The 72,089-nt window shown below is 39.4% G+C and overlaps 1 protein-coding gene across 1 annotated transcript; it reads right to left on the bottom strand.

Moving 5' to 3' along the window:
- Positions 1-23,285: 23,285 nt before the first annotated feature.
- LOC100774212 lies at positions 23,286-59,156 on the bottom strand. Its single transcript, XM_035449758.1, has 5 exons — positions 59,129-59,156; positions 50,624-50,681; positions 49,807-49,980; positions 40,202-40,321; positions 23,286-23,958 (listed from the first exon to the last, which is right to left on the bottom strand). Exons 1-5 carry the CDS (start codon positions 59,154-59,156, stop codon positions 23,286-23,288), a joined length of 1,053 nt encoding a protein of 350 aa, XP_035305649.1.
- Positions 59,157-72,089: the final 12,933 nt, after the last annotated feature.

Here is a 72,089-nt window from a genome sequence, read left to right as displayed (position 1 = left end):
AATGACATTGGTACTGATAATGTCGTTCCTTGCTAGGAAAACTTCCTTACCAGCTACTCACTGCTCTATAGTCCCTGTGGAACATGCTTCCTAACAGGGAGAAGGAAGTAGCTCTTCTACTAGGGAAGTTACACCAGCAATATGAGTTTTACAATTGATGGTGTCTTATAAACCCTGGCCTTCCATTCTTCTTTGACAAGGCAGATCTAAGATAGGGACTAAAAAACAGTTTCAGTTGAAGCACAACTAGAATTAGGGTAGAGAATGCTGTTGTGACAGACAAATGAGGTATCCTGGGAAGACCTGGTTCTGTCCTTGTCTGAATCCCATGGAGGAGTTACATGTGTTTCACTGTGATCCAATTAAAACCCGTCCATGAAACTCAGTTTTAGTTTTTACCCTGGTATATCATGGGTGGTGAGGATATCCATTTGAAAGATACTGATATCATAAATATCTTCTAAATATCAGGAATCATTGAGGAGACAAGGAGTCACATAAGAGGTAAATCACCTTCAGCAAAAGAAGTTCTATTAGGCAGATATTTCAATACACAACACTGTCTCACCAAGCAACCCTGGTTCATAAAACCTATTCTTTCCTCACCTCTGCTTTGCTTCATTGGAGCCTCATTTATACACTTCAGGGAAATTAGTCCATCTGATATTTCCATTACCCCACTTTATAGATAGGAAAAAAAAATATAGATAATCTAATTCACATGCTCTACTTCAGGAACCCATAACAGTAAAAAAGTCAGTACAGGCTTAAGAGGCCTAATAGACAACCAGGAATTCTCAGCACTTCTAATATTCAGCAGGATTAACTCACAAGCACATCATGACAAAGAACTGACTAATCATATGTCAGTGGTATCTTAATCCTTATGTGTCATGTGAAAAGGAATGAGATTAATTAAAGCTACATAGAAAAGATAAAATACTTGCCTCAGTCTCTTCTATGAAGTCCAAATGTCAGTGTATGCCAAGTGTAAGATAAGTGACTCTAGAAATTCTCATGTCTCCATGGCCACAAGAGGTGAATGGCAGATTATGAGCAATGAACCAGTGTCAAGAAATATAGCCTTAAAGGATCACAGTAGTTAATAACCCCATCATATGTGAAACATTCTAAAGGAATAATTAACTTTCTTATTTTTTAATTTAAAATGTTTCTCATACATCATAATTTGATCAATATTTTCCCCTTCAAGACTTTTTCTATTCATTCTGCTTCCCTTGTCTCTAACCATACAACATTCTGTGCAAGTGTTCTCTCTCTCTCTGTCTCTGTCTCTGTCTCTGTCTCTGTCTCTGTCTCTGTCTCTGTCTCTGTCTCTCTGTCTCTCTCTCTCTCTCTCTCTCTCTCTCTCTCTCCTCTCTTTGTGTGTGTGTGTCTGAAAAAAAACATAAAATATTAGAAGGCGAAAATGCAAAATCAACACATTCATCAGTTTTGCATTGGACAACTATTGATGGTCATGGGGCCTGTGCTGGAATGCAATGGTTATGCCTAGTTATGTGCCATTGAAAAAAACTGATTTTTTCCCTAGCAGCTATAAATTACAAATAGATTCTTGGTTAGTGATGACTCTTTGGGTCTCCTACACTGTCACAGTACTGGGATATAGTCTGGGTGGAATCAGTAGGGGTCTTGTAAGTGCTTTCAAAGTCTCTCTGAGCTCTTAGGCAGTATCAGTATTGTTGTTTGTTGAGGACACTGTTTCCTAAGAGTCATACCCAACTTCTAAACTTACGTTCTTCCCCCTCTCTTCTGTACAGATCCCTATGTCTTGAGGGGAAGGATTTGATGAACATGTCTCATTAAAGACTGAGTACTTCAATGTCTCCAAAATCTTCATATGGTCCATTTGTTGGTCTCTGTGTAAAATACCACGTACTACAGGAAAATTCTTCTATGGTATGTGTGAAGTGAGGCACAAATCTATGGGAATAGCAGTAGTAATTTAGGAGTCTTTTTAGTTCAATATTCCTTTTATAGAATAATAGTAAGAAGTTTTCCATGACGTATCTATCCCTGGGTTCCTTTTTACTTCAGCAATATCTTCTTTGGGTTTCATCTCATGAAATGGACCATAAATCTGATCAAAATGTGGTAGGTTACTCTCACAGATTTTCTGAAGTATTATAAGAGTATAGATTCCAGGCAGGCCAGTGCTGAAGTTCTTAGGATTTTCAGTGTTTGGTATTGACAGCTACACCCCTCCACTGGTATGATGTAATGTAACTTCCAATAGTATCATTAATATTATTCAGTAGGATAGATATTGTATTTAGGCATCAGTTCTATTTGTCCTTGTTCAACTCCATAGGTAATAGTGCCCTTAGGCCATAACATCATATTGTGGATATTCACAAATAGCATGTAAATAGCCTATGATTTTGTGGGTTTGTGGATGGGGGCACCGTTTAAGGAGCTTTTTGGCCAATGACTCAAGTAATGTAACCCATTCCTGTCACTGGGGGTTTAGTTGATGTCATAGGATATCTAGTTGGGATATTGTCTCCCTTATTATATAATAACTCCATTTAAATTCCTTTCATAAGTGCTCATTTTTCAGAAGCTTCTGCATTATTGTTTTTCCATAAAGTTTTTCAAAAGGCCTTTAGTCTTGTTTTACCTTACTATATTCCTTTATTACCCTGTTCCCTTTCCCCCCTCCTATCACTGATTCCTCTTTATTACTTTACTACATGATAAAGTATTTCCCTTTTATGGATGGTCTTCTCCTTCCCTTTGTTCACTAACTATCTTACTCTGTGGTTATTGGATTGAAGCATACATGAAAAGCTTAAAATCTAGCATTTACATGCAAGAGGAAATATGCAACATTTGTATCTTGAGGCCAATAGGACATTACTCAGGATGATAATCATACACCAAGTAATCACTAAAAAATATGACAGTCACAAGGAAGAAAACTTTCTTTTAAACATGGAATTCCACAGTAGAAGACAGTTGTTGCACAATAGATGTACAGTGTCTTCCTTTCCTTGTACCATTTTGCCCCACCTAGAATTCCATTAGTATCTTAGACAGTGAAGCAGATTCCATATTGAAAGTCTGTTTTACAGAACCTTTGGGGTATATTGTTTCAGTAACAAAGAAGTCCACCTTTCTGCTTTGTACAGCATATTTAATCATGACTGCCTGTTGTTTGCACAGAAAATTGTAAATGAATACAATTTTTTTAACTATAAATTTTATTTAGTAATACTTAAATCTTGAGAACCAGAACCTAAGACTTAAACACATAGGTAAAATGAACCAGATGGATAAAGTGAGCAGAGAATTGAAAAAGGAGAAGATATTGTTTTCTTTCATAAATTTCTTTGTAACTTATTGGTTATTTATATTATAATTACCAAAGCAGAATTCTCACAAATCATATTAGTATGAAAAATTAATTTAAAATGCTTAATATCAATAGTCTTGAAAAGCATAAATACCTCTGATTTGGAGGATTAGTATAGGAGAGGACTAAGGACAGGAGGGATCTATTGATCTACATCTCTACACACTAGACTGAAGAATGCCTACTGGATCTGGAAGCATCCAAGGCACAAGCCACTGCCTTATGTCTTTCCAAAACTACTCATGATGATCTCCTTAAAGTTGGGTTTCTCCCTACTGAGTGAGGTAACCCAGACCCCAGAAAGAAAAACATGGTATGTACTCACTCATAAGTGGATTTAGACATAATGCAAAGGGTAACAAGCCTACCAGCCACAACCCCATAGAAGCTAAGTAACAAGGAGGACACTAAATATGGATGCCCTGGGAAAGGGAAAGGAACAAGATCTCCTTAGAAAATTGGGAACATGGTGGAGAATGATGGAGGGAATAAAGAGAGGAGGGGAGAATGGGGGCAGAGGAGAACAAGAGGGATCACCAAGGTCCAGTGGGGGACGAATAGAAAAGTAGATCAAGGAAAGAGGTGCCTTAATAGAAGGAGCCATTATGTGTTTAACCACAAATCTTGCATTAGAGAAATCTCCAGGAATCTACCAACATGACCTCAAGTGAGAATCTAAGAAACAATAGAGATGCTACCTTAAATACTCTTCCCCTATAATGAGATTGATGACTATCATTAATGCTATCCTAGAGCCTTCATCTTGTAGCTGATGGAAGTGGAAGTCCAGAATCACAGCTAAGCACTGAGCTAAAGTCCTGGAATCCAGCTGTAGAGAACGAGGAGTGATGAGCAAATGGGTCAAATCATGCTGGGGAACCCCACAGAAACAGCTGGCATGAACAAATAGGAGCTCAAAGACCCAATTCTGACAATTGGAGGAACCAGCATAATACTGAACCAGGCCCCCTGAACATAGGTGTCAGCTGGGGTGATTGGGTAGTCTATGGGACCTCTAGCAGTGGAACTAGTATTTATCCCTTGCACAACAATGGGCTTTGGGAGCCCACACCACATAGAGGGATACTCTCTCAGCCTAGATACATTGGGGAAGGCCTAGGTCCTGCTCCTAATAGTGTGACAGACTTTTGTGGTTCCCAATGGGAGGCCTCATCCTCCCTAAGGAGTGGATGGAGTTGGGATTGGAAGATGAAGGGATGATGTGGGGAATGGGAGGAAGGGATGGAGAAGGAATTGGAATTGGTATGTAAAATAAAACTGATTTTAATTTAAATGGATAAAACTAATTAAAAGATAAAAATGCAGACATGAAGGAGCAGGAAGATTGAGTTGGGGAAAGAATGGAGGAGGGGAAGGTAAGAGGTACCATAATAGAGGGAGCCATTACAGTTGGAAAAGTAATCTGGCACTAGGGAAATGTTCAGAGATCTACAAGGATGACCCCAACTATCAATCTAAGCAATAGTGGCAAGGCTACCTAAAATGCCTTTCTCCGATAATGAGATTGATAACTACATTATATGCCATCTTAGAGCCCACATTCAGTAGCTGATGGTGGCAGAAGCAGACACCTACAGCTAAACATTGAGTTGAACTCCTGGAATCTTTTTCAGAGATGGAGGAATGATGAGAAAGAGGCTGGAGAGACCCACAGAAACAGCTGACCTGAAAAAGCGGGAGCTCATGAACTCCAGGCTGATGGACTGGAAACCAGGATAGAAATGTTCTAGGCCCTCTAGAAGTAGGTGTTAGTTTGGATGTCTAGACAATCTGTGGGGTCTCTGGGAGTGGATCTATATTTATCCCTAGTACACAAATGGACTTTGGGAGCCCACTCCACCTAGAGGGATACTCTCTTAGTCTAGACACATGGGAGAGGATCTAGGCCATACTCCAAATGATATTTCAGACGTTTACAATCCCCATGGAAGTCCCCCACCCTCTATGTAGAGCAGAAAGGGAATGGGATCATTGGTTGGTGGGGGGCACGTAGAGGGAACTTGGATTGACATGTAAAACAAGCTTGTTTTAATTTAAAAATATAATAGTGTGTAATGCAACACACATACTAATAAAACAATAAATACAAATAAAAACGGGCTTCTTCCCAGTGGTGGAAAGGGAATATGCAGACCCATCATGCAGTGGAGGAGTAAGATGCAATTCAGAAAGCAGGTTACAAGGAAACCATGCCCAGTAGTTTCCATTGCTTTGCCTTACAGGAACACATTAAGGACAACCTTATGTCTTGATGAAATTTGATTCATTGTGCCAAATTTTAGCTATCCAACAGGGTTGGGATAGATAGAAAATATGGAGATAATCATGGAACCATACTCTTACATGCCTCTGATGCAATATGAAAATAAAAGACTATGAATCTCACCAAACATTGCAAACAAACATATGCCCCAGCATTTTGCAAGATCTTAAGACCCAGTGGAACAAAATATTGTGCTGCACAGCTTGGACTAGAGAAAATGTCTAAAGAGATTGTGTCTGTTTGAGAACATCATCTGTTACTGATGTTAGTTGTCAAACGACTTTAGACTTCTGCCTTCAGTGAACTCATGAATTATCAAGATCATTATGGACACCATTTCAAAAATGTGGGGGGAGGGGTAAACCTTGCCTGACTCACTCTTTCTGCTTTAATACTGCATTGAGTCTACCATTGAGATTCAATTCTGAGGGCAAGATTTGGAGATTTATTGTGCATAAATCAATGGTAAGCCTTGAATTGTGTAGAAAGAGCATGAAGTAGCCTTACTTCAGAAATGTGCATGCTGATACCTTTTTGCATATGATAGAAGTGGCAACTTCCACAGCTCGGCTTCTTTGATAGAGGAATTCAAACTGCATTTGCTAGTGAATGAGACACTATGGATTCTGGTGGAAATAAATGTGACTTGAGACACACCTTTCATGTGCTCTGAGACATGACACTGAACTTTACTGACATACAGAGCATGCTTTAGTTTGAGACCTCTGCTGAAAATCTCAGTGATTACTGTGCTGTTTACTTCCTCTCATCTCAGATTGAGTCAAACTGCTCTCAGATGGATTTCTTGCCCATAATTCCCTCAACAATTGATTGTGAGGGGGATCCATAAGCCAAATGAGTTCTTTGCTCCCATGTTGTTTTGTTCATTGTGTTTATTGTCTGTATTATAGTGATGACTCATAAACCAAAGAAAACCATTAACCATTTATGTTTTTTCAACTCCTGGTAACAGAATTAGCCTGCAGGGATGTATCGATATTAAATAACTGGTTTTGTATTAAGAGTCTGATTTCATCTAATCAGACATTTCTCAAGTCTAACAGTGATGAGTTGTAAGAGAAAAGATTTTAAGTTTCACCATGGCCCTCCTATTATTACTGTCTGTCAGTGTAATGACACAAAAAAGAGACTGATCTTCAGCTGGGAATTAAAGAGAAGAAAATATGGAATAACCGAGGCCACCTTTCCAGTGAAAGCAAGATTAAAGTTGCTGCAAGTGAGCATAATATAATTTTAAGAGACAAACAAGGTCCCACCGCATGTTCCTAGAACTAAAAAAAGAATAGTAGATAGAACACAGCTACTGGTGTTTAAGCCTGAGCTGAAGGCAAAGGGAAGGTTGAAAAAGATGATTTATATATTCTGGTGTGCAGTTAATAACAAACGGATTAATGGCAAAAAATCCAAGGATTTGTATGTTGGTGGTAATTTTTAAATTATGGATCATTAGGTATAATATTATGAAAAAGTTCATCTTACCAAAAGTAATCTATAAGTTCAATACAATCATCGTCAAATTTTCAACAAATTATTAACAGAAATTGAAAAATAATTTTCAGCTTCCAATGGATACACAAAAGATCTGTATAGTAATGCTATGCCCTAATAGAAGAACTGATGAAGGAAAACCGATCCCAACTTTTAAGTTGTACTATAGAGCTTTATAATACAAACAGCATGGAACTGGCATTAAAATAGGCATACAGATCAAGAGAAACAAATTGAAAACCGAGACACAAGAACAATGAACTGTAGATACCTGTATTTTCACAATAAGTGAAAAATGTACAGTGGTAAAAAGACAACATCTTCAACCAAATTTCTGGCCTTAGAGTAGAAGACTGCACAGAGATCCATGTTTATCACCTTGCACAAAACTCAATGCAAATGGAGCAAAAATCTCATCAATAGATATCATGAATCTGATATAAGAGCAAGTTGGGAATTAACTTGATCTTGTGAAAACAAGAAAGGAATTTATATGAACTGAGAAGTGTTAGCACAGGCACTAAGACCAACAATTAATAAATGGGACCACATGAAGCTGAAAATCTTCTGTATAACAAGGAACACCATTAATGGGCAAAGTGGCAGTCTACAGAATGGGAAAAGATCTTTACCAATTATAAGTCTGCTAGAGGGTTAGTACCTGAAATAGATAAAGAACAAAAAACAACAAAAATGGCATCCAGTAAAGCTTTCAGTGCCAGGATTGGTTACATATTTTTGGGTCTTAGGCTTAAGGGGTGCCGTGGAAACCCCAAAACAGCAGAAGTTAGTGCCATGTCTATTGTTGACTCCCTACAAACTGAGCTTGGGGCCCAATTACTCAAGGTAATACTTAAATATCTCTTCAAACATGAAAAACTTGAAGTAGCAAGTAGAAGCTTCTCCCCTAATAAGTAGTTTTCATGATACTGGAACCCTAAGAGAAGAGGATGGTAACCAGAGACGCAGCTAGAAACCTTGCTAATGATATCAGTGACCTGCCATAATGTTCTGTGAACAAGCAATCATTTTCTGTTTGGATTTAAGGCCCCCTACTGGGATATCTAACCCACAGTTGACACTGGTAAAGTGGCCAAGAACCTATTTCATCAGTCTATGGGAAAACCAAGTAATATTATTTTGCTAAAGCAAACTTAGCAATGAAGTGACGCTTAATGATATTCTGCTAGGTTCAAATCAATAATCCACTAAATCTACCTCACAGAAGTTTCTTCTTGGAGAAGATATTAATTAACACAGTGCCACAACAGGACAATGTGAGGAGTGAAAGACATTGGGTCTCTGAACTGTAAATTGGATGGATACATCAGATGTCTGGCCTCCAGGCTCAGAGATCAATGCAGGAGAGTGGACAAAAGATCTTATATTTTTTCTTCTTTTTATTATTATTCAAATTAAAGACAATCTTATTTTACATACCAATTCCATTTTCCTCTCCATCCCACCCTCTCACATCCCTCACAATCCCCCATCCACTGCCAAGAGATATTGAGGCCTCCCATGTGGGATCACTAAAGTCTGTCACATCATTTGGTGTAGGACCTAGGCCCTCCTCCATGTGTTTAGGCTGAGAGAGTATCCCACCAATGACAGTTTATATTGGAGAGGATGTGGAGAAAGGGGAACACTCCTCCACTGCTGGTGGGAGTGCCAACTCATACAGACACTTTGTAAATCAGTATGACCATCCCTCAGAAAAATGGGAATCAGTCTACCACAAGATCCAGCAATTCCACTCTTATGCATTTACACAATGGAGTACTACTTAGTGGGAAAAAATGGAATCTTGAAATTTGCAGTCAGATGGATAGAACTAGAAGAAATCGTCCTGAGTAAGGTAACCCAGTCACAAAGACAAAACTGGTATGCAATCACTGATATATGGAGTTTAGACATACAGCAAAGGACTAACAGCCTACAATCCACACCTCCAGAGAAGCTGGGAAACAAGTAGGACCCAAGAGAGACATGCATGATCCCCTGGAAAAGGGGAAAGGGACAAGATTTCCAGATCCAAGTGGGAGCATGGGGTAAGGGGAGAGGGAGCTAGAAGAAATAGAGGGGAAAACAGGAGGGGAGAGACAGACATGAGAGATCAGGAAGATTTAGTCAGGGAAAGAATTGTGGAGAGCAAGAAAAGAGATACCACAATAGAGGGAGTCTTTGTAGGTTTAAAGAGAATTCTGGCACTAGGAAAATTTCCAGAGATCTACAAGTTTTACCCCAACTAACAATCTAAGTAGTGGTTGAGATGCAACCTTAAATGCCCTTCTCTGATAATGAAATTTATGACTACTTATTATGCCATCATAGAGCCTTCATCCAGTAACTGATGGAAGCAGAGGCACACAACCACAGCTAAACACTGAGCCGAATTCTGGAATCCGTTTGCAGAGAGGGAGGAGTGATGAGCAAAGGGGTCAAAACCAGACTGGAAAAACCCACAGGGACAGCTATCCTGAACAAGGGGTTGCTCATGGACCCCAGACTAATAGCTGGGATACCATCATAGGACTGTTCCAGATCCCCTGAGTGAGGATGTCATTTTGGAGGTCTGGGCAATCTATGGGGCCTCTGGTAGTGGATCATATCCAAATGATATGACAGACTTTGAAGATCTCCCATGGAAGGCCTTGCCCTCCCTGGGGAGCAGAAAGTGGTTGGGATGGGTGAGGGGGAAGAGGAGGAGGGGAGGGAGAGAAAACTGGGATTAACATGTAAAAGAAGCTTCTTTCTAACGAAGAAATAACAAAAATATCCCTGTTGGATTGCCTTTGCTCTGTTTTCCCCCGATTGCCTTCTTAGTCCTAATTTGTGTCTTTGTAGTTATTATGTCATTAGTCACTCTCTGTAGTCTCTTGGTTCTTTTATCTGTGTCCTCAATCTGAAAGGAGTCTTGCTTCTAGAGACAGCATGTGTAGGATTGGTGAGAGGCATACACTGGGAATCCAGAGGAGGAAGGCTGTCATTAGAGATTGGGTACAGAATACAGGGATAACTCTGTAGGTGGGCTTCTGCCAAGTGTCATCAGGAAAGCCAGTAAGTGATTCACAGAGAGTCCCTGTAGTATGCAGATGGAAAAGGTGGGCATGGATTCATGAACTGATGGGAAGGCAGATAAGGGAGTTGCACAAACATAAACTGACATGGTAATGTGGGTAAGACACAAATGGACTTGAGTCTTGAGGAATTCATCAGATAAAGCCAAGGCAGATGTAGAGAGACCAGAATTAAGGCCATGAATACAGGGTTTGTGCTGTCAGGCAAATGCCTTAGAAACCCCAACTGAAAAAAGAGTGCACACTCCTTGCTATGCCTTGGAGTAGAGATTTCTCACAGGTGGGCTGGCTTCTGGGGATACTTTCCAGGAAAAGCCAGCGCAGGATTTGCAAGCCCAGACATAAGGGTAACACTGGAAGGACAGGTTCTAGGGAAATGATGAGTAACACCTGTGTCTGTCTTTTGTATCTGAGGGTAAACTGGGGGATGAACAAATGGCTCAGATGGACTTGATATTGGGGGAGCAAGCAGGGGAATCAGTTTAAGAGCAGTCTTCATTGCCATTGGATATGTCGCCAGTGGGTATGGTTCTGTGGAGCATCATCAGTCAAAGTATAGGCATAATCTGTGTGTCTGGAGGTAGGCCTTGGAATATGGAGATGACTCAGGTAGTCCTTATTCTAAAGGAATTATTCAGAGAACCCAGGCAGGATCTGTGTGGGCATAACAAAATATGGGTGTGGGGACAGCACTTCAAGGTGAGTTTTATTGTAGCTCAAAATTCAGACTATATGCAATATGTACATCCAAGATTAATGAGGGATGTAGAGATGGTACACAAGGCTTAGTTCTGGAGTTAGCAGTGAAATCCTGTCTAGGACCTGTATGACAAGTCTTAGGACAGAGAATACAAGGTTGTTAATGAATTCTGAATTTCTCTTGTCTTTCATCACAAATTCCAGTGAGATATCTGTGCACCCAGAGCAAGAACTTGGAGAGTGTTAATTGGGCAGGCATGCTTCATTTTTTGAGAACTCATGAGAAGCCAACTAGAGAGCTGCCTCCCTGGAAAAAGTATGGCACGTGGTGTGGATGTTCTGGAAAATCATCGGGTAAACTTTTTCCATGAACTTCACACCTAGAACTAAGCCTGTGAGTGTGGAGAAAACATGTCAGAGCTTGATGATGGGGGGCTCACCTTAAAAACCCATTGCTGGATGTATATTGAGGTTAAGATTTAATGTTTTGAGATGATGTTGTCAGTGTGGGAGAGGTAGTGCTTATCATTCACCAGGAAAGACAGTGAATTATTGGGGCTTCTAGAGATAGAACTGGGAGTGTGGAGGTGGCATAGGGATGGCTATAGCTGTTAGAACTCTCCATGGAAGCCAGGCAGAGGTGTCACATGCCTTTACTCCCAGCACTTGGGAGTCAGAGGCAGGTGGATCTCTGTGAGTTTGATAACAGCTTGGTCTAAAAGAGATAGTTTCAAGGTAGCCTTCAAAGCTACAGAGAAACCATGTTTTGAAAAACAAACAAACAAAAAACCAAAAAGAATTCTCCATGAAAAAAGAGGTGAAAATGTTTTGTGACAGGAGCAAGGCCTGGAAGTATGGAGATGCCCCTGATAGGTAAGGATCTTAGTCTTTAATGACAAAGGAGCCTAGACCAGTGAACAACAAGATATAGGTCTGGTATTGTGACAGATGGCACAGTCCAGTTGGTTCTTGTGCAAATTACCAGGAAACAGAAGTACAGGAGATATGTTAGGGAGTATAGAAATGGGTTTTGTATGTGAAGTCCTTTGGAATTCACAAGACAAGGACATCACCCACTGCTCCATGAATACATCCAGAGCTAGGTCTGAAAGTATGGCCATGGCAAGGACAGGTATGCTTTCAAGTGAAAATGGCCTAGTAAGGTTTAATGTTCAATTGGTCTAGTAGGGTTGTTATGGAATATATAGCCTTTTTGGAGGAGGCTTATCATTGTGGGTGGGTGTTCTGAAGATCTGTTTATAAATCAAGGGGAATTTATGAAAGAAAGGTGATCCAGAATCTGAGTGAACCTTGCCAAAAATGAGAGTGTGGAAATATCTATGGAGGATTTGATTCCTTGGATCTCACTGTACAGATCTGAGATTTGGCTCTCTGAGAGGCCAGAAGAGGTTGTTTTTGAAGGAGCAGACTGACATGTAGAGAAAGATGAATGATTAAATGATAGAAGACATGGATAGAAGGTGAGCTTTGGCACCATTAGGTAGCATCAGAAGCCCTGGAGTGATCTGAGGAGAGGCTACTGGAGAAGGTACAGAGTCAATTGCTATTCAGTCCCCAGTGTAGTGGAGACAACAGTACATGGTATGAGAAACAATGGCACCAGTAAAGTCTAGAGTGAACCTAGACTGAACAATGAGACAACATTCTTGTGCTGATGATGAGAAAGCCAGAGCTGCCTAAACTTTTGAATCCTAGAAGATTGTGGGTCAGACACATACATTAAACATTAAGTGGTTTACCCTGTTACAGTGTTGATTTTGCTTTGGTTTGATCAAACTCTTTCCTTATTCTTCCCTTTAAGAGTTAGTATATTTGATTTGGTTTGCTTTTAGTTTTAATTTGTTTTACAGGTGCCAAGAGATAAGAGAGTATTTACTTCTGAAGAGTCTTCCTTTTCAAAAGACAGAGATTTTCAAGCATTTTAATTTGTTAATGCCTGAAGAGCTTTTAAAATTATGTAATTATAGAGTTCCAGGGTCTCTTTCAGACCACATTTCCATCTTACAGTCTCCTGGTCTGTGGCCACTAAACCTTTCTTGCCACCCAATGCCCCATCAGAACCTGGAGGGAGAACAAAGCACCCAGCATCACTGGTCACTATTCCTGTCTTGTCACTCTTCCCTGTTTTAGAGAGAGATAGAGAAATTCAAAGAGAGAGAAAGAGACAGAGACAGAGACAGAGAGAGGAGAGGTAGAGACCCCACCTGTACGCACTGGAAGATGAGATGGAAAGATGACAGTACAAGAACACATCCAATAACAGAAAGACTTATATGACAACACCAGAGTCTAGGGATTCTAGATCTGAACATCCCAATACAGATGAATTAGAACAGAATGACCTTTAAAACAACACCATGAAAATGATAGAGGCCCTTAAAGAGGATATGAGAAAATCCCTTAAAGAAATGGAAGAAAAGAATAAAAAATGCAGGAAATCAACAAATCTCTTAAACAGAGCAAGGAAATCCAAGAAAAAAGAATCAAAGGGATGAAGGAACTATTTCAAACAGTTCAAGACCTATAAACTGAAATCAAGACAATAAAGAAAACACAAATTGAGGGAATGGTGGAAATAGAAAGGCTGGGTAAATGATCAGGAACTACAGATGCAGGCATAACCAAGAGAATACAAGAGATGGAAGAGAGAATAAACTAGATGAAATAGATTCAACAACCAAAGAAAATATTAAATCCAACAAATACTTAACAAAAATATGTATGAAATATAGGACACCCTGAAAAGACAAAACCTAGGATTAATAGGTATAGAAGAAGGGGAAGAAGCCTAGCTCAAAGGTGCAAAAAACATATTCAACAAAATAATAGAAGAAAACTTTCCCAACCTGAAGAAGGACATACCCATAAAAGTACAAGAAGCTTAATGAACACCAAATAGACTGCACCAAAAAATGTCCCCTCACCACATAATAATCAACACACCAAATATGCAGAATAAAGAAAGAATATTAAGAGCAGTGAAGGAAAAAGGCCAAGTAACATGTAAAGGCAGACCTATCAGAATTACACCTGACTTGTCTATGGTATCTAAAGGCAAGTGTGTTTTGCAAGCACTAAGAGACCATGGATGCGAGTCCAGAGTAGGATACCCAGCAAAACTCTCAATCACCGTAGATGGAGAAAACAAGATGTTCCATGAAAACAAAACATATTTACACATTACATCTCCACAAATCCAGCCCTACAGCAACTTCTGAAAGGAAAACTTCAACCCAAGGAAATTAACTACACTCACAGAAACACAGGCAATAGATAGTCACCCTTTACCAAAAGCAAGAAATAGGCGAAAAACTCACATATAATAACACCACCAAAACAAACCTGAAACAAACAAGAATCAACAACCAATGGTCATTAATATCCCTCAATATCAAGGCTCTTAACTATAAAAAGACACAGGCTAACAGAATGGATATGAAGACAGAATCCATCCTTCTGCTGCATACAAGAAACACACCTCACCTTCAGAGACAGATATTACCTCAAATTTAATGGCTGGGAAAAGATTTTTCAAGAAAATGGCCCTAAGAAGCAAGCTGGTGTAGCTATCCTAATATCTAACAAATTAGGCTTCAAAGTAAAATGAATCAAAAGAGATGAAGGTCATTTCATATTCATCACAGGAAAAATCAAACAAGTTGAAGTCTCAGTTCTAAACATCTATGTACCAAATACAAAGATATCCACATTCATGAAAGTAATATTACTATATCTCAAATTGCACATAAAACCTCACACACTTATTGTGGGAGAATTCAACACCCCACTCTTGCCACTGAAGAGGATTAACAGACAGAAACTTAATGAAGAAACAAAGGAACTAACCAAAGTTATGACTGAATTGGGTTTATTCTCAACTGCAACACTCCTGGGTAAAGGAAGAAATAAGGAGAGCAATCAAAGACTTCCTATAATTCAATGAAAATGAAAGCCCAACATATCCAAACCTATGGGATACTCTGAAAGCAGTGCTTAGTGGAAGGTTCATAGCACTAAGTGCCTACATGAAGAAACTGGAGAATAGCAACCCTAGATAATTAACATAAACCTGAAAGCTCTAAATAAAAGTAACAAATTCACCCCAGTGGAGTAGACGTGGAGTAAACACCAGGAAATAGTAAAATTGAGAGGTGAAATCAATAAAGTAGAAAGAAAGAAAGCAATACAAAGAATCAATGAAACAAAGAGTTGGTTCTTTGTGAAAATCAACAACATAGACAAACTTTTATCCAACCTAACCAAAAGGCAGAGAGAGAACATGCAGAATAACAAAATCAGAAATGAATAGGGGGGCATAACAACAGACATTGGGGAATTCCAGAGAATCATCAGTCATACTTTGAAAACATGTCCTGAACAAAGTTGGAAAATTTAAAGGAAATAGACAATTTTCTGGATAGATATCATATACAAAAATTAAAACAAGAGCAGATAAGCAGCTCTCTGCCTGCTGCCTGAGGTGAGTCTGGGTGCTACTCTGCCATCAACCTCCCCATCACTCCCTGCTCACTCCATCCTGAGACTCCCCCTGGACAAGAGTTTATCTGTACAAACCAGAAGGCCCACCATGTCTCTAGACACACCTCACTCTTGGTTCCCCCTCTGCTCTTTGTCCTCTGCCTGACACCTGAGAGAGGGAGAGGCCCCACCTGCACACACTGGAAGAAGGGATGGGAATACTACAGAGTAAGAACACACTCAACAACAGAAAGACCAATATGACACCACCAGAATCTAGGGACTCCACACCAGCAAGAACTGAAAAGCCCAATGCCGAGGATGAAGAAGGAATGGACCTTACAAATTAGCTTATGAAGATGATAGAGACCATTAAAGAGCAAACAAGAAAATCCCTTAAAGAATAGAAGAAAAAACAAGCAAAAATTACATGAACTGTGCCGGGAGCCAAATATTGTGCTATTAGATGATTTCTCAGGGTCCAAAGATCTTGAGCTCAGGTACTCTTTGTATTATGGATGTTAGATGATTTGCTATTGAATAGCATAGCCACAGTTGAGAATGCCTCCTAGTTTGCATTTCTACAGAAGTAAGCATTTGAATAGGCCTGCACCAGGGTGGAGGGCTAGGTGTACTGGACAAGTGAGGATGATATAGTTAAGAGGTAGCTAGCAGAGAGACAGTTGAGAGAAATCTGCTGATATGGTCTATGAAGATGGAAGAGAAATGGTATCAGGGTCAGGGAAGCACCGTTAGGAAACAGCCAGAAAGATGTTGAATAAAAAAGAGGTTCCAGTTTTGCAGTGTGGAACTAAGAGCTCTCTAAAGATTACAAGATGCCTGTGTCTGGTCTTTATTGCCATTGGGTTGCTAGGAGTTTCCAAGTCCACACTCCCCCACTAAGGCCAAACCATGTGGCTTCCATGGTTTGGGGCTGAGACATGCTGGGCCACAACAGAAATGGAGGAAAAGACAAACCAAAAAATTCAAGAAATAAAAAATTTCTTAAAGAATCTAAAGAAAGCCAAGAAAAAAACAACCAAGCAAGTGCAGGAAACAATTCAAACAGATCACATTTGAAAGCAGAATTAGAAACAATAAGGAAAACATGGAATAGGTGATACTGGAAATAGAAAAGCTGGGTAAATGTTCAGGAACCTCTGATGTAAGCATAACCAATAGAATACAAGAGATGGAAGAGAGAATTTCAGGTGTTGAAGACTCATTAGAGGATATACAGTCATCCACCAAAGAAAATCTTAAGTCCAAAAAATCCCTAACATATAGGACACAGTGAAAAGACTAAACCTAAGAATAGTAGGCATAGAAGAAGGTGAAGAAATTGAGCTCAAAGTACAGAAAACATAATCAACAAAATCATAGAAGAAAACTTCGCCAACCTAAAGAAGGATATGCCTATGAAATTACAAGAAGCTTACAGAACATCAAATAGATTGGATCACAAAAAGAAGACCCCTCACCACATAATAATCAAAATGCTGTTAGACCCCCAGAAAACTCAAGTATCCGGGGTCCCAGGCCATGACTGCAGTCACCCCTATCACCAGGCGGATTCGAGAGCTTGATGCAAAATGCACGAGGCTTTATTGTAATTTAACGAGTTAACCCCATGTTAGCTGGGGTCTTTCACCCACCCGCCATGGCAGATGGCTAGCAAAAGACAGATCCTAGGGCCTCCCAAGAGATCTTATAGGACAACGTAAGGGGAGTGTCTAGGGGTACGCACAGGCTCACGATTGGTGTGCCTCCAGGCTTGGAGGGCTTGCCTTGTGTTGATTGGTCAACTGGATGTTATGGCCCATAGGCCCTCCCAGGGTGGTTGCTATGCTCTCTACATCATTGCTGTGAGCTTGTCCGTAAAGCACACCCAGAGTCGTAAAGCATAGTGCCACCAGCTAACTTCTGATTGGTTCCTTGTCACGAGGCAGGCATCTGACTTTCTAGTGACTAACTAACTTCTGATTGGTGCCTTGTCACAAGGCAGGCATCTGACCTCTAAGTGACCAAGGCAAGTTTATGGCAAGCACATGTTTGGCTGTTATAGCTGCCGAAAGGGGAGCTGGTCCCTTCAGTGCCAAACTTACAGAATAAAGAAAAATATTAAAAGCAGCAAAAGAAAGAGGCAAAGTAATATATAAAGGCAGACCTATCTGAATTACACCCGACTTCTCAATGGAAACTTGGAAAGCCAGAAGATACTGGACAGATGGTCTACAAATGCTAGGGGAACATGGATGCCAGCCCAGACTACTGTATCCAGCAAATCTTTCAATCAGTATAGATGGAGAAAACAAGATATTCCATGACAAAACCAGATTTAAAAAATACATATCCACAAATCCAGCCCTACAGAAATTACTGGAAGGAAAACTCCAATACAATGAAGATATCTAGGCTCATTAAACCAAAGGCAATAGATAATGCCACTTTAACAAGCACCAAAAAAGTGGGGAAATCCACACACAATAATACTAGCAAAAACAAATGCCAAACAAACAGGAATCAACAATCAATGGCCATTAATATCCCTCAATGTAAATGGTCTTAACTTGCCTGTAAAAAGATACAGACTAACAGAATGGATACAAAGACAGAATCCATCCTTCTGCTGCATATAAGACAAACATCTCAAATCCAAAGACAGATGCTCCCTCAGAGTAAAGGGTTGGGAAAAGATTTTTCAATCAAATGGACACAAGAAACAAGCTGTTATAGGAATCCTAATATCTAACAATTTAGACTTCAAACTAATTTCAATCACAAGAGATGAAGAAGGGCATTTCATGTTTATCACAGGAAAAGTCCAGCAAGTTGAAGTCTCAATCCTGAACATCTATGATCCAAATACAAAGCCACCAACATTCAATAAAGAAACATTACTAAAGCTCAATTCACACACAAACCACACACACTTATAATAGGAGACTTCAACACCCTGCTCTCACTGCTAGATAGGACCACCAGACAGAAACTTAGCAAAGAAACAAAAGAAGTAACAGAAGTTTTATAACCCAATTCGGTTTAACAGATATGTATAGAACATTCCATCCAAACAAAAAAGGATATACCTTCTTTACCACACCACATGGAAAATTCCTTAAAATTGACCAGATACTCTGCAAAGTAGCAAACCTACACAGATAACAAAAAAATCGGGATAAGCTCCTGTTTCTTATCAGACCTCCATATTTAAAGCTGAAATTCAACAACTACACAAATTGCAGAAACCCTACAATCTCATGGAAATTGGACAACACACAATTGCACCATTCCAGGGTCAAGGAAGAATTAAAATATATTAAAGACATCCTAGAATTTAATGAGAATGACTACACAACATACCCAAACCTATGAGACACTTAGAAAGCAATGCTAAGAGGAAAGTTCATAGCACTAAGTGCCCACATGAATGAACTGGAAAATAGTCACACTAGAGAATTAACAGCACAAGTGAAAGCTCTAGTACAAAAGGAAGCAAACTCTGCCCCGAGGAGTAGACGAGAGGAAATAATTAGAGGGCTGATAGCAATAAAGTAGAAACTAGGAAAACACTAAAAAGACTCAATGAAACAAAGAATAGGTTCTTCGAGAAAATCAACAAGATAGACAAAACTTTATCCAAAGAACCAAAAGGCAGAGAGAGAGCGCATGCTAATTAACAAAATTAGAAATGAAAAGGGGGATATAACAACTGACACTGAGGAAATCCAGAGAATCATGAGGTCATACTTTGAAAAACAGTACTCCAAAAAATTTGAAAATCTAAATGAAATGGACAATTTTTTGGATAGATATAACTTACCAAAACTAAATCAAGAACAGGTAAGCAATTTAAACATACCTATAACACCTAATGAAATAAAAGCAGTCCTCAAACATGCCCAAATATCTACCATGAAAAAAAAGCCCAGGGCCAGATGCTTTCAGTGCAGAATTCTAGCAGAAATTCAAAGATTTTATATCAGTACTCTTCAAATTGTTCCATACTATAGCAGCAGAAGGGACATTGCTAAGCTCTTTCTATGAGGCTACAATTACTTTGGTACACAAGACACACAAAAACACAATGAAAAAAGAGAATTATAAACCAATATCCCTCATGAACATCGATGTAAAAATATTCAACAAAATACTGGCAAATAGAATCCAAAAGAACATCAGAGAAATCATCCACCATGAGCAAGTTGGCTTTACCCCAGGATTGCAGGGATGGCTCAACACATGAAAATGCATCAATGTAATCCACGATATAAATCAACTGAAAAAGAAAAACCACATGATCATCTCACTAGATGCTGAAAAAGCCTTTGACAAAATCCAACATCCCTTCATGATAAAGATCATGGGGAAAACAGATCCAAACATGATAAACGCAATATACACTAAACTAATAGCCAACATCAAACTAAATGGAGAGAAACTCAAAGCATTTCCTCCAAAATCAGGAACAAGACTCTCTCCATCTCTCTTCAATATTGTACTTGAAGTTCTAGCTAGAGTAATAAGGCAAGAAAAGGGGATCAAAGGGATACAAATAGGAAAGGAAGAAGTCAAACGTTCACTATTTGCAGATGGCATGATAGTCTACATTAGTGACCCAAAAAACTCTACCAGGGAACTCTTACAGCTGATAAACACCTTCAGCAAGGTAGCAGGATACAAAATTAACTCAAAAAAAATCTGGAGCCCTATTATATACAGATGATAATTCCAATGAGAAAGAAATCAGGGAAAGATGACCTTTCACATTATCCACAAGCAACATAAAATATCCAGGGCTTAACACTAAACAAAAAAGTGATATACCTGTACAATAAGAAGTTTGAGATTTTAAAAAAGAAATTAAAGAAATGGAAATGTCTCCCATGCTCTTTTTTAGGTAGAATCAACATAGTAAAAATGGCAATCCTGCCAAAAGCAATATACAGATTCAAAGCAATCCCCATCAAAATCCCAACACATTTTTCACAGACATTGAAATAACAATACTCAACTTTATATGGAAAAATAAAAAACCCAGGATAGCCAAAACAACTCTTTACAATAAAAGATCTTCTGGACGCATCACCTTCCTTGACTTCAAGCTCAACTATAGAGCCATAGTTCTGAAAACTGCTTGGTATTGGCACAAAAATAGACAGATAGATCAATTAAATCGGATTGAAAACACTGATATTAACCCACACACCTATGAATATCTTATTTTTGACAAAGATGCTAAATCTATACAATGGAAAAAAGATAGCATCGTCAACAAATGGTGCTGGCACAATTGGATTCAGACATGCAGAAGATTGCAGATAGATCCATAACTGCCACCATGCACAAAACTTAAGTGCAAATGAATCAAAGATCTCACCATAAATCCAGCCACACTGAGTCTTCTAGAAGAGAAAGTGGGAGTTACCCTTGAACAAATTGGCACAGGAGACTCCTACCTGAACATTATGCCAGTAGCACAGACATTGGGGTCTGCAATAATAAATGGGATCTCCTGAAACTGAGAAGCTTCTGCAAGGCAAAGGACAAAGTCAGTAAGACAAAACAACCAATCACAGAATGGGAAAAGATCTTCACAGACCCCACATCTGACAGAGGGCTGATTTCTAAAATATACAAGGATCTCAAGAAGCTAGCCACCAAAACACCAAACAATGAAATTAAAAAGTGGGGTGCAGAACTAAATAGAGAATTCTCAACAGAGGAATCTGAAATGGCTGAAAGACACTTAAGAAAGTGCTCAAAATCCTTGGCCATCAGAGAAACGCAACTCAAAAACAATTATGAGATACTACCTCACACCTGTCAGAGTGGCTAAAATAAAAAATACCAATGACAATCTATGCTGGAGAGGATGTGAAGTTAAAGGAACACTCCTCCATTGCTGGTGGGAGTGCGAACTTGTAAGACCATTCCGGAAATCAGTATGGTGGTTGTTCAGAAAAATGGGAATCAGTCTACCTCAAGATCCAGCCATTCCTCTCTTGGGAATATACCCCAATAGTGCATGTTCATACAACAAGGACATATGTACACCCATGTTCATAGCAGCATTGTTTGTAATAGCCAGAAAATGGAAGCAACCTAGATGCCCCTCAACTGAAGAATGACTAGAGAAAATGTGGTATATTTATACACTGGAGTACTACTCAGCAGTAAAAATCAATGGAATCTTGAAATTCGAAGGCAAATGGAAGGAACTAGAGGAAACCATTCTGAGTGAGGTAACCCAGTCACAAAAAGACAACCATGGTATATACTCACTCATATATGAGTTTTAGAGATAGAGCAAAGGATTATCAGCCTATAATCATCTTCACCAAAGAAATTAGGAACCATGAAGGACTCTAAGGGATAAATGGACCCCAGCAATGGGAAGTGGGAATATCTCCTGAGCTAATTTGGAGCATGAGGGTAGGGGAAAGGGAGCTGCCACAATAAGAGCAGGAGAAGAGGAGTAGAGGATAGGAAATGGAGGAAGAGAAATATTGAGTTGGGGGAAGAATACAGGAGAGAGAGAAGGATGAGAGATACCATAGTAGAGGCAGCCACTATAGGTACCAGAACAGATCTGGAACTAGGGAGATCTGCAGAAACCTACAAGGATGACACCATCTGACAATCCAGGCAATGGTGGAAAGGATAACCTAAAAGCCCTTCCCCTAAAATGAGATTGATGACTACTCTTTTCCATCTTAGAGCCCTCATCCAGTGGCTGATGGAAGCAGAGATAGATATCCAAAGATATACACTGAGCTGAATTCTGGAATTTAGTTGAAGAGGAGGAATGAAGATCAATGGGGTCTGTATCAGGTTGGAGAAACCCACAGAAAAAGTTGGCCTGAACCAGGGAGAGCACATCGACCCCAGATGCTATATGGGATGCCAGTACAATATTGATCCAGACTACTGAACATGGATGTCAATAAGGAGACCTCTGCAATCCAGGGAGCCTCTGGTAATGGATTAGTATTTTTTCCTGGTGTAAGAAGGGACTTTTACAGGCCATCACACGTGAAGGGATACACTCTGGCCCTGGACACATGGGAAAGGGCCCAGGCCCAGCAAAAGATTTGGTGGACTTCTCAGAGACCCCGTTGAGGGCACTACCCTGCCTGGGGAGTGGTGTGTGGATGGGGTGTGGGGTAGGTTAGGGGTGGGGAAGAGATGGGGGTGAAGGGAGAGAGAAGAAGGGACTTACCTGTGAAACAAGCTTGTTCTCTAACTTGAACAAATAAAAATAAATAAAAAACTAAAAAATAAACACAAAAAGCAAATTCAGATAAGCTGTTATCTCTATACCACTTTAGATCAGATCACACTGGAAATGTCTGGCCATTTGCAAATTTCACAAACATAAAGGTTTGCCTAGTGTACAATATAGAAATCCTATTCCATGAAATAGCACACACTGTCTACAGAGTCAAACTTATGAGGTCAAGCTCTGTCATGGATACAGAGACTTACCTCATTATACACAGGATGTGTTTTCTTTTGTGTGGTGAGGTGTTATCTTCCTGATAAAATGCTTTTATCCCATTTTGGTTTTGTTTTTGCAAAACAGATTTCACTAGTATTTTTTCCTGTTACTGCTGGTGGGCAATATCTGAACACATGATCATGACATTCTGAGTTGGGATGTGAAAACATTTAAAGAAAGGAATACCTTAGACAGATAGAAGAATAAGTAATTTAGACGGACCCCATAAAAACCTTTGATGTTTTATTTTGAATGAGTTTATGACTACACAAGTTTTGTGCATGAATTTCTTGAAGGGACCTTCTGACTGACGTTGCAAATGATGGAGCCCTCCCTTCAGGCCACTGGATTGTCACTTATGTAAGTACGTTGGGTCTTTAACTGACTCTGGAGTTTCAATGAGCATACTTCAGTGAGAATCATGGTCAGTCCAAAGAATGACATGGCAGCTGTGAAGATCCCTAATGGGAAGATGACCGTAAAGTGTTTGCTTATCATGTCTTCCTTTTTAACAGGAAAGCCAGGTGGAAAGTCAAGTGTGGTTTGGCCATAAAGATCTATCATGCAGTTACAGCTCACAGAAAAAAATGTGAAGAAGCTGCTAAAGAACAAAAATAAGCCAGAGACCTTGTAGCAATAAATCTGCATTTCGATAAATGGGTCTCTCATGTAGCTGATCATAATAGCCATTAGAGTGAACACTAGATCTATAGGCTTTATCAAAATGGCCCATGTTATCAGATTCTGTGCATAATGATATTCAGGTGAGATGATCCAGGTGGAATCGATAGGAGTATGCACCAGCATCTGAACTATAGTCCCTGAAACATTGAACTCTCGAGGGTAATGAGCTTCCCAGAGTCCAAAGTACACAAACTGCACATCAGTGTTGTCAAATTCCCACAGGCGCCAGTTTTGGCTGTTCACAATGACTATTTCAAACACCAGTACTGTTAGGCTGGTAAGGAGGCCAGTTAGCTTGAAGATGCGCTTCTTCCTATTCGTATATCTGAAGACGAGATTGAAAAAATATGTAGTCAAACCAGAAACACAGGGGAGGATTTGAAATCAGAATAAGTCATGGTTTACAGAGCACACATAATTTTATTTAACTAGTCAATCTATGTATTAGTATAACTAACCAGGGATTCACCCTTCAGTCTGCACCATGGTATGCAAAACAAACCACAAATGTGGTTATGGCTAGACTTTTCTCTCTAAGGGATAAAAAGGAAACATATGCCTTCTGTGCTTTACTCTAGTTCTCTTTCACTTCCTCTTGATAAATTCCTCTCTGAAAATCCATCTTGCTCCTCTAAATAACTCTACTCAATTTGCTACTTAGCACTACACCATTCTCCTTGTTCTAACTTGCAGCTTCTGTCTAACTATGAACAGTCTCCACATCTCTAGCTCTATAGGCTTTCTCCCACCTCCTTCTTCATAGCTCTACTCAGCCTCTCTCTGATCAAAAGTTCTGGACACTTATATGTTCAGGGCCTAACCCACACCCATAACACAAGAAAAGTCACATAGTTTCTCTTAGGTTAAGGAGCTCACATAGATAAGTCTGTGAGTAACACTTGGTCATGCACATAGACTAGATGGTTATGGTTCTCAGACAGAATATAAGCAGTAGGCTAAACCTTGATTCTGTAACATAAACTGGGCCTGGGATTACCTGCAAAAATACAATTTCTGTAGAGGATTATGTCTACTATTCTTGCATCTAGCCTGACCATGAATCACCAAAAAACAACATCTGGGAAAATGGACTCATGTATTTATTTCTAGGGGCAACCAGATATTCATCTCCAGGGATCATCAGTTTGCTTTTAATATCTTCTGATGTCTCAATTTTCTGTCTTTGTGACTGAGAATCCTATTAATTTCCTATGTCAGTCTGAATAATGAAAAATATCTGAGTGTTATTTCTATTCTTCAGATTAATACTTTTAAGCAGAAATCATCTTCCTGATAATCCATAGCTATACATGTGCTCAGTAGATGGAATATTTACATGAGATAAACACGCAAGCAGTGGGACAACACCAATAGCATTTGTTAGGGAGGAAGCACAATTCTTAGGGAAGAAATCAAGTGGCACATGAGACAAATTACAGACAGGACCAACTGGTTTCCACAGCCAGTAGTCCCATAGACTTTGCCTAGTGGAGCTTCCGAACAGGGTAGTCATTCATCTGGTGGGTCCACTTGCTGAATACTATTTGTCAGCAAGCTGTATGCTCTCATGACCCTCTGCATATTAGGGTTCACCATACTACAGACAATAATATATGAAGCACTGAGCTTCATGACTATAGGAGGATTTTTTTAGGCAATTTAACTGGATTTCTCTATTGCTTCAATGTGTGGATTTGTTAACTAAGAACGTTACTGCTTGGAATTAACAGTGAAAAATAGTGTGCAATATGCATATTTAAGTTGTATGTACAAAAAAACTATTGACTAAAATTGGAGTTATAAGAAAAAATGCTCAAATGTAATTTCTAAAATATGATAGTTGACTATTACATGAGTATAACAAATTATTTCTGCTGACCAATGAAGGAATTTGAAAAATGATCCATATGTTTTTCTGATTCATATCTAAATCTATATATGGATACTTTATACCTATCTGTATATACACATGCATTTACACATAAATAGACATACACTCAGTCATGCACACATGCACACATGCACACACACAGATGGTAACTAAAAAGATACCCCTAAAATCAGAAAGGATATGGGATAGGTAGGGTTTTTTGTGTGTGTGTGGTAGGATCAGACAGGAGGTACAAGGGAACTGGGATTGTCATGTGTATCAATCTTGTTTCTAATTCAAATAAAATAATAACAGCAATAAAAAGAAGACAAAAACAAAAAAGAAGGAAAATATTTTTAAACAATCTGTATGTTGTATGTGATGATCTAGGTTCACTTAAATACAGATACCCCTAAAAAGAGTTGTAGGTGTATGTACCTAGCAGTGTAGAGTGCCTTTTTTGTGCAATTTTCTGAAATGTGTAGTTAAAATATCTGTACATATTTTATAAATAAAGCCACAGAGAGCATAACTTCAAAATATATCTTCATCAGATCTATGTATAAAAATCAGTAGCATAGCTGGAAGTTGGTGGCGCATGGCTTTCATCCCAGCACTTGTGAGGCAGAGGCAGGCAGATCTCTGTGAGTTCGACGCCACCCTGGACTCTAGAGCGAGTGCCATGATAGGCTACAAAGCTACACAGAGGAACCCTGTCTCAAAAAACTAAAAACTAAAAATAAAAATCAGTAGCATTATGTTTGTTGAACACCTTGGGGTCCCTGATTCTATCCCTTTGTGCGAAAAATAAAAATCCATGTATAAACTCAAGTATTTATGGACATTTCCATCATTTATCCAGAATTTACTGAGACGTTAATTTTCTGAAAACCTACTTCATATGAATTTGGTATGTAATATATCCTGACTGTATGTGTGAATAACTATGTTCTTTATCACAAAAGTAGGACTCTTTGGATGTGATGTTAATGCTCATGAAGAACTATGCTCTGAGATATGCCAAAGATTTGCATAAAACCCAGCTGAAACCCTCTCTCACACAAGGTAGATTTGTGGCAGTGAACTGAAGGTGTAGTGCCCTTTGAAGCACAATTGGAATTATCAGGGAATATTCTGTTTTTAACAGAAAATTGAGTTAGACTCACATGATCTGGTTCTATCCCTGTAAGAATCCCATGGAATAGATACCTGTGTTTCAGAGAGATCCAATTTATAACCCTCCATGTAACTCATTTTTTAGATTTTACCTTTGTATATCATGGGTCGTGGTGTGACCCATTTGAAAGATGCCAAGATGATAAATATCTTCCAAACAACAGGAACTGTTGACCAGACAGGGAGTCACATAAGAAGTGAATGACCTTCAGTAAAAAAAGAGGTGGTACACAATTTCAGCATACAACTTTGTCTCTCAAAAGAACCCCTGGTTCACACAAACTTATCCTTTCTTCTCCTCTGCTTTGCTTCATTGGACCCTCATTTATACACTTCAGGTATATCAGCCTTTCTAAAATTACCATCTCTCCAATGAGGTCCACATAAACATTGCCCAAATTTATAGATAGAATAGCAACACAGAGAGTCTAATAAACATGCTCACTTTCAGGAATCCACAAAAGGAAATAGGTGAGTGCTTGCATCAGAGCCCTCACAGATGCCCACAGATTCCCAGAAGTGATAATGTTCAGCAGGGTTTACTCACAAACCAATCATGCCATACAATAGATTAATCATAAGTCCTTGACATCCTTGTCCTTCTTTGTCCTGTGCAAAGAAGGAGATTCATAAAAACTACAAGAAAACATAATATACTTGCCTCTGTCTTTTCTATGACCTCCTAATATTAGTGGTAGCCAGTGTAAGATAAGTGACTCTAGAAATTCTCCTGTTTCCATGGCCACCAGGGTGAATGGCAGATTATGAGCTATGAACAAGTGTCATGACATATAGCTTTAAAGGGCCAGTAATTAATATCCCTCTCATATCTCGATCTTTAAAGGAATAATTAATTTACTTATTATAATATTAAAAGTTTCCTCATACACTATAATTGGACAGGAATATGAAGTAAAAGATTTGATTTTCCCCATTGCCATCATATTGTAATCCTTCTCTAGCTGCATACTCACCCAAATTCTTGTGTCATTGCTCATGACCCCCGCTTTGTGAAAAAATCTTATCACTAACAAATGTCTACTGAGACAAAAATGCAGAAACAGAACAGTAAGAAACAGTCTCTCTAGAGTGAGGAAAACAAAGTGATCCCTCTTGTGTTGACTAACTTTTCTTGGTCTTGAGACTTGGCCTATAATGTAGTGGATAATCTAGTGATACTACACTGAAATAAATACTAACTTTTGTCTTCCCTGAAGGTATCAGTTTCAAAGAGTTTCTTGGTTCCTTATAAGCCTTTATTACAATACCCTGTTATATTTCTGGCATATTATCTGGTTTGAAATTGTGAAGGTCTTGTGTATGTGTTGTTAAATCTCTCTGAGTTCTCATGTTGCATTAGTGATACATTTTCTCAAGATCATTTTTCTTCTGAATGATCCACCACCTCAGGTCCACATTTTCTTCTATGTATATTCTTATGCACAAAGGGCAGGGGGTATATGAAGAGATCTCTTTTAGGACTGAGTCTCTCATATTCTGCACATTTTCCATTTGTGTGTCCTTTCACTTATTGTCATCTATTCGAAGAACAAGTTTCCATGATGTGGTTAAGTGGGGCAATGAGCCCTGAGTATAAAAATGTTTCTTTAGGATTCCTTTTTTTCAGTGTTCATTTATGTGTATAGTATGTTTCTGCTTGGCCTGTGGATTATGCAATACCCAATGCATTTACATGTCATTGTTTCATGTATGGTTTCCACCTTTCAGGGTAGAAAGAGAATGCAATAAACTGTGCCTGATTACTCAAAAAAATTGTGATATGTAATACTAGTATAACTTATAGACAAGTTGTGTTTCTCCTCTGATTTTGGAGTCTTTTAAAGCACCATGACAACCAGCCCGTTGAGGTAACAAAGAGCCAAAGTTAATTCTAATGACAACAGGTGCTAGCATGACTAATGGGCAAGGGGAACACTCATTCATTGAAGATGGCATTGCAATGTTATACAGGCACTGTGGATATCAGTGCGCCTGCTCTCAGAAGGATCTGTGTACATCTCTCTCAATATCAGATTATTCCAGTCTTGGGCATATACACAAGGCACTCTACCTGGTACCATATAGATGTTTGCTTAAACATGTTCATCTCTGTTTGTTTAAAATATCAAGAGATTGGAAACAAACTGGATGTCCATCCCATGTTACATGGCTAATGAAATCTAGGTACACTTATAAAATGGAATATTATTCAGCTATTAAGAATGTAATCATGGTATTCATAGAACACTGGATGGAATTAGAAAACAATGATCCTGTGTGAGGTAACTCATATAAAAAATGACAAATATTATAAATTTTATCTTGTATGTGGATAATGGATGATAGTTTTTAAGACATCATTATAGAAAGCTTGGCCCTGTCCGACCATGACAGCTGAGTGCCTGCCACCGCATTGAGGCCCTTAACCAGAGCATGTTGCAACATTATCATGCCCATAGAACAGTCCTGGGACAGCCCCAAACTATCCAGCATTACATTTACTGCCATTGGAGTCTTGGTCTTGCCCACACTGGGAGAGAAATCACAGAGACCTGTGAGGACTCCGCATACCCAAACCATCCAGTACTTCATCTGTTGCCATTGGAGCCTTGGCCTCACACCCCCAAAAGGCCAGGTTAGTAGTGTTTTCCCCAGGCCTTAACCAGGGCAAGTTGCAGCCTCATCATGCCCCATAGAAACCTCAGAGACCTGGAGACTTGCCAAAACCTTTGAGCAACACATCTATTGCCATTGGAGACTTGGTCCTGCCCCAACCAGGACAGATGAGTGCTGTGACTTCTATCTTGCCTCCTCTCTTGGAAGCCCTTACTGGGGCACAAGACACTGCCCACCTAAGCTCCAGAGACCTGGGGACATCCAAATAATATCCAGCATCATATCTGCTGCCACTGGAGCATTAGACCTGCCCCCATCAGGAGATGTTAGTGCCTGACCTGTCCCCTCAACACTTGAGGGTCTTAAACAGGGCATGATGCACCCACTCTTCTTGCCCACCATAATACCAGAGAACTAGCGGCAGTCCCAAACCATCCAGCACTGGATCAGTCACCATTGGAGACTTGTCCCTGACCCACCAGTAAAGGTGAGTACCTGATGTCTACCAACAGAGAACTTAACTGGAGAATGTTGCACCCCCATGCTTCCCACTCACTCCTGAGAGGCAGGGTCAGACCCAACCAACCATGCAGTATTTCATCTGTCACTATCATAGATTTGAACATGTCGCCACCAGGAGAATTTTCAGACAACTGGGTGTACCCACATACACAATCCAAAACATCCATCACCACATCTGCCGCTATTGAAACTCTGGTCCCACCACTATCAGGAGAGGAAGAACAAACCTCTAAGCCATAGGCTTTACCTACACCAATTGGAGGTAAAGAAATATTCTGAAACATTGACCCCACCTGTACACACAGCAGGAACAGATGGGTAGATGGCAGGATAAGAATACATTCAATAACATAATGATAATATGATAACAGCAGAGACTAAAGGTTTGTTATCAGCAAGATCTAAACATAACAATGCAATGAAGCATTGCCACATGATATTCAAAACCCCAACAACAAAGAGAAAATATTAAGAGCAGAAATGGAAAAAGGTCAAGTAACTTATAAAGGCAAACCATTCAGAATCACCCCTGACTTTTTCTTGGAAACCCTGAAAGCCAGAAGATCCTGGATCGATATTCTACGTACACTAAGAGATCATGGATGACAGCCTAGACTAATATACCCAGCAAAGCTTTAAATCATTATAGACGGAGAAAACAAGATATTCCATGATAAAACCATATTCAAACAATACATATCCACCAATCCAGCCCTACAGAAATACTGGAAGTTAAACTGCAACCCAGGGAAGTTAACTACAACCAGAAAAACATAGGCAATAGATAATCCCAACTTATCAACAGTCAAAAGAAAAAAGGGATAGAATCCCACACATAAACTTGACACCATCACCAAATCAAAAACAAACAAGAATGAACAATAATCAATGGTCATTAATATCCATCAACATTAATAGTCTTAACTGCCCTATAAAAAGACACAGATTAGCAGAATGGATAAGAAGACAGAATCTTGCCTTCTGCTGCATACAAGAAACTCACCTCAACCTCAAAGACAGATGGTACCTAAGAATTACAGTTTGGGGAAAGTTGTTCCAATCAAATGGACCCAAGAAACAAGCGGGGGTAGCAATCCTAATATCCAACAAATTGGACTTTAAACTGAAATCAGTCAAAAGAGATGAAGAAGGTCATTTCCTACTCATCACAGGAGATATCCAATCAGGTTGAAGTCTCAATTAACATTTATGACCCAAATACAAAGGCATCCATGTTTGTAATGGAAACTTTACTAAAACTCAAACCACACATAAAACTGTACACTATTATAGTGGGAGATTTCAACACCCCCCTCTCACAACTGGACAGGGACACCAGACAGAAACTTAACAAAGAAACAAAAGAACTGATAGAAGTTATGGCGCAATTGGACTTAACAGATATCTATAGAACATTCCACCCAAATACAAAACAATTTACCTTCTTCTGAGCGCCACATGGGACTTTCTCTAAAATAGACCACATACTTGGCAACATAGCAAACCTCAACAGGTACAAAAAATTAAAATAACACCCCTGTGTCTTATCAGACCAACATGCTTTAAAATTAGAATTCAACAACATCAAGAACTACAGAAAACCTACAAACTCATGGAAATTAAGTAACACCCACTTGCACAATTCATGGGTCCAGGAAGAAATAAAAAAAGAAATTAAAGATTTCCTAGAATTCAATGAGAATGCGGACACAACATATCCAAACCTATGGGATACTCTGAAAGCAGTGCTAAGAGGAAAGTTCATAGCGCTAAATGCCCACATGAAGAAACAGGAGAATAATCACACTAGAGAATTAACAGCACAACTGAAAGCTTTAGAAAACAAAGAAGCCAATTCACCACGGAGGAGCAGATGCCAGGAACTAATCAAATTGAGGGCTGAAATCAATAAAATGGAAACAAGGAGAACAATACAAAGAATCAATAAAACAAAAAGTTGGTTCTTGGAGAAAATCAACAAGAGAGACAAACCTTTATTCAACCTTACCAAATAACAAAGAGTGAACATGCAAATTAATAAAATCAGGAATGAAAAGGGGGACATAAAAACAAATCCAGAGAATCATCATGTCACACTTTGAAAACCTATATTCCTCAAAATTTGAAAATCTAAAGGACATGGACAATTTTCTGGACAGATTTCACTTTCCTAAATTAAATCAAGGACAGATAAGCAACTTAAATAGACCTATAACCTCTAATGAAATTGAAGCAGTTATTAGAAGTCTCCCAAACAAAAAAATCCCAGGGCCAGATGGCTTCAGTGCAGAATTCTACCAGAAATTCAAAGTACAGCTAATACCACTTTTCCTCAAAGTATTCCACACAATAGAAGCAAAAGGGTCATTACCAAACTCTTGGTATGAGGCCACAATAATCTTGATATCCAAGCCACACAAAGACACAACTAAGAAAGAGAACTACAGACCAATATCCCTCATGAACGTTGATGCAAAATTCTCAATAAAATATTGGCAAATCAAATCCAAGAACACATCAGAGAAATCATCCATCCCACTCAAGTAGGCTTTATCCCAGGGATTCAAGGATGGTTCAACATACAAAAATCTATCAATGTAATCCACCATATAAACAGACTGAGGGAAAAAATCACATGATTATCTCACTAGATGCCAAAAAAGCCTTTGACAAAATCCAACACTCCTTCATGATAAAGGTCTTGGAGAAATCAGGGATAACATGAACACACCTCAACATAATAGAAGCAATATACAGCAAGCCAGCAGCCAACATCAAATTAAACAGAGAGAAACTCAATCCAATTCCTCTAAAGCCTGGGACAAGACAAGGCTCTCCACCCTCTCCATACCCCTTCAATATTGTCCTTGATGTCCTAGCTAGAGAAATAGGACAACAAAAGGAGATCAAGGGAATACAAATCAGAAAGGAAGAAGTCAAACTCTCTCTATTTGCAGACGATATGATAGTCTACATTAGTGACCCAAAAACTCTACCAGGGAACTCCTATAGCTGATAAACACCTTCTGCAAAGTGGCAGGATACAAGATTAACTCAAAAATATCCATAGCCCTACTATACACCAATGTCACAATGGTGGAGAAAGAAATCAGAGAAACATCACCCATTACAATTGCCACAAACAACATAAAATAGCTTGGAGTAACACTAACCAAAAAAGTGAAAGACCTGTACCATAAGAATTTTGAGTCTCTAAAGAAAGAAATTAAAGGAGATACCAGAAAATGGAAAGATATCCCATGCTCTTGGATAAGTAGGATCAACATAGTAAAAATGGCAATCTTGCCAAAAGGAATCTACAGATTCAAACAAAATACCAACCCAATTCTTCACAGACCTTGAAAAAACAATTCTCAACTTTATATGGAGAAACAAAAGACCCAGGATAGCCAAAACATCCCTATACAATAAAGGAACTTCTGGAGGCATCACCATCCCTGACTTCAAGCTCTATTACAGAGCTATAGTCCTGAAAACAGCTTGGTATTGACACAAAAATAGACCGGTAGACCAATGGAATAGAATTGAAAACCCTGACATTACCCCACACACCTATGAAGACCTGATATATGACAAACAATCCAAATTTATACGATGGAACAAAGAGAACATCTTCAACAAATTGTGCTGGCATAACTGGTTGCAGACATGTAGAAGATTGCAGTTAGACCCAAGCTTATAGCCTTGCACAAAACTTAAGGCAAAATGGATCAAAGATCGCAGCATAAATCCAGCTACACTGAACCTATTAGAAGACAAAGTGGGAAATACCCTTGAATTAATCGGTACAGGAGACTGCTTCCTGAACATTACACCAGTAGCACAGACACTGAGATCAACAATTGATAAATGGGACCTCCTGTAACTGAGAAGCCTCTTTTAGGCAAAGGAGACAGTCAGCAAGACAAAACGGCAGCCCACAGACTGGGAAAAGATAATCACCAACCCCACATCTGACAGAGGGGTGATCTCCATAATATACAAAGAACTCAAGAAGCTAGTGACCCAAACACCAAACAACCCAATTAAAATTTGGGTACAGAACTAAATAGACAATTCTCAATAGAGGATTCTAAAACGGCTGAAAGACACATAAGAAAGTGTTCAACATCCTTAGCCGTCAGGGAAATGCAAATCAAAACAACTCTGAGATACCATCTTACTCCTGTCAGAATGGCTAAAATCAAAAATACCAATGACAGTTTATGCTGGAGAGGATTCGGATAAAGAGGAACACTCCTCCACTTACTGGTGGGAGTGACAACTTGTACAGCCACTTTGGAAATCAGTATGGCGACTCCTCAAGAAAATGGGAATGAGTCTACCACAAGATCCAGCAATTCCACTCCTAGGCATATACCCAAAAGAAGCACATTCATATAACAAGGACATCTGTTCAACCATGTTCATAGCAGCATTATTTGTAATAGCCAGAAACTGGAAGCAGCCTAGATGCCCCTCAACCGAAGAATGGATAGAGAAATTGTGGTACATTTACACAATGGAGTACTACTCAGCAGAAAAAAAAAACAATGGAATCTTGAAATTTGCAGGAAAATGGATGGAACTCAAAGAAACCATTCTGAGTGAGGTAACCCAATCACAAAAAGACAAACATGGTATGTGCTCACTCATATGTAGACCTGCTTTATGATACATAGTAGTTACCATGCTTTATCAGTGCTTTTTAAATGATGTTTCTCAGAATGGTTTCCTCCCAGATAATGACTGAGAAACTAATTTTAAAAAAATGGTGCCAAGTACCACAAGAGTAACAGAGTGTGCTGTTTTGTGGGATTTTGTTTTTTACTTTTCTGTTGTTTGTTTGTTTGTTTGTTTGTTTTGTTTTGTTTTCTTAAAATGGAGTGTGCTGGATGTCTCTACAATTTTGTTCAAATGACTGCAGAAAGCTGTAAAAGCTGTTGCTGTAATAGATGCATAACATATTGCCATTATTGCTCTTTTTATCTATCTATCTATCTATCTATCTATCTATCTATCTATCTATCTATCTATCTATCTATCTAATCTAATTGAAACTCAAATATGTGATGAATCCAAGGTGTTTCAGTGAGTGCTCACCTGTGCATGCAAATTTGATTTCATCTTTAGTAAGTAGTAAAGTTATATGCTTGCCAAAAAAAAAAATAAGTGACATACTGGAAGACAAATGTCACACAATTTCAATTTTATGTGTAACCTAGAAATGATGAACTTATCGGAACAGAGAGCAGAATAGTGGCTATTAGGCTTCAATGTGGGTCTTTTAACAATGGGGAAATGATCGGTTTAAGGATATAAAACTGCAATTGGACAAGAGGCATGGACTCTCTGAAGTCTTGAGGTCTACAGAGAACATGATAAATATGGTTGTCAGATAGTATACTTTAAGTGTTCTCAAAATAAAAATGATGAATATGTGAGATATAACATGTTAATTGGTTTAATTTAGCCATGCCATTGTGAACATACTGTATTCTGTATCATAATTGTGCATGTCTTTATTTATGAGCTAAATAAATGAATGGAAAAAATGTTTCTTTACGATTCCTTTTTTTCAGTGTTCGTTTATGTGTATAATATGTTTCTGCTAGGCCTGTGGATTATGCAATACCCAGTGCATTTCCATGTCATCAGAGACATGTATGGTTTCCATCTTTCAGGGTAGAAAGAGAATGCAATAAACTGTGGCTGATTACTCTTAAAACCATTGTGATACTGTTATACTAGTATAACTTATAGACAAGTTGTGTTTCTCCTCTGCATTTGGAGTATCTTAAAGCACCATGACAACTAACCAGTAGAGGTAAAAAAGAGCCAATGAAAAAAATTGAGCTAATTCGAATGACACCAGGTGCTGGCATGCCTGATAGGAATGGTGTACACTCTTTCATTGAAGGTGGTATTGGAGAGTTGTACAGCGACTGTGGAAATCAGTGTGCCTCGTCTTGGAAGGTTCTCAGTAGATCTATCTAAATATCAGACTATTCCAAATTTGGGCCTATACCTATGGGGCTCTACATGGTAGCATATAGATGTTTGCTCAAACATGTTTATCTCTGCTCTGTTTATAATATCAAGAGATTGGAAGCAAAACAGATTTCCATCCCATGTTACATGGCTAATGAAATCTAGGTACACTTATAAAATGGAATATTATTCAGCGATTGAAAATGCAATCAAGATATTCACAGAAAAATGGATGTAGTTAGAAAACAATTACCTGTGTGAGGTAACTCATATACAAAATGACAAATAATGTAAATTTTATCTTGTATGTGATTAATGGATGACAGCTTTTTAGACACCATTACAGAAAGCTTGGCCCTGCCCCGACCAGGAGAGGTGAGTGCCTGCCACCACATAGAAGCTCTTAACCAGAGCATGTTGCAACCCACCTGCCCATAGAAGAGTCCTGGGGCATTCCTAAACTATTCAGCATTACATTTGCTGCCATTGAAGTCTTGGCCCTGCCTCCACTGGGAGAGAAATCCCAGAGACCTGTGAGGACCCTCTGCCTATCCCAAACCATACAGTACTTCATCTGCTGCCTTTGGAGCCTTGGCCTCACACCCCCCAACAGGACAGGTCATTAGTGTTTTCCCCAGGCCTTATCCTGGGAAAGGTGCAGCCCCATCCTGACCCCCAAAAATTCAGAGACCTGTAGACTTCCCCAAGCCATCGAGCACATCTATTGCCATTGGAGACTTGGTCCTGCCCCTACCAGGACAGGTGAGTGCTGTGACTTCTATCTTGCTTCCTCTCTTGGAGGCCCAAACTGGGGCACAAGACACTGCCCACATAAGCTCCAGAGACCTGGGGACATCCCCAAAATATCCAGTACCATATCTTCTGCCATTGGAGCATTAGACCTGCCCCCATCAGGAGATGTTAGTGCCTGACCTGTCCCCTCAACACTTGAGGGCCTTAACCAGGGCATGATGAACCCACTCTTCCTGCCCACCATAATACCAGAGAACTAGGGGCAGATCCAAACCATCCAGCATTGGATCAGTCACCATTGGAGACTTGTCCCTCCCCCACCAGTAAAGGCGAGTACCTGATATCTCCCGACAGAGGAATTAACTGCAGGTTTTACCCCTATGCTTCACACTCACTCCTGAGAGGTGGGAGCAGACCCAACCAACCATGCAGCATCTCACATGTCACTATCATAGATTTGAACATGTCCCCACCATAAGAAAATTTTCAGACAACTGGGTGTACCCACATACACAATCCAAAACATCCATCACCACATCTGCCACTATTAAAACTCTGGCCCCACTACTACCAGGAGAGGAAGAATAACACTCTAAGCCATAGACTTTATCTACACCAATTGGAGGTAAAGAAATATTCTGAAACATTGACCCCACGTGTACACACAGCAGGAACAGATGGGTATATGGCAGGATAAGAATACATTCAATGACATAATGATAATATGATAACAGCAGAGACTTGGGGTTCGTTATCAGCAAGATCTGAACATACCATTGCAGATAAAGCAAAAGAAAACATCATTCAAAATAACTTTATGTGGTTGTAGAGGTCCTTGAATATAACTGAGAAAATCCCTTAAGAAATGGAGCAAAACAAACAAAAAGTGGAAGAAAATGAGGAAAAGTCAAATATAATTTGAAGAAATGAAAAGAAAATCAATGAAACATGTGAAAAATACAATTTAAAAAGGTCAAGATTGAGAACTGAAGTAGAGTCAATAAAGATAACACAAAATAAGGGAATGCGGGAAATAGAAAATCTGGATTAATGATCAGGAACTCCAGATGCAACCATAGCCAATAGGATACAAGAGATGAAAGAGAGAATCTCAGTATTTGAAGATACACTGGGGAAAATAGATTTATTGACCAAGAAAAAAGTAAAGTGCAAAAAAGTCTTCACACAAAATAGCCAGGAAATATGGGACACCCTGTAAACACTAAGCCTAGGAATTATAGGTGTAGAGGAATGTGAAGAAGTCAAACCCAAGTTGAGAAAACATATTCAACAGAATCATAGAAGAAAAATTTCCTATTCTAAAAGAGGACATACCTTTGTAGGTAAAATAAGCTGAGAGAACACCAAATAGAGTGAATCCAAGAAAGTCCCTTTTGCCGCATAATAATAAAAAATCAAACATACAGATAAATAAAGAATATTAAGAGCCTCAAAGGATATAAAGACAGCTCAAGAAATTGATGGCTTATACGTAGCAATCATTGACAAGATGACAAGACTCATTAAGCCGATTGAGGTCAGAGCGAATGCCTGAAACTAATAAATGAGAGGCACAGAGCTGCTGAATTCAGGGTTTAACTTCATGGGTTTAGGGCATTTTCTGTCACCTCTTTCCTTGATTTGCCAACTTTACTCCTTTTTCAATCTGTACCATGTATGTTAGAATTATGAGTTGATTTATGATTGACTAAGTTCTCACAGTTGAAAAGCTGCACTAAGTCTCAAAAGAAACTTTGTACTACTGAACAATTTTTTGACTGTGAATGACTATGGATAATTATAAACATGATACACATTTAGTTTTAACTATTTAATAACCTTACTTCTTTGGGTGCAAAGGATTAAAAGAAGCATGTTTCATATTAGTGGAACTGTTCAGTAGTAATGATGTTTGTCAAAAGCATGTGAATTTGAATGATTTGATTTAGAAACAAAAACCCTTTGCTCAACTGTCCTTCCTCTCCACAACTGAATTCCAGTAGTATTGTTCATTGCTTAGCTTTGGGTTTCTGTTGAGCAAAGGAGCCAAGACAGGGATGGAGAGACCTGCAGAAAAAGTGGATGTGACCTACTGAGAGAATGGAGTCCCTAGTCATAAAGCTGGGGAAACAGGATTGTACCAAACCAAATCCTCTGAATGTGGGTAGCAGATAGGCGTCCAAGACAGTCTATAGGGCCTTTATCAGTGGAGCCAGCCTTTATGCCGAGAGCCCATAGGGTCTTTAGGAGGCCATTTCCTATGGAGGAAGCTATACTATTGCAAGCCGGAAACAGCAAGGAATGGTCTAGATCCTCCCCCAAACTATATGACAGACTTTGAAGGTCCTTGGTAGAGGGCCTCACTATCCCTCAGGAGGAGTGAGGTACTGGGTTGGGGGTGTTGTGTCAGTACATGGAAGGATGGGAGGGTGAGGGTATGGGGGAATGGATATGAAAATATGAGTTACTAGAACTAATTAAAAAATAAAAAATAAACAAAAACACTAAAAGCAAATTCAGATAAGCTGTTATCTCTATACCACTTTAGATCAGATGACACTGGAAATGTCTGGCCATTTGGAAATTTCACAAACATATAGGTTTGCCTAGTGTACAATATAGAAATCCTACTCAATGAAAGAGCACACACTGTCTGCAGAGTTAAACTTATGAAGTCCAGCTCTGCCATGGATACAGACAGAGACTTAGCTCATTACACACAGGTTGTGTTTTCTTTTGTGTGTTGAGTTGTTATCTTCCTGATAAAATGCTTTCACCCCACATTGGTTTTTTTTTTTTTTTTTTTTTTTTTTTTTTTTTTTTTTGCAAAATACATTTCACTGGTACTTTTGCTGGTTAGTGCTAGTGAGTAATATCTGAATACATGATCATGACATTCAGAGTTGGGATGTGAAAACATTTAAAAAAAGGAACACCTTAACCTTAGACAGATAGAAGAATAGGTAATTTAGACAGACTCCATGAAAACTGTTGATGTTTTATTTAGAATGAGTTTATGACTACACAAGTTTTGTGCATGAATAGGAAATTTCTTGAAGGGACCTTCTGACTGACATTGCAAATGATGGAGCCCTCACTACAGGCCTCTTGATTGTCCTCTATGTAAGCACTTTGGGTCTTTAACTGACTCTGGAGTTTCAATGAGCATACTTCAGTGAGAAACATGCTCACTCCAAAGAGTGCCATAGCAGCGGTCAAGATCCCTAATGGGAAGATGGCTGTACAGTGTTTGCTTATCATGTCTTCCTTTTTAACAGGAAAGTCAGGTGGAAAGTCAAGGGTTGTTTGGCCATAAAGATCTATCATGCAGTTACAGCTCACAGAAAAAAAAATGTGAAGAAGCTGCTAAAGAACAAAAATAAGCCAGAGACCTTGTAGCAATAAATCTGCATTTCGATAAATGGGTCTCTCATGTAGCTGATCATAATAGCCATTAGAGTGAACACTAGATCTATAGGCTTTATCAAAATGGCCCATGTTATCAGATCTGTGCATAATGATATTCAGTGAGATGATCCAGGTGGAATTGATAGGAGTATGCACCAGCATCTGAACTATAGTCCCTGAAACATTGAACTCTTGAAGGTAATGAGCTTCCCAGAGTCCAAAGCACACAAACTGCACAACAGTGTTGTCAAATTCCCACAGGCGCCAGTTTTGGCTGTTCACAATGACTATTTCAAACACCAGCACTGTTAGGCTGGTAAGGAGGCCAGTCAGCTTGAAGATGCGCTTCTTCCTATTCGTATATTTGAAGACAAGATTGAAAAAATATGTAGTCAAACCAGGAACACAGGGGAGGATTTGAAATCAGAATAAGTCATGGTTTACAGAGCACACATAATTTTATTTAACTAGTCAATCTATGTATTAGTATAACTAACCAGGGATCCAGCCTTCAGTCCTCACCAAGGTATGCAAAACAAACCACAAATGTGGTTATGGCTAGACTTTTCTCTCTAAGGGATACATAAGGAAACATAGGACTTCTGTTTATCTATTTATCTTTCACTTCATACTGATAAATTCCTCTCTGAAAATCCACCTTGCTCCTCTAAATAACTCTACTCAATTTGCTACTTAGCTCTACACCATTCTCCTTGTTCTAACTTGCAGCTTCTGTCTAACTGTGAACAGTCTCCACATCTCTAGCTCTATAGGCTTTCTCCCACCTCCTTCTTCATAGCTCTACTCAGCCTCTCTCTGATCAAAAGTTCTGGACACTTATATGTTCAGGGCCTAACCCACCCTCATAATACAAGAAAAGTCACATAGCTTCTCTTAGGTTAAGGAGATCACATAGTTCAGCCTATGAGTAAAACTTGGCCATGCACATAGACTAGATGGTTATGGTTCTCAGACAGAATGTAAACAGTAGGCTAAACCTTGATTCTGTAACATAAACTGGGCCTGGGATTACCTGCAAAAATACAATTTCTGTAGAGGATTATGTCTAATATCATTGCATCTAGCCTGACCTTGAATCAGCAAAAAACAACATATGGGAAAATGGACTCATGTATTTATTTCTAGGGGCAACCAGATATTCATCTCCAGAGATCATCTGTTTGCTTTTAACATGTTCTGATGTCTCAATTTTCTGTCTTTGTGACTGAGAATCTCATTAATTTCCTATGTCAGTCTGAATAATGAAAAATATCTGAGTGTTATTTCTATTCTTCAGAATAATATTTTTAAGCAGAAATCATCTTCCTGATAATCCATAGCTATACATGTGCCCAGTAGATGGAATATTTACATGAGATAAACACGCAAGCAGTGGGACAACACCAATAGCATTTGTTAGGGAGGAAACACAATTCTTAGGGAAGAAATCAAGTGGCACATGAGACAAATTACAGACAGGACCAACTGGTTTCCACAGCCAGTAGTCCCATAGACTTTGCCTAGTGGAGCTTCCGAACAGGGTAGTCATTCATCTGGTGGGTCCACTTGCTGAATACTATTTGTCAGCAAGCTGTATGCTCTCATGACCCTCTGCATATTAGGGTTCACCATACTACAGATAATAATATATGAAGCACTATGCTTCATGACTATAAAAATGTTCTCTTTATAAGAGGATTTTTAGGCAATTTAACTGCATTTCTCCAAGGCTTCAATGTGTAGATTTGTTAACTAAGAACTTTAATGATTAGAATTAACAGTGAATAATCGTGTGCAATATGCTTATTTGTTTGTGCAATATATATTAAATAATTGAGTAAAATTGGAGTTATAAGAAAAATGCTCAAATGTAATTTCTAAAATATGATAGATGACTATTACATGAGTGTAACAAATTATTTCTGCTGAGCAATAAAGTAAATTGAAAAATGATCCATATGTTTTACCAATTCTTTTCTAAAGTCTATATATGAATCTTTTATACATGTGTGTATATACACATGCATATACACATAAATACACACACACAGTCACGCACACACACACACACACACACACACGGTAACTTAAAAGAAACCCCTAAAAGCTGAAAGGATCACTTAGCTAGGGTTTTATGGGGGGTGTTAGGGTCAGATGGGTGGGACAAGGGAACTGGGATTGTCATGTCAATCAATCTTGTTTCTAATTCAAATAAAAACTAACAGCAATAAAAAGACGACAAAACAAAAAAAGAAAATATTTTTAAACAACCTGTATGTTCTATGTGATTATCTAGGTTCCCTTAAAAAAGGTACTCATAAAAAGAGTTGTAGGTGCAAGTACCTAGCATTGTAGAGTGCCTTTATTCTGCAATTTTCTGAAATGTGTAGTTAAAATATCTGTATATATTTGATAAATAAAGCCACAGTTAGTATACCTTCAAAATATATTTTCATCAGATCTATGTATAAATATCAGTAGCATAGCTGGACGTTGGTGGCACATGCCTTAATCCCAGTACTTGGGAGGCAGAGACAGGCAATTCTCTGTGAGTTCGAGGCCACACTGGTCTCCAGAGCAAGTGCCAGGATAGGCTCCAAAGCTACTCAATGAAACCTTCTCTCGAAAAACAAAAAAAATAAAACATAAAAATAAAAATCAGTAGCATAATGTTTGTTGAACACCTTGGGGTCCCTGATTCTATTCCTTTGTGTGAAAAATAAATATCCATGTATAAAATCATGTATTCATGGACATTTCCATCTTGATCTAGAATTTACTGGGATGTTAATTTTCTGATAACCTACTTCATATGATTGTGTTAAGTAATATATCCTGACTGTATGTGTGAACAACTATGTTCTTTATTACAAAAGTAGGACTCTACATTTACCGTGTGCAGCAGTACATTTAAATCATTTCTCATTTTAAATGTTTGGATGTGATGTTAATGCTCATGAAGAACTATGCCCTGAGAGATGCCAAAGATTTGCATAAACCCTGCTGAAACCCTCTCTCTCACAAAGTAGATTTGTGTCAGTGGACTGAAGGAGTAGTGCCCTTTGAAGCACAACTGGAATTGGCAGGGAATATTCTGTTTTTAACAGACAATCGAGTTAGACTCACATGAATTGGTTCTATCCCTGTCTGTATCCCATGGAATAGATACCTGTGTTTCAGAGAGATCCAATTTATATCCCTCCATGTAACTCATTTTTAGATTTTACCTTCGTATATCAAGGGTGGTGGGGAGACCCATTTGAAAGATGCCAAGATGATAAATATCTTCCAAACAACAGGAACTGTTGACCAGTCAGGGAGTCTCATATGAATTGAATGACCTTCAGTTAAAAAAGAGGTGGTACACATATTTCAGCATACAAGTTTGTCTCTCCAAGAAACCCCTGGTTCACACAAACCTATCCTTACTTCTCCTCTGCTTTGCTTCATTGGACCCTCAGTTATACACTTCAGGTATAACAGTCCATCTAATATTACCATCCCACCAATGAAATCCACATGAACATTGCCCAATTTTATAGATAGAAGAGCAACACAGAGAGTCTAATTCACATGCTCACTTTCAGGAATACACAAAAGGAAATAGGTGAGTACATGCATCAGAGCCCTCACGGACACCCATGGATTCCCAGCAGTGATAATGTTCAGCAGGGTTTACTCACAAACCAATCATGTCAAACAATAGATTAATCATAAGTCCTTGACATCCTTGTCCTTCTTTGTCCTGTGCAAAGAAGGAGATTCATAAAAACTACAAGAAAACATAATATACTTGCCCTGTCTCTTCTTTGACCTCCAAATATTAGTGACAGCCAGTGTAAGATAACTGACTCTAGAAATTCTCCTGTTTCCATGGCCACCAGGCATGAATGGTAGATTATGAGCAATGAACCAGTGTCAAGACATGTATGTTTAAAGGCCCAGTGATTAATATCCCTCTCATATCTCGAGGTTTAAAGGAATAGTTAATTTATTTATTATAATATGAAAAGTTTCCTCATACACTACAATTGAACCAGAAATGAAGTAAAAGATTTGATTTTCCTCATTGCCATCATATTAAAATCCTTCTCTACCTGCATACTCACCCAAATTCATGTGTGTTTGCTCATGACAACCCCTTTGTGCAAAATCTTAGCACTAGCAAATGTCTACTGAGACAAAAATGCAGAAATGGAACAGTAAGAAACCGTCTCTCTAGAGTGATAAAAACAAAGTGATCCCTCTTGTGTTGACTAACTTTACTTGGTCTTGAGACTTGGCCTAAAATGTAGTGGATAATCTAGTGATACTATACTAAAAGAAAAAAACTAAATTTTGTCTTCTATGAAGGTATCAATTTCAAAGAGTTTCTTGGTTTGCTATAAACCTTTATGTACAATACCCTGTTATATTTCTGGCATATTATCTGGTTTGAAATTGTGAAGGTCTTGTGTATGTGTTGTTATAATCTCTCTGAGTTCTCATGTTGCATTAGTGATACATTCTCTGGAGAAGACCATTTTTCTTCTGAATGATCCACCACTTCAGGCTCGAACAATTTGTCCACATTCTCTTCTATGTAGACACTTATGCACAAAGGGCAGGGGTTGATGAAGAGATCTCTTTTAGGACTGAGTCTCTCATATTCTGCACATTTTCCATTTGTGTGTCCTTTCACTTATTATCATCTATTCGAAGAACAAGTTTCCATGATGGGTTTAAGTGGGGCAGTGAGCAATGAGTTTAAAAATGTTTCTTTAAGATTCCTTTTTTCAGTGTTCGTTTATGTGTATAATATGTTTCTGCTAGGCCTGTGGATTATGCAATACCCAGTGCATTTCCATGTCATTGTTTCATGTATGGTTTCCATCTTTCAGGGTAGAAAGACAATGCAACAAAATGTGGCTGAATACTCTCAAAACCATTGTGATACTGTTATAGTAGTGTAACTTATAGACAAATTGTGTTTCTCCTCTACTTTTGGAGTATCTTAAAGCACCATGACAACCAGCCAGTAGTGTTAACAAAGAGCCAAAGAGAAAAATAGAGTTAATTCTAATGAGAAGTGGGGCTGGCATGGCTGATGGGCAAGGGGAACACTCATTCACGCAAGAGTTGTACAGGCACTGTGGAAATCAGTGTGCCTGCTCTAGAAGGATCTGTGTAGATCTCTCTCAATATCTGACTATTACCATCTTGGGCATATACACAAGGGACTCTAACTGGTACCATATAGAGGTTTGCTCAAACATGTTTATCTCTGATTTGTTTAAAATATCAAGAGATTGGAAACAAACTGGATGTCCATCCCATGTTACATGGCTAATGATATCTAGGTACACTTATAAAATGGAATATTATTCAGCTATTAAAAATGCAATCATGGTATTCATAGAAAACTGGATGGAATTAGAAAACAATGATCCTGTGAGAGGTAACTCATATAAAAAATGACAAATATTATAAATTTTATCTTGTATGTGGATAATGGATGACAGTTTTTAAGACATCATTATAGAAAGCTTGGCCCTGTCCGACCATGACAGCTGAGTGCCTGCCACCGCATTGAGGCCCTTAACCAGAGCATGTTGCAACCCTATCATACCCACTGAGGAGTCCTGGGGCAGCCCCAAAGTATCTGGCATTACAATTGCTGCCATTGGAGTCTTGGCCCTGCCTCCACTGGGAGAGAATTCACAGAGACCTGTGAGGACTCCGCATACCCAAACCATCCAGTACTTCATCTGTTGCCATTGGAGCCTTGGCCTCACACCCCCAAAAGGCCAGGTCAGTAGTGTTTTCCCCAGGCCTTATCCTGGGAAAGGTGCAGCCTCATCCTGCCCAAGAAAACCTCAGAGATCTGGAGACTTCCCCAAAACTTTGAGCACCACATCTATTGCCATTGGAGACTTGGTCCTGCCCCAACCAGGACAGGTGAGTGCTGTGACTTCTATCTTGCCTCCTCTCTGGAGGCCCTAACTGGGGCACAAGACACTGACCACATAAGCTCCAGAGACCTGGGGACATCCCCATAATATCCAGCATCATATCTGCTGCCACTGGAGCATTAGACCTGCCCCCATCAGGAGATGTTAGTGCCTGACCTGTCCCCTCAACACTTGAGGGCCTTAACCAGGACATGATGAACCCACTCTTCCTGCCCACCATAATACCAGAGAACTAGGGGCAGTCCCAAACCATCCAGCACTGGATCAGCCAACATTGGAGACTTGGCCCTGACCCACCAGTAAACTAGAGTGCCTGATGTCTACTAACAGAGGACTTAACAGGAGCATGTTGCACCCTTATGCTTCCCACTCCTGAGAGGCAGGGTTAGACCAACCAACCATGCAGTATTTCTTCTGTCACTATCATAGATTTGAACATGTCCCCACCAGAAGAAAATATTCAGAGACCTGGGGGCACCCCCACACACAATCCAAAACATCCATCACCACATCTGCCACTATTGAAACCCTGGCCCCAGTACTATAAGGAGAGGAAGAACAAACCTCTAAGCCATAGGCTTTACCTACACCAATTGGAGGTAAAGAAATATTCTGAAACATTGACCCCACCTGTACACACTGCAGGAACAGATGGGTAGATGGCAAGATAAGAATTCATTCAATAACATAATGATAATATGATAACAGCACAGACTAAGGGTTTGTTATCAGCAAGATCTGAACATGACAATGCAGATGAAGCAAAAAAAAACATTCAAAATAACTTTATGAGGTTGTAGAGGTCCTTGAAGAACTGAGTAAATCCCTTAAGAAATGTAGGAAAACAAACAAAATTGGAAGAAATTGAGGAAAAGTCAAATATAAATGGAAGAAATCAAAAGAAAATCAATGAAACAAGTGAAAAATACAATTAAAAAAGTTCAAGACTTGAGAACTGAAGTAGAGTCAATAAAGGTAACAAAAAATAAGGGAATGCGGGAAATAGAATATCTGGATTAATGATGAGGAACTCCAGATGCAACCATAGCCAATAGGATACAAGAGATGAAAGAGAGAATCTCAGTATTTGAAGATACACTGGGGAAAATAGATTTATTGACCAAAGAAAAAGTAAAGTGCAACAAAGTCTTCACACAAAATTTCCAGGATATATGGGACACCCTGAAAATACTAAGCCTAAGAATTACAGGTGTAGAGGAATGTGAAGAAGTCAAACCCAAGTTGAGAAAACATATTCAACAGAATCATAGAAGAAAATTTCCTATCCTAAAAGAGAATATATATTTGTCTCTAAAACAGCTGATAGAACAACAAATAGAGTGAATCCAAGAAAGTCACTTTGCCACATAAGAATAAAAAAACCAAACAAACAGATAAATAAAGAATATTAAGAGCCGCAAAGGATATAAAGACATCTCCAGAAATTGATGGCTTATTCGTAGCAATCACTGACAGAAGGACAAGACTCTTTAAGCCTTTTGAAGTCAGAGTGAATGCCTGAAACTAATAAATGAGAGGCACAGAGCTGCTGAATTCAGGGTTTAACTTCATGGGTTTAGAGCAATTCCTGTCACCTCTTCCCTTGATTTGCCAACTTTACTCCTTTTTCAATATGTACCACGTATGTTAGAATTATGAGTTGATTTATGATTGACTAAGTTCTCACAGTTGAAAAGCTGCACTAAGTCTCAAAAGAAACTTTGTACTACTGAAAAATTTTTTGACTGTGAATGACTATGGATAATTATAAACATGATACACATTTAGTTTTAACTATTTAATAACTTTACTTCTAAGGGTGCAAAGGATTAAAAGAAACATGTTTCATATTACTAGAACTATTCAGTAGTAATGATGTTTGTCAAAAGCATGTGAATTTGAATAATTTGATATAGAAACAAAAACCCTTTGCTCAACTGTCCTTCCTCTCCACAACTGAATTCCAGTAGTATTGTTCATCGCTTAACTTTTGATTTCTGTTGAGCAAAGGAGCCAAGACATGGATGGAGATACCTGCAGAAAAAGTGGACATGACCTACTGAGAGAATGGAGTCCCTAGTCATAAAGCTGGGGAAACAGGATTGTACCAAACCAAATCCTGTGAATGTCGGTAGCAGAAAGGAGTCTAATAGTGTCTATAGCGCCTTTAATAGTGGAGCCAGACTTTATGCCTAGAGCCCATAGGGCCTTTGGGAGCCCATTACCTATAAATGAACCCCAGGAATGGGAAGTGGCATGAATTCCTGAGTTAATTGGGAACAAAAGGGTAGGGGAGAGGGTGCAGCCACAATAAGGGAAAGAGAAGATTATTAGAGAAGAGAAAATGGAGGAGCAGAAATATTGAGTTGGGGGAAGAAGAGAGGAGAGAGAGCAGGATGAGAGATACCATATTAGAGGGAGCCATTATAGGTCCGAGAAGAGATCTGGAACTAGGGAGATCTCCAGAGACCTAGAAGAATGACATGATCGGACAATCCATGCAGTGGTGGAGAGGTTAACCTAAAAGCTCTTCCCCTAAAATGATATTGATGACTACTATTTTTGCCATCGTAGAGCCCTCATCCAGTGGCTGATGGAAGCAGAGACAGACATTCACAGATATACACTGAGCTGAAATCTGGAATTTAGTTGAAGAGAAGGAAGAATGAAGATCGAAGGAGTCTGTATCAGGTTGGAGAAACCCACAGAAACAGTTAGCCTGAACAAGGGAGAGCACATGGACTCCAGATGCTGTATGGGAGGCCAGTAAAAGATTAATGGAGACCCCTGAACATGGATGTCAATAAGGAGGCCTCTGTACTCCAGGAAGCCTCTGAAGTGGATTAGTACTTTTCCCTGGTGTATGAAGGGACTCTGAGAGCCAATCCCAAGTGAAGGGATACACTCTGTCCTGGACAAATGGGGAAGGGCCCCGGCCCAGCAGAGGAAGATTTGGTGGACTTTGCAGAGCCCCTGCTGAGGGCCCTACCCTGCCTGGGAAGTGGAGCCTGGATTGGGTGGGGGTTGTAGGTTGGGGGTGGGTGAGACATGGGGGTGAGGTGAGGGAGAGGGAGAAGGGACTTATATGTGAAACAAGCTTGTTCCCTAACTTGAACTAATAAAAAAAATAAAAAAGAAACAAAAACACAAAAAGCAAATTCAGATAAGCTGTTATCTCTATACCACTTTAGATCAGATCACACTGGAAATGTCTGGCCATTTGGAAATTTCACAAACATATAGGTTTGCCTAGTGTACAATATAGAAATCCTACTCAATGAAAGAGCACACACTGTCTGCAGAGCTAAATTTATGAAGTCCAGCTCTGCCATGGATACAGAGACTTACCTCATTACACACAGGATGTGTTATCTTTTGTGTGTTGAGATGTTATCTTCCTTACATAATGCTTTCACCCCATATTGATTTTGTTTTTATGCAAAATACATTTACCTAGTACTTTTGCCTGTTACTGCTGGTGGGCAATATCTGAACACATGATCATGACATTCAGAGTTGGCATGTGAAAACATTTAAAGAAATGAACACTTTAGACAGATAGAAGAATAAATAATTTAGATGGACCCCGTGAAACCAGTTGATGTTTTATTTAGAATGACTTTATGACTACACGACATTTTGTGCATGAATAGGAAATTTCTTGAAGGGACCTTCTGACTGACATTGCAAATGATGGAGCCCTCACTTTGGGCCTCTTGATTGTCCCTTAAGTAAGCACGTTGGGTCTTTACCTGACTCTGGAGTTTCAATGAGCATACTTCAGTGAGAAACATGCTCACTCCAAAGAGTGCCATGGCAGCTGTCAAGATCCCTAATGGGAAGAGTATGCACCAGCATCTGAACTACAGTCCCTGAGACATTGAACTCTCGAGGGTAATGAGCTTCCCAGAGTCCAAAGTACACAAACTGCACATCAGTGTTGTCAAATTCCCACAGGTGCCAGCTTTGGCTGTTCACAATGACTATTTCAAACACCAACACTGATAGGCTGGTAAGGAGGCCAGTCAGCTTGAAGATGTGATTCTTCCCATTGGCATATCTGAAGACGAGAGTGAAAAAATATGTAGTCAAGCCAGGAACACAAGGGAGGATGGGAAATCAGAATAGGTCATTGTTTACAAAGCACACATAATTTTATTTAACTAGTCAATCTATGAATTAGTATAACTAACCAGGGATCAGCCTTCAGTCAGCACCATGGTATGCAAAACAAACCACAAATGTGGTTATGGCTAGACTTTTCTAAGGGATAAATAAAGAAACTCAGGCATACTGTGTTTTACTCTAATTCTCTTTCAATACATCTTGATAAAGTCCTCTCTGAAAATCCATCTTGCTCCTCTAAATAACTACTCAGTTTCCTACTTAGCTCTACACCATTCTCCTTGCTCTACTCAGCAGCTTCTCTCTAACTGTGGACATTCTCCACAATTGTACCTCTATAGGCTTCCTCCCACCTCCTTCTTCATAGCTCTACTCAGCCTCTCTCTGATCAAAAAATCTAACCCAACCTCATAACATAAGAAAAGTCATGTAGTTTCTCTTAGGTTAGAGAGGACACATAGATCAGCCTGTGAGTAACACTTGGGCATGCACATAGACTAGCTGGTTAGGGGACTCAGACAGAATGTAAACAGTAGGCTAAACCTTGATTCTGTAACATAAACTGGGCCTGGGATTACCTGCAAAAATACAATTTCTGTAGAGGATTATGTCTACTATCGTTGCATTTAGGCTGACCTTGGATCAGGAAAAAAACACATTTGGAAAAATGAACTCATGTATTTATTTCTAGGGGCAACCAGATATTCATCTCCAGAGATCATCTGTTTGCTTTTAATATGTTCTGATGTCTCAATTTTCTGTCTTTGTGACTGAGAATCTCATTAATTTCCTATGTCAGTCTGAATAATGAAAAATATCTGAGTGTTATTTCTATTCTTCAGAATAATATTTTTAAGCAGAAATCATCTTCCTGATAATCCATAGCTATACATGTGCCCAGTAGATGGAATATTTACATGAGATAAACACGCAAGCAGTGGGAGAACACCAATAGCATTTGTTAGGGAGGAAACACAATTCTTAGGGAAGAAATCAAGTGGCACATGAGACAAATTACAGACAGGACCAACTGGTTTCCACAGCCAGTAGTCCCATAGACTTTGCCTAGTGGAGCTTCCGAACAGGGTAGTCATTCATCTGGTGGGTCCACTTGCTGAATACTATTTGTCAGCAAGCTGTATGCTCTCATGACCCTCTGCATATTAGGGTTCACCATACTATGGATAATAATATATGAAGCCCTAAGCTTCATGACTATAAAAAGTTCCCTGCATAAGTGGATGTTTATGCAATTTAACTGTATTTCTCTAATGCTTCAATATGTGGATTTGTTAACTTAGAACTTTAATTCTTGGAATTAACAGTGAAAAATAGTGTGCAATATGCTTATTTAAGTTGTGTGTACAAAATATAAAAACTATTGACTAAAATTGGAGTTATAAGAAAAAATGCTCAAATGTAATTTCTAAAATATGATAGATGACTATTACATGAGTATAACAAATGATTTCTGCTGAGCAATGAAGGAATTTGAAAAATGATCCATATGTTTTTCCCATTCATATCTAAAGTCTACATATGAATCTTTTGTACATGTCTGTATATACCCATGCATATACACATAAATATACACACACAGTCATGCTCACACACACACACACACACACACACAGGTGGTAACTTAAAAGATACCCCTAAAATCAGAAAGGATATGTGATAGGTAGGGTTTTTTTGGGGGGGGCTGTGGTGGGGGCAGTTAAAATATCTGTACATATTTCATAAATAAAGCCACAGTGAGCATAACATCAAAATATATTTTAATTTGATCTATGTATAAAAATCAGTAGCATAATGTTTGTTGATTCCCTTAGGGTCCCTGATTCTCCTCCTCTGTGCTAAAAATAAAAATCTATGTATAAACTCAAGTATTCATGGACATTTCCATTATTGATCCAGAATTTACTGATATGTTAATTTTCTGATAACCTACATCATATGATTGTGGTATGTAATATATCCTGAATGTATGCATGAATATCTATGTTCTTTATCACAAAATTAGGACTCTATATTTACCGTGTGCAGCAGCACATTTAAATCATTTCTCATTTTAAATCTTTGGATGTGATGTTAATGCTCATGAAAAACTATGCCCTGAGTGACTCCAAAGATTTGCATAAAAACCTGCTGAACCCCTCTCTCACAAGGTAGATTGGTGGCAATGGACTGAAGGAGTAGTGACCTTTGAAGCACAACTGGAATTAACAGGGAATATTCTGTTTTAAACAGACAATTGAGTTAGACTCACATGATCTGGTTCTATCACTGTCTGAATCCTATGGAATAGATACCTGTGTTTTAGAGAGATCCAATTTATAACCCCCCATTTAACTCATTTTTAGATTTTTCCTTGGTATATCATGGGTGGTGGGGAGACCCATTTGAAAGATGCCAAGATGATAAATATCTTCCAAACAACAGGAACTGATGACCAGGCAGGGAGTCACATAAGAAGTGAATCACCTTCAGTAAAAAAAAGGTGGTACACATATTTCAGCATACAAGTTTGTCTCTCCAAGAAACCCCTGGTTCACACAAACCAATCCTTTCTTCTCCTCTGCTTTGCTTCATTGGACCCTCATTTATACACCTCAGGTTTATCAGCTGATCTAATATTACCACCCCTGCAATGAATTCCACAGAAACATTGCCCAAAATTATAGACAGAAGAGCAACACAGAGAGTCTATTTCGCTGGCTCAATTTCAGGAATCCACACAAAGAAAAAGGTCAGTACAGGCATCAGAGCCCTCACAGACACCCATGGATTCCCAGCAGTGATAATCTTCAGAAGGATTTATTCACAAGCAAATCATGCCAAACAATAGATTAATTATAAGTCCATGACATCCTTGTCCTTCTTTGTCCTGTGCAAAGAAGGAGATTCATAAGAACTACAAGAAAACATAATATACTTGCTCTGTCTCTTCTTTGAAGTCCAAATATTAGTGATAGCCAGTGTAAGTTAAGTGACTCTAGAAATTCTCCTGTTTCCATGGCCACCAGGGATGAATTGCAGATTATGAGCAATGAACCAGCATCATGACATAAGCTTTAAAGGCCCAGTGATTAATATCCCTCTCATATTTCAAGATTTAAAGGAATAATTAATTATTATAATATGAAAAGTTTCCTCATACACTATAATTGGACCAGAATATAAAGCAAAAGAATTTATTTTCCCCTTTGCCATCATATTGAAATCCTTCTCTACCTGCATACTCACCCAAATTCATGTGTCTTTTTCAGGACCCCTGCTTTGTGCAAAATCTTAGCACTAATAAATGTCTACGGAGACAAAAATGCAGAAATGGAACAGTAAGGAACAGTCTCTCTAGAGCGATAAAAACAAAGTGATCCCTCTTGTGTTGTCTAACTTTTCGTAGTCCTGACTTGGCCTTAAATGTAGTGGATACTCTAGGGATACTACTCTGAAACAATAAACTAACTTTCCTCTTCGCCGGAAGGTATCAATTTCAAAGAGTTTCTTGATTAGCTACAAGCCTTTATGTACAATACCCTGTTATGTTGCTGTCATATTATCTGGTTTCAAATTGTGAAGGTCTTGTGTATGTGTTGTTACAATCTCTCTGAGTTCTCATGTTGTATTAGTGATATATTCTCTGGAAGACCTTTTTTCCTCTGAATGATGCACCACTTTAGGCTTGAACAATCTGTCCACATTCTCTTCTATGTAGACACTTATGCACAAAGGGCAGAGGGTTGATGAAGAGATCTCTTTTAGGACTGAGTCTCTCATATTCTGCACATATTCTATTTGTGGGTCCTTTTACTTATGATAATCTATTGGAAGAACATATTTCCATGATGTGGTTAAGTGGGGCAGTGAGCCCTGAGTGTAAAAATATTTCTTTAAGATTCCTTTTTTTCTGTGTTCCTTTATGTGCATAATGTGTTTCTGCTAGGCCTGTGGATTATGCAACACCCAATTCATTTCCATGTCATCAGAGTCATGTATGGTTTCCAACTTTCAGGGTAGAAAGAGAATGGAATAAAATGTGTCAGATTACTCTCAAAACCATTGTGATACTGTTATAATTGTCTATAACTTATATACAAGGTGTGTTTCTCCTCTACATTTGGAGTATCTTAAAGCACCATGACAACCAGCCAGTAGAGGTAACAAAGAGCCAAAGAGAAAAACTGAGCTAATTCGAACGACAACAGGTGCTGGCATGGTTGATGGGCAAGGAGAACACTCATTCATTGAAGATGACATTGCAGAGTTGTACAGGCACTGTGGATATCAGTGTGCCTGCTCTCAGAAGGATCTGTGTAGATCTTTCTCAATATCAGACTATTCCAATCTTGGGCATATACACAAGTGATTCTAAATGGTACCATATAGATGCATGCTCAAACATGTGGACCTCTGCTCTGTTTAAAATATCAAGAGATTGGAAACATTCTTGATGTCCATCCCATGTTACATGGCTAAAGAAATCTAGATACACTTATAAAATGGGATATTATTCAGCTATTAAATATGCAATCATGATATTCACAGAAAAATGGATGTAGTTAGAAAACAATGATCCTGTTTGAGGTGAGGGCAGTGAGTCCTGAGTTAAAAATGTTTCTTTAGCATTCATTTTTTCAGTGTTCATTTATGTGTATTATATGTTTCTGCTAGGCCTGTGGATTTTGCATACCAGTGCATTTCCATGTCATTGTGTCATGTATGGTTTCCATCTTTCAGGGTAGAAAGTGAATGCAATACACTGTGGTTGATTACTCTCAAATCCATTGTGATACTGTTATAATACTATAATTTATAGACAAGGTGTATTTCTCCTCTACTTTTGGAGTACCTTAAAGCACCATGACAACTAGCCATTAGACTTGAAAAAGAGCCAAAGAGAAAACTGTGCTACTTCTAATGACCCCAGGTGCTGCATGCCTGATGGGAAAGGGAAACACTTATTCATTGAAGGTGGCATTACAGTGCTGCACAACCACTGTGGAAATCTTTGTGTCTGCTCCCAGAATGACATGAGTAGATCTATCTCAACATGAGACTATTCTACTCTTGGGCATATACCAAATGACTGTAGATGGTACCATATAGACATTTGCTTAAACATGATCATGTCTGCTCATTTTAAAATATCCAGAGATTTTTAAGCAAACTATATGTCATTCCCATGTTACAATGCTAATGAAATCTAGGTACACTTATAAAATGGAATATTATTCAGCTATTAAAAATACAATCATGATATTCACAGAAAAATGGATGGAATTAGAAAACAATGATCCTGTGTGAAGTAACTCATATAAAAAATGACAAATATTATGAATTTTATCTTGTATGTGTATAATGGATGACAGCTTTTAAGATATCATTATACAAAGCTTGGCCCTTTCCCAACTAGGAGAGGTGAGTGCCTGCCACCCCATAGAGGCCCTTAACCAGAGCATGTTGCACCCCTATCCTGCCCACAGAAGAGTTCTGGAGGCAGCCCCAATGTATCCAGCATTATATTTGCTGCCATTGGAGTCTTGTCCTGCCCCCACTGGGAGATATCACCCAGAGTCCTGTAGTACCCTCCCCATACCTCAAACCATCCAGTACTGCATCTGCTGCCATTTGACACTTGTCCTCACATGTCCCCAATAGGGGAGGTGAGTGGCCTTTCCCCCAGGCCTTTAATAATGCCATTTGCCACCCAGTCCTGCCCACCAAAACTTCAGAGTCATGTAGATTTCCCCAAACCATCCAGCACCATATGTATTCCCATTGGAGACTTGGTCCTACCCCCACAAGGGAAGGGGAGTGCCAGGCCTTCTCCCTTGTCTCTGCCTTTGAGGCCCTAACTGGTGCATGTAACACTGACCTGCCCACCTAAACTCCAGAGAGCTAGAGACATCCCCAAATCATCCATCACCACATCTGCTCCCATTGGATGATTGGCCCTGCCCCACCAGGAGATGTTAGTGACTGACCTGTCCCCTCTCCAGTTGAGACCCTTAACTGGGGCATGCTGCAACCCCCTCCGTGCCCACCAAAACCCCAAAGACCTGGTGGCAGTCCCAAACCATCTATCATTGGATTGCCCATGGTTGGAGCCTTGGCCCTGCCCTACCAGTAAAAGGTATTGCTTTCTGTCTCCACACAAATGGCCTTAAGAGGAGCATGTTGCACTCCTATTCATTGCACTGACTTCTGAGACCAGGGGGCAGACCCAACCAACCATCCAGTATCTCATCTGTCACTATCATAGACTTGACCATGTCCCCACTGGAGGATAAATTTCAGAGACCTGGGGACACCCCCCCACAATCCAAACCATCCATCATCACATCTGCCACTATTGAAACCCTGGCCCCACCACTGCCAGGAGAAAAAGAACAACCATCTAAGCCATAAGCTTTTCCTATACCAATTTGAGGTAAAGAAATATTCTGAAACATTGGCCCCAAATGTACCCACAGGAGGAAGAGATGGGTAGATGGCAATATAAGAACACATTGAACAACATAAAGACAAATAGGATACCAGCAGATATTAGGGGTTCTAGATCAGCAATACCTGAACATCACAATGCAGATGAAGCAAAAGAAAACAGCTTTCAAAATAACTTTATGAAGGTATAGACATCCTTAAACTGGAACTTAGAAAATCCCTTAAGAAATGGAGGAATACAAACAAAAAGCAGAAGAAATTGAGTAAAAGTTAAATATAAATGGAAGAAATTTTAAAAAAACCTCTTAAAGAAAGAATGTACAGTCAAGAAAAAACAATAAAACAGGTGACAAAAACATTTTAAAAAGTTCAAGACTTGAGAACTAAAGTAGAGGCAGTAAAGAAAACAAAAATTAAGGGAATTCTGGAAATAGAAAATCTGGATAAATGTTCAGAAACTACAGATGCAAGCATACCCAATAGAATACAAGATATGAACAAAGAATCTCAGCATGTGAAGATACACTGGAGAAAATAGATTCATTAATCAAAGGAAATATCAAGTACAACAAAGATTTCACAGAAACTATCCCAGAAATATGGGACACCCTGAAAATACTAAACCTAAGAATTATATGTGTAGAGGAAAATGAGGAAGTCAAACCCAAGTCAAGAAAATACATTTAACAGAATTATAGAAGAAAAATTTCCCATCCTAAAAGAGGACATACCTTTGAACATACAAGAAGCTTAGAGAAACCAAATAGAGTGAATCCAAGAAAGTGCCTTTGCAACATAATAATAAGAAACCAAACATGCAGATAAAGAAAGAATATTAAGAGCCTCAAAGGAAATAGGGCAAAGTAACCTATGAAGGCAGACCTGAGTTACATCTCACTTATCAATGGAAATTCTGAAAGCAGAAGTACCTGGATAGAAGTTCGACAGACATTAGGAGACCACACAGGTCAGCTCCAGCAGAAACAGGATATTCCATGACAAACTAGATTGAAATAATACCTATATACAAATCAAGACCCACAGAAAATACTAGAAGGAAAACTGCAACCAAGTGAATTTAGCTATACTCACAAACACATAGGCAGTAGATAATACTGCATTAGCAACCCCCAGCAAAGAGAAACTCACATACAATACCACCACCACCAACAACAAAAAACTAAAAATATCAGAAATCAATGATGTATGGTCATTAGTATCTCTTAGTATCAATGGTCTCAATTCACCTATAAAAAGAAACAGCCTCACAGAATGTATATGAAGACAGAATCCATCATATGCTGCATAGAAGAAACACACCTCAACTTGAAAGACAGACATTACCTCACATTAAAGATTTAGGAAAAGATTTTCCAATCAATTGGACCTAAGAAACAATCTGGTGTAGCTATCCTACCCATCTGTTCTGTTCCCAACATTCCCTCAGAATGTGTTTCTTTTTATTGTCTATATATCTAGCTTTCAAACTTTGTACATTTCGAATTGTTTCTTGTAGTTTTTGTTTTATATTTTCTTCCATTGTCTTGAATGGTTTTCTCATTTCTTCTCATAGTTTCTCTATCATTTGCATAAAGTTGATTTTAAGGTTGCTCTGTTCTGCTTTATCTGAATTGGGGTGTTCAGGTGTTGGTGGATTAGGGTCGTTAGACTCTGGTGGAGTCATATTGGTTTTTCTGTTTTTTGGATGCGTTTTTATATTGTCAGTTTTCTATCTCTTCTTCCAGTGGGTGCAGGTGGTGTCTCTTCCTCTCCTGGTGTGCAGGAGACAAAGGTTCTCTTCCAGTGTATGCAAGAGGGTACCATTATCTGATGTGTCTCAATTTGGGTACAGGTGGGTCTGAGGCACTCACTCTCCAGGTGGCTAGGAGTGGCATTATCACAGAGATGTCAGCAGATACTTTCTGGGTTGCTTTGTCCTCAGGGGCTGAGTCGACCTGCCTGCAGATTCCAGAACAGGAAATCTCACACACAGTACCGTCACCAAAAACATATCCAAAACAAAAAAGATTGACAGTTTCGTGACCCAGCATGTTTCAGCCTTAATCCATGAGGTTTGGCCTGAGTGGGGGTTTGTGGACCTGGAAGCTCCTAGCAACCCAGTGGCGATAAAGACCAAACACAGGCATCTTGTCATCTTTAGAGAGCGCTCAGTTCCACGTAGTAGAACTAGAGTCATTTCTTTATTAGCTGTCTTTTCTGGTGTTTCTTAACTGTCCTGTCATGACCACGAGGGAACCATTTCTCTCCTTGTTCTCCTCTCTGCTCTGGTTGCTCGCCCCTAACCTCTGTCCTCTCTAGTCCTTCACACACCTCACACCTCTGCCCAGGTGCAGGTCTATTCAGATGCTTAGGCCCACAGAGATGCAAATAGGAGGCATATTACCCTGAGGCCATGATAAACAATAGTAGCCCTCCTGGCAATTAACAATACATTAGTGGGCTGGAGCTTTCCAGTGCCCCTGTTTGGTGAAGCAGGAGGCTGGGCCCCAAAATATTTCATAACAGAATTATTTGGTCCCCCACAATACCTCTCTCTTAAATTAATAAAAAGAAAGCTGTGCTTCTGCATCAGGACAGATGACTGTGCCTGTTTTAGGAGGATCCCTTCAACCTACCATGGGTGCCCATCATGGAATCACGCATTTCGTCATGCATGTTCTCTCTTAGGATTCCCTGAAGGCAAGGAAAACTGTACCCATCTCTGGCTGGAAACAGTCTCTGTAAAACAAATAAGGTTAGTAGGGGAATGGGCGATGGTACAGCTCCAAAATCCTCACAGCTGCGTAAATTCTCCTGTGGGATGGAGACATATGAAGGTTAAAATGGCCTTTTTAAAATCTGTGTGGCAATGCCTCTAGTGCCTCTGATACGGACCTTATTTAAAGTTTGCTCCCTAAAACATACTTCTATCCTAAGGCTTGTAAATTACACATTACATTCCTGTTAGAATGAACTCTGACTTCTAGTATCTAATAACAATTGCATAACACATATAGCAAGACTACAGACATTAACAATCTCATGAACATACATTAGCGTGAGTTACAATACAATCAAAAGACAATAAGATAGTCTCACAATCTGTGGGGTGTGAACAATTTCACAATTCTAAACCTTTTTTTCTATATTCCCTGCCTGGGACTCAGTGCCCCTTGAACCTTTCTATTTCTTGCTCAAAGTCCAAAGTTCTAACATTAGGTTTCTAGTATCAGTCTTTGAAAGCTAACTAAAAAGTCTTTTGTTCATGTCTTGTTTAAGCACTGTGAAGGAGCTTCTCCCACTCTGGTTTATGCCAGTATCCAACTTTCCTAAATGGATCCTTTTTCCCAATGGGAAAACTGGCAAAACAGTTTTGTGTGTCTGTTTGTGGCAAGAAAGCAAGCTGTTTGTTGTCGAGTTCTAAGCCTGCTCCTAGATGAGCACTCACGGATTCAGAGAGCCCATCTGTAGGGAAGCTGGAACTCTGGAAAGCATCTCGAAACTGGAACTTGGTGGGTCTCCTTTCTTCCTCCAGCCATAGGTCAGATGCCCTCAAAGTTCAGGAATACAGGTCCAGTGTTTCACTCCGCTGGTTCCAATGGTCTCCTATGGGCCCAGGTACAATTCCTCTCTGTTCCATGCATCTCATCAACCACTCCAGCAGACAGCACACCTGGTTCTCCACCTTTGAGAAAACACAGACATGCCCTCAACCCCCAAATAATTACGGGGTCTGGTTCCCTCTATTCATCTCTCCGTTTGACCTGAGAGAAATTTGCTCGGAGTGCCTTCATGCCAGAATCTGTCTGCGTCAGATTGCTCATTGGCATCCATATTTAAAAAGTTTAAGATAAACAGTTCGTGATTTAACACTTCATGTGGAGACTGGGGGAACAGCTTGTAAGAACAAAACACCTGGATGACCCTAACCCCGCCCCCTAACAAGCGGGTACTCACTCACCCGCCATGCCTTTCGACCTTTGCCCTACTGCGCATATGCAATCTTCCCTTTAAAAGGTCCTGCCCCACACCCCTCTCTCTCTTTCTCTCGGCTTCCCTAGGGTTGGCTGACTGCCCATCCCCTCTTTCCCCCCTCTCTGATAAATAAACTCCACGTGGGTTGCTTATTCGTTGTTCCTTTCCTTATTAGCAGCTGCAGCTTAAACAAAAGAACAACACAGCTCCCCCCTTTTTATCTTAGAAGCTGTATTTTTAGGGCACTATGGGCCGGCTCTCTTATTCCTTGTCCTTGGGGATATATAAGGAATTCATGTTTTTTGATCAATTTTCCATTAAGCACAAAATTGCTGGAAAGCTTTGCTAGTATATCCAGACCCATTGTCTGTTTTTATAACTTTTGGCATTCCCATGTAAGCAAAACATCTTAAACAGTGACTTATAACATGTCTGGTGGCTTCTCCTGTTTGTGGAGATTTGACCAGCAGTCTCTCTGGTTAAGCCAAATTTCTTTCTTAGACTTTTGCTATTTTGATGAAGAAAGTTACAAATCTGTCGAGCTTTTTCTATTTAAGGCAAATCAACCCATTTTGTTAATCAGTTAATTCTTTACTAGACCCTGTGCATGGGTCTGTCTCTATTACCTTGTGAGCCTTAAAGACATAGTGACTGTCAGTATACAAATTAAATGAATTATTTACCAGGATCTGAAAGACCATTGCAACAGCTCGAAATTTTGATTATTTGAGCTGAAGCCAGAGCTGTCTGCTCCATCTATTCCTTTCTATTAATAACCTATGCAAATGACTCTCCCAATAGAATCATTGGTAAAAACTAACATAGAATATTTTATAGGACTTTTTTTTTACAATTTTGGAAATACAAAATGATGCATTAGTGCAAATTGTAACAATCCATGAGCTAGAAAATGAAAACTGAGCAAAGGCAATCGCCCATTACTCATTGTTCTGAAACAACCAATTAAACTATTGCTTAGCGTAGGGGACATGTATCACACTTGATTCTCTCTTAAAATGCTTTCTAGAATCTATGTGGCATTTCTGCATCATGTAGGCTATTGCTTTAAAATAAGGGTTTAATGCTTAGGCTGGCGAGACAGGTAGGCACAATAACCGTAATGGTTCTTTCTGCTATAGAACAGAAGTTGGACTATGCTTTGTGGGGAGCACATAAGCTTCCCATGGTTTTGCATAGTCAATATATCTGATGATGCTGAATCGACTCCTCTAAGTATAGAACTTGTCTACCTTCTTAGTTAGCTGTAAGGATACATTTAGATCATTAACTCCTTACAGAATCTCACTTAAAGGACTTAAATCATCAATAGATGCCCCACAAAAGGTACTTAACCATTGAATATTTTATAGCAACTTCTAAAAAACTCATTTAAAGATTTTAAACTATCTTTTCCAATTGCTATCTATTAAGCCTTAATTTCTTTAGAAAACAGCATATATCCCAAACAATTTTTAAGACTTATTTAAAATTTCTCAGTAGCCTTTTCTAATCTAACCGTCGAAGCTGACAAGCTGATAAGACCTCCTTTGATTCTTAGTTGACCTGGCCTAATTTGCATTTGCAAAGACACATTTAAGCTGTGAATCTAACAGGATGGCTCTCTCCTGAGGCTTTTCACAAACCCTTTTTAAAATCATGTATCAACTTTTATTTTCTAGATTTTCCTTTTTTAACCATAAAAATTTAGTAAGACCTGTATCCTCTCATCTGCCAAATTTTACAGAATCATCATAGATTCCTCATGTCTCTAAGCTAACGCTATAGGCTTTTGCTAACTTTTTTATTGACTATCTCCTAGGGCTCAAATCATTAATTTTTCCTGTTAAGACATTGACTGACTGGATGCTCTTTTTGACCATATTAAAGTGATTTTGATATTTTTAAAACTATATCTGAGGCAATGTAAATATCTCTCTAATCATATACAAGGCAATTTAGGCATTTCCATTCATCCGCATTCATAAATTCACAATCACATCATGCATCCAGGTGTGGCCACACCATCCATTCATAACTTGCATACCTCTCATATTTCTCCTTTTGCCTAGGTTATGATCAGTTTGTTGAAAAGAAAAATTCCTAATTGAAATTTCTCCTAACATAGTAGCTATAGTCAATACTTGAAATATGAGCATCCAAAATTTGAACAATTCTAAGCTTAAATATGTTGCCCTTTCTTCTCTATAAGTCTCAAAAAACAGTTTCTGTCTGGCTGTATCAATAGCATTTATATACATTGACTAGCCATCAGCCATGGCGGCATCTCCCAAGGCTGTAAGTTACCCTGAGGAGGCAGGCTGTCTGCCGCCCCGTCAGCCATTTTGTTCAGTCTGCCACAGATGCCGGCATGAGGAAGCACCAAGCCTCTGCCTGAGGGCCTGCAGACTGAGGCCGCTGACATGGCTGACCTTGGCCTTAGCTTGACTATGCCCTCTGGGCCACTGAAAAATCTGAGGCTGTATTTTGGGCACAAGCCTGATCCCCTATTTTCTCTTCTGTTTCGACTCTGTCTGTCCTGGTGCCCTTCTGATCATGTCCAAAGCAACCTCTAGAAGGCTCTATGCATTTCTTCCTCCTTATGCCTTGCTTTCTCTGTGGGAATAACATATTACTAACTGAAGTTTCTGTAAGGCAGCCACCATCGCTAATCCCTGAATGGAAGCTATGTCCATATCTGAAAAAAACCTTAATGAACTGGCCTACGTCAGTCCTTTTCCTGTGAGGCCTTAGCGTGGTCTGGCACACAGTACCAGCATTTTCATAAGCTAGCTGTTTCATAATCAAAGTTCCAACACCTGTGTCTCTAATTTTTTTGTATAATGTCCACACAGGCCTTTTAACCAATTCTGAACTAACTCCCTAGGTCCCTGACTGCTCCCTATAGCAAATATCCTTCTCCTGACCTGGAGGCCGTGATTACCTTCTTTCTATTTCCTAGGGGTAAGGCTTCTACAGCAAAATTCCCTATCAGCCTCTGGGTAAAAATTGCTGTTGTTCCATACTGGACACAAGCCATTTTTTAGTACGTAGAGCTGTTTAAATGGTATTGGAACATGCATCCTGCTATGTTCCCCTGAGCCTCTCTCTCTGTGATCCATGGAAACCTGTAAATTTCTTATCTCCTGTAAGCAATTTCACTAAAATTTCTCTTAGCTCTTGCTGAATTTTACCATTGAGTATTTGCCTTTTTGTATTTCCAGTTTAAAATGAAGGAGGTGAAGACTCCCTCCATCTAGGTACTTATTAACTCTCTCTCACTGTTGACCCCAATAGTTTCTTCTGTATATTATTCACCATCCAGCCACCCCTAAGTAGGCACGGAGTTTTCTGTTCTCCATTACATTCCCAGGTATCTCCCGAGGGCCTGTGTGTATGCGAGGCTGCACCTATGTCTCCCCAAGCCCCTGAGCAACTAACTAGAAATGCTGCATCATGGAGGTGACTTTTGCAAGTGGGAAAGATCCTTTTAAAACTCTTAAAACTCTAAAATTTTCTATACTTGTTTTCACTTTGTTTTAGCTCTCCTGGCTATTAAACTATACCCATGTAAATAAATATACAATCATCTGACTAACAATTACCTGCCTGATTTCTGTAATTATATACATTTTTACTTTCAAGGCTAACTTACTCCTCTTTACCATCTGGCTCATATTCCTGCTTCATAGTTACAATTATCTGTATTTTTCATTCCAAGTTTAGCACATTACATTTTACTACTTTATCACCTGACTGACATTTTAGTCTCACATCTTCTTTGTGCATTTTCTCTTACTTTAAGGGTTAAATAGCCCACCTTACCTTTCTTGTCAGCTGCTGGATGACATTTTCCTGTTAGTGCACCTTTATTACTTTGAGGGTTAAAAAACCCACTTTACCTATTTTTGTCAGCGGCTGCCTGACGTTTTCCTATTTGCTCATCTTCCATTACTTTAAGGTTAAATAACCCACTTTACTTTTCTTGTCAGCTGCTGGCTGACATTTTCGTCTTATATGTATTTTGAACACATTTCTGCTTTAAGGGTTAAATAACCTGATTTATCTTTTTTTCACCAGCTACTGGCTGACGTCTTCCTATTTCATATTACATATATCTATTTCCTATTTCCACAATTATATACTGTTGTATTCCTGACTTAACGCTGTTCACTCACCACTTTTGGCCATTTCTTTTTTTCCTGTGCATGCTTCTTCTCCAACCAGTTTGCCTGCGGCGACTATCTCTTTGAAGAATCCAAGCCTCTGCCCTGTCCATTTCTTCATGGTGTCCATGGCTTCTTCCCCCATTCTCAGGCCCCATGTTCGGGTGCCATGTTGTCATGACCCCACATGTTTCAGCCTTAATCCATGAGGTTTGGCCTGAGTGGGAGGGTTGTGGACCTGGAAGCTCCTAGAAACCCAGTGGTGATAAAGACCAAACACAGGCATCTTGTCACTTTAGAGAACTCTCAGTTCCACATTGTAGAACTAGAGTCATTTCTTTATTAGCCGTCTTTTCTGGTGTTTCTTAACTGTCCTGTCATGACCACCAGGGAACCATTTCTCACCTTGTTTTCCTCTCTGCTCTGGTTGCTCACCCATAACCTCTGTCTTCCCTAGTCCTTCACACACCTCACACCTCCACCCAGGTGCAGGCCTATTCAGATGCTTAGGCCCACAGAGATGCAAATAGGAGGCATATTACCCTGAGGCCATAGTAAACAATAGTAGCCCTACTGGCAATTAACAATAAAATAGTGGGCCGGAGATTTCTGGTGCCCCTGTTTGGTGAAGCAGGAGGCTGGGCCCCAAAATATTTCATAACAGAATTATTTGGTCCCCCACATTGAACAATCAGTGGTCATTAATATTCCCCAATATTAATGTTCTGAACTCACCTATAAAAAAAAACACAGGCTAACAGAATGGATACTGAAAGACTTAAAAATTAGCCAAGAAATATAGCCCAGAAACTGACCAAGGTTACTACTATGACTTAGTGCATGGAATTTACCAGCCACCAGCAATTACTCCCTTACAAGGCCATAAGATTAAGATAACTGGGTACCAAGAATTCCCAGATGGCTACCCTCCCTGAGGGGCTCATGAAGGAAACAGATTGCCCCACCGGCCAATGTGTCAATAATTAACAATTAAGGGTCCCTATGAAACAAAGAGATAGCTACCAATAGTTAGCACTTCCTGAGGTCTGCAGGTTTTACAACTGGTGGGGTCAGGAGGCCATCTGATTCCCAGGCCTCCCCTCAAGACAAAGGGCCTCCTAGGAACCCATGACTCTGGTCTCATATGGACAGAGAATTGAGGCCCCTCCCTAAGCTTATGGTTTTTGCCTTTAAAAATGCCTGTGCCTGGGGGATGGGGCTGCTCTCTTGCCTGCATGCTGAGAGAGCCCGTTTGTACAAATGTCCTCCTTTCATTAAAGCCTCTTGCTATTTGCATCAAGTTTCTGCCTCTGTATGGTGAATGGGGTAGCCAGGGTCCTGGGAAAAGATCCTGGATGCCTGAGCTTCTGGCGGTGTCTTACAGATACAAGAACCAAATCCAGCCCTTTCCGTGGACTCATCGCAGACCAGGTGAGCCACCCCCTGCTTTTACCCAATTCATGTCCTAAGTGCCATTCACCCACATCCCTCCAGGCTCCTCCCTGCTTGAAACGGACATGCCCAGGCAGGGAGGAGCTTCCTGAATCTGGCTTGGTTCAGGACACTCTTCCTTCCCTTTCCGTGGACTCATCGAAGACCAGGCAGGGAGGAGCTCCCTGAATCTGGGTACAGGCCACTCTACATTCCATTCCTGTCGACCGATCCGCCAAGAGGGCTAATGCCATCAGAGTGAGGAGGCTACGAGGAGAGGCAAAACCATCCAGAGCTTCGGACATTGAATTCCTGGCCCACACACACTACAGAGTAACAAGAGGAGATAGAGATCCTACCTGCACTCACTGGAAAAAGATATGGGAAGAAGACAGAATAAGAACCTGCTCAACAACAGAAAGACCAATATGACACCACCAGAATCTAGGGACTCCACTCCAGCAAGATCTGAAAAGCCCAACACAGTGCATGAAGAAGAGATGGACCTCAAAAATTATCTGAGCAAGATGATAGAGACCTTCAAAGAGGAAACAAGAAAATCCCTTAAAGAAATAGAAGAAAAAGTAAGCAAAAAATTACACGATATGGAGGAAAAGACAAACCAAAATATTCAAGAAATAAACAAATCTCTTAAAGAAGCTAAAGAAACCCAAGATAAAACAACCAAACAAGTGAAGGAAGCTCTTGAAACAGTTCAAAACATGAAAGCTGAATTAGACACAATTAAATAAAACACAGAATGAAGCGATGCTGGAAATGGAAAGGTTGGATAAACGATCAGGATCTAAAGATGTGAGTATAACTAATAGAATTCAAGAGACAGAAGAGAGAATCTCAGCTATTGAAGACTCGCTAGAGGATATACATTCATCAACCAAAGAAAACCTCAAGACCAACAAATCCCTAACACAAAATATACAGGAAATATGGGACACCGTGAAAAGACCAAACCTAAGAATAATAGGTGTAGAAGAAGGTGAAGAAACACTGCTCAAAGGTACAGAAAACATATTCAACAAAATCATAGAAGAAAACTTCCCCAACCTACAGAAAGATATGCCTATGAAAGTACAAGAAGCTTATAGGACACCAAACAGACTGGACCACAAAAAGAAGTCCCCCCGACACATAATAATCAAAACTCCAAATCTACAGAATAAAGAAAAAATATTAAGAGCTGCAAAGGAAAAAGGCCAAGTAACATATAAAGGCAAACCAATCAGAATCACACCCGACTTCTCAATGGAAACTATGAAAGCCAGAAGGTCTTGGATAGATACACTACAAGCACTAAGGGAGCATGGATGTCAACCCAGACTACTGTACCCAGCAAAACTTTCAATCACTATAGATGGAGAAAACAAGATTTTCCATGACAAAAACAGATTTAAACAATACGTATCCACAAATCCAGCAGTACACATGGTTCTGGAAGGAAAACTCCAACCCAACGAACATAACTACATGCACAAAAACACAGGCAATAGATAATCTAATATTGCCAAACACAAAAAGAAGCAGGAGGGCAAAATCCACACACAATGACACCACCAACAATAAATCCAAACCAAACAAGAACCAACAAACAATGGACATTAATATACCTAAATGTCAATGGCCATAACTTACCCGTAAAAAGATATAGGCTAACAGAATGGATACGAAGACAGAATCCATCTTTCTGCTGTTTACAAGAAACACACCTCAACTTCAAAGACAGGTGATACCTCAGAGTAAAAGGATGGGAAAAGATTTTCCAATCAAATGGCCTCAAGAAACAAGCAGGTGTAGCAATCCTAATATCTAACAAATGGACTTTAAACTAAAATCAATCAAAAGAGATGAAGAAGGGCATTTCATACTCATCACAGGAAAAGTCCATCAAGATGAAATCTCAATCCTGAACATCTATGCTCCAAATACGAAGGCACCCACATTTGTGAAAGAAACATTACTAAAGCTCAAACCACACATAAAACCACACACACTTATAGTAGGAGACTTCAACACCCCCCTTACACCACTAGACAGGACCACCAGACAAAAACTTAACAAAGAAACAGAGGATCTGAAAGAAGTCATGGCCCAACTGGGGTTAACGGATATCTATAGAGCATTCCATCCAAACTCAAAAGAATATACCTTCTTCTCAGCACCACATGGCACCTTCTCCAAAATTGACCACATAGTAGGCAACAAAGCAAACCTCCACAATTACAAAAGAATTGAAATAACCCCCTGTATCTTATCAGACCACCATGCATTAAAGCTAGAATTCAGCAACAATACAAATGGCAGAAAACCTGCAAACTTTTGGAAAATGAATAACACCCAATTGCACCATTCCTGGGTTGAGGAAGAAATAAAAAAACAAATTAAAGACTTCCTAGATTCTAATGAAAATGCAGACACAACATACCCAAACTTATGGGACACTCTGAAAGCAGTCCTAAGAGGGAAGTTCATAGCACTAAGTGCCCACATGAAGAAACTAGAGAAAAGTCACATTAGAGAACTGACAGAACAACTGAAAACACTAGAGCAAAAAGAAGCAAACTCACCAAGGAGGAGTAGACGCCAGGAAATAATCAACCTGAGAGCTGAAATCAATAAAGTAGAAACTAGGAAAACATTACAAAGAATCAATGAAACAAAGAGTTGGTTCTTTGAGAAGATCAACAAGATAGACAAACCTCTAGCCAAACTAACCAAAAGGCAGAGAGAGAGCACACTAATTAACAAAATCAGAAACGAAAAGGGGGATATAACAACGGACACTGTGGAAATCCAGAGAATCTTTAGGTCATACTTTGAAAATCTGTACTCCACAAAATTCGAAAATCTAATGGAAATGGACAGTTTCCTGGATAAATATCACTTACCAAAATTAAATCAAGATCAGATAAACAGTTTAAATCGACCCATAACCCCTAATGAAATAGAAGCAGTCATCAAAAGCCTCCCAACCAAAAAAAGCCCAGGACCAGATGGCTTCACTGCAGAATTCTACCAGAAATTCAAACAAGAGCTGATACCAATACTCCTCAAACTGTTCCGCACAATAGAAGCAGATGGGATATTGCCAAACTCTTTCTATGAGGCTACAATCACTTTGATACCCAAGCCACACAAAGATAAGACTAAGAAAGAGAACTACAGACCAATATCTCTCATGAACATTGATGCTAAAATACTCAATAAAATATTGGCTAATCGAATCCAAGAACATATCAGAAAAATCATCCACCACGATCAAGTGGGCTTCATCCCAGGGATGCAAGGATGGTTCAATATACGAAAAACCATCAATGTAATCCACCATATAAACAAACTGAAAAAGAAAAACCACATGATCATCTCACTAGATGCTGAAAAGGCCTTTGACAAAATCCAACATCCCTTCATGATAAAGATCTTGGAGAGAACAGGAATAACAGGAACATATCTAAACATGATAAACGTGATATACACCAAACCAATAGCCAACATCAAACTAAATGGAGAGAAACTCAAAGCATTTCCTCTAAAATCAGGAACAAGACAAGGATGTCCACTCTCTCCATACCTCTTCAATATTGTACTTGAAGTTCTAGCTAGAGCAATAAGACAAGATCAGGATATCAAAGGGATACAAATTGGAAAGGACGAAGTCAAACTTTCACTATTTGCAGATGACATGATAGTCTACATAAGTGACCCGAAAAACTCTACCAGGAAACTCCTACAGCTGATAAACACCTTCAGCAAGGTAGCAGGATACAAAATTAACTTAAATAAATCTGTAGCCCTACTGTATACAGATGATAAACTCAATGAGAAAGAAATCATGGAAACATCACCTTTCACAATATCCACAAGAAACATTAAATATCTGGGGGTAACACTAACCAAAAAAGTGAAAGACCTGTACAATAAGAACATTGAGACTTTAATGAAAGAAATTAAAGAAGATACCAGAAAGTGGAAAGATCTCCCGTGATCATGGATAGGCAGAATTAACATAGTAAAAATGGCAATTCTACCAAAAGCAATCTACAGATTTAATGCAATCCCCATCAAAATCCCAACACAGTTTTTCACAGACATTGAAAGAACAATACTCAACTTTATATGGAAAAATAAAAAACCTAGGATAGCCAAAACAACTCTTTACAATAAAAGATCCTCTGGAGGCATCACCATCCCTGACTTCAAGGTCTACTATAGAGCCATAGTTCTGAAAACAGCTTGGTATTGGCACAAGAATAGACAGATAGACCAATGGAATCGAATTGAAGACCCAGATATTAACCCACGCACCTACGAACACCTTATTTTTGACAAAGGTGCTAAATCCATACAATGGAAAAAAGATAGCATCTTCAACAAATGGTGCTGGCACAATTGGATTCGAACATGCAGAAAATTGCAGATAGATCCATACTTGTCACCATGCACGAAACTTAAGTGCAAATGGATCAAAGATCTCTCCATAAACCCAGCCACACTGAATCTTTTAGAAGAGAAAGTGGGAACAACCCTTGAACAAATTGGCACAGGAGAACGATTCCTGAACATCACGCCAGAAGCACAGACACTGAGGTCTGCAATTAATAAATGGGACCTCCTGAAACTGAGAAGCTTCTGTAAGGCAAAGGACACAGTCAGTAAGACAAAACGACCACCCACAGAATGGGAAAAAATCTTCACCAGCCCCACATCTGACAGAGGACTGATTTCCAAAATATACAAGGAGCTCAAGAAGCTAGCCACCAAAACACCATACAATGAAATTAAAAAGTGGGGTGCAGAACTAAACAGAGATTTTTCAACAGAGGAATCTGAAATGGCTGAAAGACACTTAAGAAAGTGCTCAAAATCCTTGGCCATCAGAGAAATGCAACTCAAAACAACTCTGAGATACCACCTCACACCTGTCAGAATGGCTAAAATCAAAAATACCAATGACAACCTATGCTGGAGAGGTTGTGGAGAAGAAGGAACACTCCTCCATTGCTGGTGGGAGTGTGAACTTGTAAGACCACTTTGGAAATCAGTATGGCGGTTGCTCAGAAAAATGGGAATCAATCTACCTCAAGATCCAGCCATTCCTCTCTTGGGTATATACCCAAATACTGCTTGTCCATACAACAAGGACATATGTTCAACCATGTTCATAGCAGCATTGTTTGTAATAGCCAGAACCTGGAAACAACCTAGATGCCCCTCAACTGAAGAATGGAAAGAGAAAATGTGGTACATTTATACAATGGAGTACTACTCAGCAGAAAAAAGCAATGGAATCTTGAAATTCGCAGGCAAATGGATGGAACTAGAAGAAACCATCCTGAGTGAGGTAACCCAATCACAAAAAGACAAACATGGTATGTACTCACTCATATATGATTTTTAGACATAGAGCAAAGGTTTACCAGCCTATAATCCTCTACCCCAAGGAAACTAGAAATCATGAATGACTCTAAGGGATAAATGGACCCCAGGAATGGGAAGTGGCATGAACTCCCGAGCTAATTGAGAGCATGAGGGTAGGGGAGTGGGTGCTGCCACAATAAGAGCACAAGATGAAGAGTAGAGGAGAAGAAATGGAGGAGCAGATATATTGAGTTGGGGGAAGAATAGAGGAGAGAGAGCAGGATGAGAGATACCATATCAGAGGGAGCCACTATAGGTCCGAGAAGAGATCTGGAACTAGGAAGATCTCCAGAGACCTATAAGGATGACACAATCTGACAGTCTGGGCAGTGGAGGAGAAGATGGCCTAGAAACCCTTCCCCTAGAATGAGATTGATGAATACTCTCTATGCTATTCTAGAGTCCTCATCCAGTGGCTGATGAGAGCAGAGACAGACATCCACAGAAATACACTGAGCTGAAATCTGGAACTCAGTTGAAGAGAGGGAGGAATGAAGAACGAAGGGGTCTGTACCTGGTTGGAGAAACCCACAGAAACAGTTGGCCTGAAAAAGGGAAAGCATATCGACCCAGATGCTCTTTGGGAGGACAGTAC

This window comes from Cricetulus griseus, chromosome X (assembly GCF_003668045.3).
Source record: "Cricetulus griseus strain 17A/GY chromosome X, alternate assembly CriGri-PICRH-1.0, whole genome shotgun sequence".
Taxonomy (NCBI): Eukaryota; Metazoa; Chordata; class Mammalia; order Rodentia; family Cricetidae; genus Cricetulus; species Cricetulus griseus.
Note: the sequence above shows the minus strand (reverse complement) of the source record. Positions and strands in the feature narration are given on the sequence as shown.

Excerpts from the sequence above, each read along its gene's own strand:
- LOC100774212 (XM_035449758.1), bottom strand. The coding sequence starts at position 59,156 with ATGCGTGATTCCATGATGGGCACCCATG. Across the intron at positions 50,682-59,128 it reads TTCCATGATGGGCACCCATG|GTCAGCCTAAATGCAACGAT; the intron begins GTAGGTTGAAGG and ends TCCTGATCCAAG. Across the intron at positions 49,981-50,623 it reads CAGAAATTGTATTTTTGCAG|ATATGCCAATGGGAAGAATC; the intron begins GTAATCCCAGGC and ends TCTCGTCTTCAG.